The sequence below is a fragment of the Vitis riparia genome, chromosome 15 (genome assembly GCF_004353265.1).
Source record: "Vitis riparia cultivar Riparia Gloire de Montpellier isolate 1030 chromosome 15, EGFV_Vit.rip_1.0, whole genome shotgun sequence".
Taxonomy (NCBI): Eukaryota; Viridiplantae; Streptophyta; class Magnoliopsida; order Vitales; family Vitaceae; genus Vitis; species Vitis riparia.
In genome coordinates this window covers 2,824,966-2,894,982 of record NC_048445.1, presented here as the reverse complement: position 1 = coordinate 2,894,982, position 70,017 = coordinate 2,824,966, and the positions used below count along the sequence as shown (strand labels likewise).

The 70,017-nt window shown below is 33.1% G+C and overlaps 9 protein-coding genes across 11 annotated transcripts in view; 5 read left to right on the top strand and 4 right to left on the bottom strand.

Annotated features, from left to right (window-relative positions):
- Positions 1–158, bottom strand: part of LOC117931528 (phospholipase A1 PLIP1, chloroplastic) — a 5,604-nt gene extending 5,446 nt beyond the window's left edge. For both annotated transcript variants that reach the window (XM_034852493.1, XM_034852492.1), the window contains exon 1: positions 1–158. This exon is cut by the window's left edge. The gene's annotated coding sequence lies outside the window, so the exon portion shown is untranslated.
- Positions 159–11,974: 11,816 nt separating this feature from the next.
- On the top strand, positions 11,975–14,972 carry LOC117932237 (abscisic acid receptor PYL9). Its single transcript, XM_034853369.1, has 3 exons — positions 11,975–12,313; positions 13,258–13,473; positions 14,344–14,972. Exons 1-3 carry the CDS (start codon positions 12,170–12,172, stop codon positions 14,560–14,562), a joined length of 579 nt encoding a protein of 192 aa, XP_034709260.1. The 5' UTR covers positions 11,975–12,169; the 3' UTR covers positions 14,563–14,972.
- A 105-nt stretch (positions 14,973–15,077) lies between these two features.
- On the bottom strand, positions 15,078–18,096 carry LOC117932236 (pentatricopeptide repeat-containing protein At4g01030, mitochondrial). The gene has a single exon (XM_034853368.1). The coding sequence runs from the start codon at positions 17,980–17,982 to the stop codon at positions 15,241–15,243; it is 2,742 nt and encodes a 913-aa protein (XP_034709259.1). The 5' UTR covers positions 17,983–18,096; the 3' UTR covers positions 15,078–15,240.
- Positions 18,097–19,907: 1,811 nt separating this feature from the next.
- On the bottom strand, positions 19,908–22,158 carry LOC117932707 (protein WHAT'S THIS FACTOR 1 homolog, chloroplastic). The gene has a single exon (XM_034853998.1). The coding sequence runs from the start codon at positions 21,962–21,964 to the stop codon at positions 20,378–20,380; it is 1,587 nt and encodes a 528-aa protein (XP_034709889.1). The 5' UTR covers positions 21,965–22,158; the 3' UTR covers positions 19,908–20,377.
- Positions 22,159–22,547: 389 nt separating this feature from the next.
- Positions 22,548–28,004, top strand: LOC117931580 (chitinase domain-containing protein 1). Of its 2 annotated transcripts, none has more exons than XM_034852563.1 (8): positions 22,548–22,894; positions 23,271–23,344; positions 23,778–23,858; positions 24,372–24,456; positions 24,697–24,794; positions 25,463–25,550; positions 26,285–26,639; positions 27,553–28,004. In XM_034852563.1, the coding sequence occupies exons 1-8, from the start codon at positions 22,622–22,624 to the stop codon at positions 27,813–27,815; spliced, it is 1,317 nt and encodes a 438-aa protein (XP_034708454.1). In that variant the 5' UTR covers positions 22,548–22,621; the 3' UTR covers positions 27,816–28,004. The 2 variants fall into 2 exon arrangements, with proteins under 2 accessions (XP_034708454.1, XP_034708455.1); XM_034852564.1 differs by having other exon boundaries at positions 22,550–22,894; positions 27,562–28,004.
- Positions 28,005–29,545: 1,541 nt separating this feature from the next.
- Positions 29,546–34,180, top strand: LOC117932390 (rhodanese-like domain-containing protein 4, chloroplastic). The gene is made up of 8 exons (XM_034853635.1): positions 29,546–30,468; positions 31,487–31,589; positions 31,715–31,801; positions 32,657–32,731; positions 32,837–32,911; positions 33,068–33,148; positions 33,265–33,465; positions 33,822–34,180. The coding sequence occupies exons 1-8, from the start codon at positions 29,816–29,818 to the stop codon at positions 33,867–33,869; spliced, it is 1,323 nt and encodes a 440-aa protein (XP_034709526.1). The 5' UTR covers positions 29,546–29,815; the 3' UTR covers positions 33,870–34,180.
- A 1,281-nt stretch (positions 34,181–35,461) lies between these two features.
- On the top strand, positions 35,462–40,856 carry LOC117932320 (histone H3-like centromeric protein HTR12). The gene is made up of 7 exons (XM_034853517.1): positions 35,462–35,723; positions 35,797–35,837; positions 36,311–36,356; positions 36,495–36,622; positions 37,971–38,045; positions 39,837–39,912; positions 40,563–40,856. The coding sequence occupies exons 1-7, from the start codon at positions 35,669–35,671 to the stop codon at positions 40,616–40,618; spliced, it is 477 nt and encodes a 158-aa protein (XP_034709408.1). The 5' UTR covers positions 35,462–35,668; the 3' UTR covers positions 40,619–40,856.
- A 42-nt stretch (positions 40,857–40,898) lies between these two features.
- On the bottom strand, positions 40,899–48,043 carry LOC117932319 (ribosome biogenesis regulatory protein homolog). The gene is made up of 8 exons (XM_034853516.1): positions 47,809–48,043; positions 46,754–46,904; positions 43,365–43,416; positions 43,021–43,149; positions 42,744–42,861; positions 41,628–41,811; positions 41,414–41,527; positions 40,899–41,248 (listed from the first exon to the last, which is right to left on the bottom strand). The coding sequence occupies exons 1-8, from the start codon at positions 47,901–47,903 to the stop codon at positions 41,096–41,098; spliced, it is 996 nt and encodes a 331-aa protein (XP_034709407.1). The 5' UTR covers positions 47,904–48,043; the 3' UTR covers positions 40,899–41,095.
- Positions 48,044–56,191: 8,148 nt separating this feature from the next.
- On the top strand, positions 56,192–57,081 carry LOC117932424 (transcription factor TRY-like). The gene is made up of 3 exons (XM_034853668.1): positions 56,192–56,412; positions 56,538–56,625; positions 56,721–57,081. Exons 1-3 carry the CDS (start codon positions 56,358–56,360, stop codon positions 56,842–56,844), a joined length of 267 nt encoding a protein of 88 aa, XP_034709559.1. The 5' UTR covers positions 56,192–56,357; the 3' UTR covers positions 56,845–57,081.
- The last annotated feature ends 12,936 nt before the right edge of the window (positions 57,082–70,017 follow it).

Genomic DNA, 70,017 nt, shown 5'->3' with positions numbered 1-70,017 from the left:
CCCACTTGACTACGATACAAGAAGAAGGAATACTTGCCCTTTTTCATACAGGAAGTAAATATTGATACCTTATAAATGCAATATATAATGGAATTTAGTTTGTTTTTATAAAAATAAATTTCGAAATGGGATAGGGGCAATTTGGTCAGGAGGGGTAAAAAAGGAAGGCAGGGGAGGGGAGGGGAGGTGGGGGTGGGGGTGGGGGTGGCCAAATGTGCGGTTGCATGGAGGGGCAAGTGCCTGCAGCCTCCACATTTCGCCACCCTTGTGGTGCGGTCTCACTGCCACCGGCCACCACCTCCTGTTTTCTCCTCAATTCCAGCGGCCTCCAAATCCAATGCTCCTAAAACCAATGGCCCCCCTCGCCATGCAACCACCGCTTCTCCTCCCACTGCCACCCCGCTCCATCCAACTTCCCTGCTTTCTTCATCTATCTCAAATCCATGCGTATAACTGAAAAAAAAAATAAAAAATATTTGATTAAAAGGGTGGTCCAAGATCCAATTTTAAAATTTTAACCCATCATCAATTTTTATATAAAAATAATTTAAAATATGAATTATTTTTCAAATAAAAATATAGAAAAAATTAAATTTACAATTTTTAGAATTATTTTATTCATGTCAACCAATTAATTAAAAAATTATAATTCAATTTAAAATTAATCGATTAAATATGCAATAGTTCCGTGTTTTTATTTAAAAAATAACTATTTTTTACCATTTCAGATATTTAATTTTTAGAAAAATAAATATTTTTATGGAAAAAATAGTAAGTATGATTATGTCAAAATTATGCCAAAAAAGATTGGGATTAAAATTTTAAAATTAGGTTTTTAATGGCACTTGAAAGTAAATTATTCTAACAACTATAACCATTAAGTTTGGCTCAATTTGGAAATAGTGAAAATAGAATTAGTTTTTGCTTCCCCTAAACAATGTGTAGCAACTATTCACAACAACAAATTTTTGGTTCTAAGAATAAAAAAATATAAGAACATTTTTTGTTGTTAATTATTTTTTTAAAAAAAAAGATTTTTGAGAATTATTACGACAACATCACTTGTTTTATGAAGTATGTTTTATAAAATTGAAAATAAAATATTATAAATAAAAGTATTTAAAAAAATAAATTAAAACATGTAATATTGATTGAGATGTTTTAAGTCCCCCAAAATAGATTTTTATTTTAAAAAACATTACAAAAATATCTAAATTGATGTGCATTTAATTCATTTTGTAAATTGAATCAAATTTAATTTGATTTGATTTTTACGTCATTAAAAATTCTATCTAATTTTGATTCAAGCGTAAATCTACCATTTGAATATATTTTGAATGTAATGCAATTGTTTTTTTTTTTTTTTTTTAAAATAAATCTTAAGGTATGTGTGTACCCATAAGAAGCCATAACCTCAGAGTTGATGTGGACTTAGAATTTGAGCTTGGAGTCAACTCTAGACCGCTTGGGTATGGAACCCGAAATCTGCAGCCTTTACTGTCATCATCCGTGAGAAACAGGAGCTTTAAGTCATTTGGATACCTACCACGCACGCGGTTTATCGGCTTCTGATGAATAAAGCAGGTGGGAAAACCAGTGTAGAATCATCCATTTTGGCCTGGACTCCAGATTTTCATCTTCCAATATTAAATCCTCAACTTCTGTAACGAGACAAGTAATATCTGGTTCTTTTCCATCGAGAATTGTGGTGACTTGATGCACCAAACCATGGGACTCCTCTTCATGTTGAGTGGAAGTAACATCATGCGTGGACTCGTCTACCAGTTGGACTGTGGCTACGGGTATATCGGGCTCGTCTTGGGCGATGATGATGGGTATGGTAGGTTAGAAAGATGGGAAGGTGAGTATAGTATGCGAGATGAGCTGAACGGGTGAGTATGGTGTGGCGATCGGGTTCAGTGGATATGAAGAATGGAGGTGGTGAGCTTGCCATGAAGTGACAAGCTGAAAGTAATGCACATGGTATGGAAGATGAATGGTGAGGCAAATAGGAAGTGGGCGGTGGCTCGAATGTAGAGGAAGCTTAGCAGCAAGCTAGAGAACGGGAAAGGAATGGGCCAGGTGCACATGCATGATGATCACATGTGCATGGGGTTCAAATTTGATGGAGGAAGACTTCAAGGGGTTGTGATGGAGAGTATGGCAAAGGCTTTGGGTGGCCGTGTACGCATAGCTCTCATGCGCATGGGTAGGAATGGGAAGGAGTTTATGTTTTCTGAGAAGGTTTTCTTCTGGATTGTAGGCCCCAACATTTATGCAATCAATCATAATTAATTCATCTCTCCAATGATTCAGCTCAAACCCATCTGAGTTTAAACATTGGCAGGGCTTCTTTGCAAGCGTCCCAGACCTTCCTATTTTCATCATTCAGTGTCAAACTTGGGATGTGTGCAGCTGAATGCCACTCCCACACATTAATTTCAGACATTTTTTTTTTATCCAGAGATGAAGCGAATGCTTCAGCAATTCGAGTCAAGCAAACAGAAGCATGTTCTAACACCTTAGTATCATGATACTTTCGTCAACAGAGGGACAGCCTCCATCACAAAGTCAGCTGCATCTGAAGGGAGTTTCTTGCGCATATTAATTTGCAGCAGTCGACAAGGCCACTCGTTGGACCTCCATGAAGAAGAAATCCAGATATGAAAGCACTGCCATGACTGCCCCAGCTCGCAAGCAGACAGTTAGGTGTTCCTGAGATATCTTCCTTAGAGCTTGTAAAGAAGCATGAGAAGCATGAGACTGCACCAAAATGCACTACTGCTACACATGAAGAAAGCAGTACATCACATTAATGGGTCAATGCCTGGGCGTAAGAAGCATAATATCGAGATTGCTCTCATGATTGAGTAAACCCATAAGCACTAGCACGAAGGAATCCAATGAAAATGTACTGAGTGACTCCTCAGTATCAATGGAAAGCATCCCAGAAAGCTGTATCAAGGCCTCTACCTGCCTTCTCTCTTCACTGTTTACCTCCAGAGTATATTTAGATTCAACAACCGATCCAGACCAGGCAAACTACCCAGGCTCAACAGTGCTCATGACCTCCTTCCTTGTGGCTCATGTATTTGAATAAAAACCAGAAACAGAGGAAAACCATAGCAAAGAAACGTCTCCAGAAAGAGAACATAACAAAACAAAAAGCACAGGACATCAATCGAAGCTCCACTGCATGGATTATCAGTGAGCTGGCTGATCGAGTGGGAGAGACCAGATCGAATAGGAACAAAACATGATTTTCGAGCACTTAGCAGTAAAGACAAAACAAAGTGAAATCATCTTTTAGCAAAATCAAAAGGAATAGCAGATATGAAACAATAACAAGCAGCCTAAAATCATCTCAAAGATCAACAAGTAAATCAAAAGTATAGCCTTAAGCCCACACTTAGTCCAAACAATGCAAAGAAACCAGTGAAGAGCAAGGTAAGGTAATGAAGAAAACAGAGACGTAGAGCTCACACTCACCTTTTGATCCTCCTTTCGAACAAGTGTCCGTTTGATTTTGAGCTAGATGTGTCTACTCCCAGAAGCGAGTGAGGAAAGCTCAGGAACTCCACCCGCTCTGGTTCACACCCTTTCTCTCACGAACATTTACTCTTCATCCTCTGCAACTCCGATTCCTCTCTAAAAAAAAGCTCTCTCCTCTCTTTCGAACACTCAGCCCCGAATTCCATTCTCTCTGGTTCCCCTTTTCGCTGTTCCCTCTCTCACCGTTTCTAGCCCCTCAAGAAATATCCACAGACCCACAACTCTCCTGTTTTGTCCTCAACCACCACCATGGCAAGGTGATAGTTTCTTTTGCCACACGTCCATGCAGCCCGCTCCTATGGAAGCCGTCCCCCACTCCAACATGCTGCCATATGCTAACATCTCCTCTAACTGCAGCACGTGCTCTCCAAAAAAAACTTCACCATTTGGCAAAAGCAAATGGGAGCAAAAGAATGGTTTTCCAAATAGGGGTTTTATTTTTTATTTTTTATTTTTTTATTTTTTAGAATAGAAAATGGTTTTAATTCAAAAAATATATTTGATAATTTTTAAAAAAAAAATTATTTTTTTGAAAATTTGTTCTAAAAATATGCATATTTTTTAAAACAAATTTGAGGCTTTTAGGGGTGATTCGAATTTCAAAGCCTTTGAATATTGTATGATGTTATACTATTGGCTGCAATAAAAATAATTCTTTTGAATATTGGTTTTTGCAATTCTGAGTGGGCTTAATGAAGCCCATACCATTTTCTTCCCTCACTAAAGTTTCTACTGTGTTACCAGGCCCAGAAAGGAGGTTCTGGATCACCAAGGCCTGACCCAGATATAAATGGGTTTGACAAAATTGGTGAGTGGAAAGCCCAAAAGTTTCTTCCATCTTAAATAAACTTTGAATATTTTTTTATTTTTTATTTCTTTTATGGCAATTATTGCACTTGGGTCTTCTCCATAATAATTTGAAAGTATCCACCTAATATATCAAAACAAAAAAATAAAAATAAAAATAAAAATCTATTTTTAAAAATAAAAAATTATTTTTCTTTTTATGATTATTTAATCTATGTTCACAATAGGTTATATTTGTATATATTCTATGATCTTATTTATTCTTAATTATATTTTTTTTATAACTAAAATCAAAATCAAGTTTATAACCCTATATAATTGAGGCCCTAGAATTTTCAGTATCCAAACTCTAAAAAAATCACACACTTCATCCTTAAATCAACCAAAATTGAATTTGAGAAGCATTTGAATCTACCAATCATTTTCCACTCCGCCAACCATAAAAATCATAACAGGTGGCACCCAAAGGTAACACATACTGTTGACCCCCCTGCAAGAGCCATGTGCTCAAACACAAAGCCCATATAATGGACGCAAGATTCTTCTGACACCTCTCATCAGGATAAGAGGGATAAGACGGACGGACAACTACACTCCATACCCCAGATTCAGTCATTCAGCAACCTTTGAAAGTGACCCACTTTACCAAAAACCAGAAAAAAAGTGACCCATTTCCATTCTTTCATGTCTTTCAATTGCCCTCTTTGTTAAGGTATCTATGGCCTGAGTTTACATAATCAAGGGCAACCCACTTCTCTTTTTAGGTCCCTTTTCCATTCCCAAAAGCTCAAAAGTGGTTTGAGGATATCCACACCTTAATGGAGGGGTTTATCCAGATGGGTCAGACAGGATAAGTCTGTTTTTTTTTTTTGCCAGAAATTTTTGGGGATGGTTTCCATTTATGAACATCTTTGTTTGGTCACAAATTTGGGGAGAAAGTGAATGTTGGGAAAGCAAAGGGAACCAATTGGATTTTGTGGAATTTGGAAATGGAAAATATGGACTAGGTTATACCTTCATGGTTTTCTTCTTTACTTTTTTCTTTGAATGAATGGTGCCTTTAGGAATGGAAAAATGTGGTCTACTGCAAGGGGGAGAAATGGGTATTTTTGTGTTGGAGCCAACTAAGAGTCCATATTTCATAAAACTTAAACAAATTATTAAATAAAAAGGGCAAGCAAAAAAGGAAAAATTGACAAATTAGATCATTTGATGAGTGCATTTAATAATTGTGTTGTTGTTCTAAGCATAAACCATATTATTGAATGTAGACTTTACAACTTATTTATGAATTTTTTAATTAAAAAATAAAAATGATTGCATATATCATTATTTTTAATTATATATGTATATATATATTTAATATTTTATAATTATTTATTTTAATAATATATAAATTATATAACATCAAATTTATATTACACTCTCCTATAGTCAAATTAATCATTAGTGAGTGATAATTATTTTTAATAAATAATTTTTTCGATTCAATGATGGATTTTAAAGAGAAGAGGAAAACAAAATCAATAGACCCGTACGATTTTTTATTTTTATTTTTTTCTTTTTCTCTCATGATATCAATGGTATAATGAGAAGTGTTTGCCTAGTTAAAGTCAAGCAGGAAAAAGCTAAGAGAAGTGATCTCTTTTTTCTCTCTTAAGTGGTTTTGTTGGGGCTTAATGTACCCACTTTAGCATCTTCACTTTTTTTTCTTCTTTTAAAAAAGGCAATTGGGTTTTTCTTACATGCCAAACACCACTCAAAAATGTTCCTAGGATGTGATGTAGGGGTCCTTGTGAGGTTGGGTTTTAGTCCTAGAAAAGGTGATATGAGAATATATAATCACCACAAACCCACACCTTTCCAATGTGTTGCCCAATTCCCTTCAATCATCCAATGAATGAAATGAAAACCCTCTTGAAATTTTCAATTATAGTGGTGAAACTTCTTTGAAAATGATGGTGACCCACAAATTTAGGGTATGTGAATTGAATTTGAAGTGCAGTTCCCCACCATTGGGAAATCTAGGTGGACCACTTGAGAGAAAGTGAGTACTTTTGCTTCTTGTGTTATGATTTCATTGGTTTGAACCTACCCTCTTCCTAAGCATTGAAGGTCATCTCTTTTTTATTTTTTATTTTTTATTTCCAACATGGGCCCTAGTGAAATAACTACCTAACATGTGTGAAATCAGGGCACATTAGGTAAGTGTCATGTTGTATAGGTAGCTTAGTTTTCTTCCTTAGTAATTTAGGTTTCTTAATTTAAGCATCAAAATAAAGGTTAGGTAATTATCATCAATCCGATTTTGTTCCTCGATTGTTGTTTTATGGTCGGGAGTGGAAGTCGCTTTAGCTTTCACAATTTATCTTACCATGATGAGGATTTGTTGTTTAGTGTCGACATTATCTTTAATAAAATGATTTATAATAAAATCTGTATTAAGTTTGATGTAGCTATCAATTAATCAAAATTGTTTCGATTTAATACTAACTTTTTGTCTTCTAGTGTTGGACATTAAAATGACTTACAATGAAATTTGTTTTAAGTTTAATGTGCTTATTAATTAATTAAAATTATTTTGACTTAATACTAACTTTTGTCCAAGAGCACTGAATTGACATGCGAATGCGATAAAATTAAATAATTATGATTGAAACCTAATGTTTACTTTATAAAATCGACTTATCCCTTAAATTTGAATTATACATTATGAGATCAGATCTATTTGATTGAGAAAATATATAATTAAACATTCACTATTTATGTATTATTTGTACATGTTAAATTATCATTTCGACAAAAAAATTTAAATTGTTAAATAATGAGACAATAAAATATTTAAGTGGATTTAAAATAAAAGAAATGAACAATGCAAACCCCACCATGACCACCTTTATGTTCTAAGCTCTAGCATGGCCAGTTGGATAATAGCTTTAACCATGTGAAAGAGGTTGTAAAGCAACTTTGAGAGGACCATTGGCTTGCTATGAAATCCCTATCTCTTAACAAGATTTATCCAAAACAATATTAAAACTTTTTTTTTTTTTTTTGTGAAGACTTAAGAGAGATTTGGCCTTTTAAGGTAAGAATTTATTTTCCAAGGCATTCAATGATATATTTGAAAAATTATCTATAAATTTTTAAATGATAATTTAAATGATAACATATTAAACCAATTTAATTCAAAATTTTACATCCTAAGGCTATGTTTGGTTCCCGAAAAGTATAAAGGAAAGAAAAAAAATGCTAAGGAAAATGATTTTCTCATGTTTGGTTGTCCTATGAAAAATATCAAAGAAAATCAAATATAATTAAAACTAATTAAAAACTTATATATTTTTAAATTATTTAATCTTTATATTGATGAGTTAAAATAAATAAAATGAGTTTGAAGTAACAAAAAAAATAATTTATCAACTTTTAATCTATTTTTTTATTTTCCTTAATTTTTTCTTTCTTTCTACTTTTCCTTTGTATTTTCTTTCCCTCGCATTTTCCCTCAAATTTTCTGGAACCAAACATAGCCTAAAAGAATAAATATGGAAGAATGTTTTTGCACACTTCTAATGAGTTGGGTTTATCTTGTTTGTTTGGGGAAGACATCATCATATGCATCACAAAGGTCTTTTCAATGAAAAAGAAAGAAAATAAATATAGACAAAGAGACAAATAAAGCAAATTGCAACTCATTATAAGCATGTAAACTTGAACTCATTAGAAGCAAACAAACCAACACAACCCAAACTCATTTTAAGAATTTGAGGGTCAAACAAAATGAAGACCCACCAGGACCACCTAGGCAGTTGGGTTATAACTTCAGCCATGTGAGGGTGATTCCAAAGCAAATTTGGGAGGAACATTGAACATGGCACAATGGGTTTACTCTGAAATTACCTAATCTTTGAATGGAATATAGCCAAAATAGTGTTGCCTTTTCTTAAAGGGACTTGGTCCATAGGTTTCTCAATAATAAGACAAAGAAAAGATGCCTTCTACACCATGCAAGAATAAAATCATGGTGGATGTGGGGGTGGGCATGGGACAAATTTCTTGTACCTTGCTGCTTTAAATTTCATTTATTGAATTTTCTCTCACTCCACCACTATGCCCTATGGGTTTTGGACCTTTCTCATTGAGCTTTCTAAGTCCTTATCCACCAAGGTTCCACTCTTTTCTTTGTATTACTTCTATGTTAAGTTTCTTCTTCTCAAAATTTTTCATTCTATATGTTTTTTTAGTAACCTTTTTGGGATAAGTATTGAGAAAATCAAAGAATTGTTTAAGATGATAAGGTAGTCTCCATTCTAAAAATAGTGAAAAGAAAATAGTAATCATATTTCTAAAAATATCATTTCTACTTTTATTATTATATATAAAACATGTCTTCTAACTAATGTGTTACGCGACGTTGACACACTTTTTATCTGGTAACTTTTCCTCGTAAAATCAAAACCATTAATTTAATTTTTTTTAATGTTATAATGGTCAAATTTTGAGTGTCGCTTTGAGACCAACACCTAAAGTTGATATGTGATGTCTCATCATAATTCCCGTCGATTTAGGGATTTGAGAACATTTGTTGTATTCAACCTTTTTAATTAAGGATCCTAGATGACTCTACACCAAATCGATTATGACATTAACATGATTTGTGTTTTTCTATGGATAATGACAATTCTTTTTTTGATAATGTTGTGAGATTGAGCAAAAAATGTCATATACAAAACCATCGACTTCAAATATAGATATTGATTTAGTTAAAATGATATTAGGTCTTTGTGTTATTCATATTAAAAAGTGAATTTTTTTATTTTTTTTATTTTATCATATGACTATTTTTTCCAAAATTTTCCATAACAAATAATTATCAAATTTATGATATCCATATAACTATTGGATAAAAAATTAAACTAAATAAAATAATAAAATAATACAAATGTGTAACGACTTTCCCTCTCTATAAAAATATTTTTCACTACACATGTTTAAAAAGAGTTCATTCGTATATAATATAAATCGTTGTAAGATGTCATAGTCATCATTATATCTCATAAAATTATGTCACGAAGACTAAGTTAGACTCAAGAAAGTCATGAAACCTAGAAATTCATTAATAAAACGTAGGGTAGAAAAGATGGTATGAAGATCAAACAAAGTGAAACACATATTATAACAAGAATTGGTTCTAATATTATTTATAATATTTGATTCTTATATAGATATCATAAATTTTGAATCCAATGGATCTCGAGAATTTAAAATGATTATATATAATTAAATGGAGTACTTAGGAATGTCTTTTTTTCGATAACAAATGTAATATAAGACAAAGGAGTAGGTGAATGTTTACGTGGTCCTATTAAAATTCAAACCCTAAATTTGGGCAGATATTCATCCACTGTGGAGTTGACAAGTGGGTGTGGCTACACCCTTCATGTCATTCTAATGAAAACCCCAAAAGTTGATGCTTCAATCTTGGATCTTGGCTTGGGAGGAGTCAGTGGTGGAGTTTGAATGATGGCCCAAAGGAGGCTAAAGAGCATAATTTAAGATAAGATAAAAACTCTTATTTTTTTGTTGGGTGGAGAATGTGGTGGGAAATGGTGAAGATCCCAATACATGGAATAAAAATTATTATTATTGGAATATTTTATTTTGTACTTCATTCTAAGGGTATATTTAATGATATTTTAGATTTTAATTATATTTAATTTTATAAATACTTCTAAAATTTAAGTTGGTGATTCGAATTCTATTTGCTTCAACTTAAAAAACTTACAGTGCAATATATGTGATGAAAAAAATTGAAAAGATTTTTTGGAGAGTTTGCGATAGACTATAGAATCGAGCTTAGTGCAAGGGGCTTGCTCCTATGATATAAACCTGTTTTATGTCTATGTAGTGTTTGTTCACTTCTTTTCTTTCTTGTACCAATTTTTGATATAGTGAATTTTCTTCTCCTCTCTACTTATAGTTTTTCCCGGTTAAGGTTTCCAACGTAAATTTATATGCTTTTACTTTTTATGTTGTCTATTCTCGTTTTTTCATAAAACAAGTAATACTCAACTTTTCTTTCTTTTTTATTTTTATTTTAATTTTTTTTTACTGATAAAGAAATCACTGTAAAAAAAAAAAAGATATTAAGTGGAAGTATCATCTTCAAGCCAAGGAACTCTATTAATACATTTTAAAAAAATAAAAAAAAATATGTGATGGTGGTGGGAATAGAAGGTCGGCCAGTATAAATCTTATCTCACACGTTAGCAAACATTTAAATAAATATTAAATTATATTTCAATTTTGTCCCTATTTGTTCCATGTTTTTATAAACTATACTTTATGCTACTTTATTAACTTATGAGATCAATTGAGTGTGACACAAATCTAAACATATTTAGGGTTTAAAGAAAAACCCTAAGTCAAGGATAGAGACCCTTTACAAAGACTTTATTATACAGGTAAAAATTTGACTTAAAAGTTCAAATTATTTGAAATTGACTAATAGTATATATTAAGTTCATTAAAAAAAAATCAGAATATATTAATGTGAACATAAATTTCTCTAAAAATATATCACAAAATAAGATTTTAAAATATTTGAAATTAAGTCATAATTTAATTTAATTTATATTTTATAAAATCAAAAAGAGTTCTTATATGAGCATTATTTTTTTAAATTGTCAAATATGATTTAAACAAGACTTAATTTATCGTATTGAAGCTATATGGTAAGGTTTAGTGAGTGTTTAGTAAACCAACTTAATAACTTAAAGTAATTTAAATCATTAAGTATGTTACCTAAAATAATTTAATGGGTATGAGTTAAAGTAAAAAAACAACTTTAAGTCATAAACAAAAAGAATTAACTTATTCTTAAATTTATATTTTTATTTTACGTTTTTTATCATCATTTATCTTAGTTACCTTTATAATCTCTTTTACTGCTCCATAACCTTCATTATTACTTAACTTCATTTACTTTACTTATAATTTATGAGAATGAATATGTCAATTTGATAATTTAAAATAAAATTTAAGTTAATTTTATCGAATAACCTTAATACTTAAAATAAGAATTAAATTATAACTTGTAAGTCTATTAAGTTATATCAAATGGTAATTTGATCACTGATGTGATGTCGCTAGGGGTTAATAGGATTTGACATATTTTTTATAATTGTTAATAGGATTTGAGATATTTTCAATAATTCTAAAAAATTTAAATTATTTTTTCAAAAATAAAAGATGCTAGCTCCTATTTTCTTGAAAGGTGCTTAGATATTATATAAAAATAAGATAAGTTAATGCTATACAGGATATTACCATAAGTTATTAAAAATAATATAATTTATTTAGTCCCCATCTCACAACCTCTACTGAATCACGGTTTGACTCGCAGACCAAAGTAAACTGCAAGCCATGTGATGTGTGACCCATCACCCAGATCTTTGGCCCAAAATGACCCTTGGCAAACCCACTTGTAACCCTAACAAACCCATCAAGATAGACATCAACCCATTAAAAATGAACTCATTTGTCAAGCATACGGTCCCATTTAAGGGCAGGTTTAGGCCTTTTTTTTAGGTCATTTGTCGGTGGTCTCACATAGATATTTTCCCCATATAAAAATGAGCCCATTTTCTTAGTTCGTCACAAGGTTCCTTGGAAATTATAAAGAAAAATAGAGCTTATACCAAAGTGGGTTCATTCTCAGAGTTGTGGAACACTCCTAAATTGTTTCATTTCTGTGTTTTTCTCCAAGGCTTCTTGGGAAACTAATTGCAGAGGTGGGTTGAGCTGATTTTTGATGGCTTTGGGGGGAATAGACGGCTGTGATGCGTGCAACGCCATGATGGAGGCGCAGGTCATTTGTAGACATCATGCGCACGAGCCCCGGGAGAACCAGTGCAGTTCAGTTCTTGTTAGGCACGTCAAAGCTCCTGCTAATCTGGTAAGTTCATTTCTGGGCCGTTGGATGGGTTGACTGAGCTTATCTTGGCGTTCTTTGCTGTAGTCGCCGTTGATCTGTCTGACTTTGGTTTTGTGACGATTTTGACCCGGTTTTTTTCGTGTAGATCTGAGCTTTTCTCGAACTTTTTCCTGGCAATTATTTTTCTCTAGAAAATTGGGTTTTGGATGGGAAATTTTTTTCTCTTAATGAAGTGTCAGGGAAAATGGTGTGCTGGGAATTTTATGTTTTTTTCCCTTTTTCTGATGGATTGGGTTGGAGGATTTGGATTACGTGAAGGGCGTGGATGTTTACAGTCTGTTTGGTTCTTGAGAAAATTTGAGGGAAATGAGAAGGAATGCTAGAAAGTGGGTTCACTTTTTCTTAGTTTTGCTTCTTTCCACGGGACCGGGTGTTAGAGAGAATTCGTAATAAATTAAAGAAAAAAAATTGAATTGTGATTTTGAAATGGAATGATTGAGCTGTTTTAAAATTGATTTGATTTGAAAAAAGTTTGTATCTTCTTTGTTTGGCAGCTGAGAAAAAAAGGGGGGGCCAAGGGGGCCTAAACAAGCATTTCACTGAAACCCCAACAACATAAATTATGTGATTCAAAATTTTATTTTCTTTCCTTTTCCATCATTTTCTCAGCCACCAGTCAGGCCAGCTCATTGTGTATTGGTTATGATTAATTATAGTTAATTGTGTTGGCATAAAGAAAAAAAAATGCTTTGCTTGCCCAAATGCTTAGCCGGTTTGCTTCAATGAATCTCTGATGCTCAAAATGGCCTCTAATGTAAATTTTTACAAAATTGAGGGCATTAATTGTTCTTTATGTCCATCCAGATGCAAAGAAGCAAACTGCAAAGCTGTTCACTGTATATAGCATTATACAAACTTGAATTGTTGATTTTCAGGTTGGATGAATTTTTTGTTTAATGAATCAGGTTTGGTCACTGGTAAGGAGATTTGATCAACCCCAGAAGTACAAGCCCTTTGTTAGTAGGTGTGTGGTGCAAGGGGACCTCAGGATTGGGAGTGTCCGGGAAGTGAACGTCAAGACCGGTCTTCCGGCGACAACCAGCACGGAAAGGCTAGAGCTGTTTGATGACGATGAGCACGTACTTGGCATCAAAATCCTCGATGGGGATCACAGACTAAGGGTATGAGCTTATTCCCTCTCAGTTTGTTTCTTTGCATCATCATGCCTTTGTACATATCCTTTTCCTTATCGGTTGGTGTTCTATGGCTCATTCCATGAACTGAAAAATGATCAGCTGGCGCACTTTGGCCGCATCCATGAACTGAAAAATTATCTGATATGCAGTTTGGCAAAACCTCAAAAGCTAGGTTGGGTTTTCATGGAAGTGTCTTTTCTTGTGCTTGCGAACAATTTTCGTGTTACTCTCTTGAAGTGTATTAGTGTTGTTTTGGCTCGATTACGTGTTATTAATTCAGTTTCTACTTGAGTTTTGAGACTTGAATGATTTAATGTGTCGGTTGTTGCTAAAATCGTCTTGGGTATACTTCCTTTTCTTGGTCTTGGTTCTTGACTTGGTTTTTTTCAATGCTTTAAAATTGGTGGGATTGCCTTGGATTTGTTTTCAATGAATACATTAATGGGTTGTGTAGTTCAGTTATTAATCCGTGTTCTCGTAGTGTCGTCTAGAAGTAGGTACTTGTCATTTTCCAATGGCCGTCTGACTTGTTTCTTAAACCATAAAGAGATTGCATTTGACCGCTTGCGAGTGGTTCTATTGTGATGGGGGATCTCCATTTTCTATTGAAAAATAGTACTTTTTCCAAACGGTTCACAGTGCCCATATGGCCCATGAGTCCTTGCTGAATATGAGCAAAAGGTAAAATGTCCGTGATGGGCATGGTGTGGACACCATTGAACCTCCAGGGCACTGATATCCGCCATTCTGCATATTATGCCCTTGGAGTATTTGTACTATTTCCGATTGACGAATTACCGTTCAGTCCGCCAAAAGCATTCATACCCCTTCTTTATTTTGTTCTTGAATGTGCAGAACTACTCCTCTGTTATTACTGTTCATCCAGAAATAATTGATGGGAGACCAGGGACACTGGTGATTGAGTCCTTTGTGGTGGACGTGCCTGAGGGGAACACCAAGGATGACACATGCTACTTTGTTCGGGCCCTCATCAACTGCAACCTCAAATGTCTGGCTGAAGTCTCAGAGAGGATGGCCATGCTGGGCCGAGTTGAACCTGCCAATGCAGTCTGAGCTGGGTTTAGAGAATAGGCCTGCTGAGGCTTATCATAGAAGATTTGAAGATAGGAGAGTTTCCTCTGTCAGCTCAAGAGTTTTGCATAGATGGTTCGGCAGCTTTTTTCCATCTTATATTTGCTTTTACCACTTAATTTCCTCAAGTGGCCGGAGAACCAGATTCTCCAACAGGTTTCTGTAAAAGTTCTTAGGTTCTCTCTCATCTCTTTCTGGGTTTTGTCCATGGTGGTATATCAATCTGGTGGTTGTCTGTAAATAGTTTTGTTAAAGAAAGTTTCAGGCTTTAATGTTGTAGTTGCAGGTGGAATATGGGAACTGAACCTTTGAGGCTCTGCTGCTTCACTGTCTTGTATATATTGCACAACCTCTTCAGTTCATTAATGTTATTGCAAAAATTTCTGTTTATACATGTTTTCTCCTTCAGCTTTCCACAATTTATTTTTTTCTCAGATTCCATGCGTGAATTGTTACTATACTGCAAAACAAGTTCACAGCAGTGATGAAAACCTAGATTTATAAGATAAAGGACACATTGAATAAGCTTCATTCCTTTTCTTTTGTATAATTTTACAAGTATTTTCAGGTTAGAACAACCTCAACTATCAGTAATGGAACTGTACATTGATCCTCTTCAGGTTGAATTCTTTCAACACATTCTCTTCCAACACTTGCCTATCACCAGAAATCATTACAGGAACACTTCCCTTCCCTGAAATGGTGAAACCGAACACCATCCCGGAGGAAAAGCTCCCGGGCTTTTACCAGTGATATGTATTTTGCAGCCGAGTGACAGTCGGAACATATTCTTGTGTTCTTGATTATCCTTATGGGTTCACCTGCTTTCATCTTGATCAGTCCATAGGTGATGGCCAGTTTCTCAGTGTGGCTTAACAGAATCTTCTGCTTCTCTACCTCATCCATGTTTTGATATACACAGTTGACATCAGGCACATATCCCAGTTTCTTCATTTCTGAAACTAACTGGTACAGCTCAAAATATATTTTCCCTGCATCTGGATGGGGTTTCCCATCAGAAGAGAACACATGAACCCTCTGGTTAATTTGTATCCAGCTCCACACCTGCCGGTTCCTCACCCCTGCAGCGCCCATCAATTCTCTAAGACGATCCATGTCTTCCCATCTGTTGAAAATTGAGTATAAGTTCATCATTAAGATGTAATTAGCAGAGTTATTAGGTTCCAACTTGAAGAGATTCTTTGCTGCAGTCTCTGCAAACTCGAGGTTTTTATGGATTCGACAGGATCCAAGAAGAGCACCCCAGATGGTAGCATCTGGTTTTAGTGGCATGGTATGAATTAAATCCCAAGCTTCATCAAGATAGCCAGCTCTACCCAGAAGATCAACCATGCAGCAGTAATGCTCAAGCCTAGGGACTATGCTATAATCTGTTATCATACTGTCAAAGTATTTCCATCCTTCCCCAATCAAACCTGAATTTTTGCAAGCAGAGAGGAGAGCAGTGAAGGTTATGGCATCAGGGCCGACACCCGCTTTCTGCATTTCATTAAAAACAGATATAGCCTCTTTCCCAAGCCCGAAAATGGCAAACCCCATGATCATACAGTTCCAGGAGGCTAATGTTTTGTTCTGAATCCTCCTGAAAACCTTGTGAGCATTCTTTAAGCTGCTGGACTTGCTGTACATGTCAATGAGAGCTGTTGCTACAAAAACATCTTCAATGAAACCGTTTCTTATACTGAGACAGTGTATCTCTTTGCCCTTCTGCAGCAAAGACAGGCTGGCACAAGCGCGAAGCAAGCATGTGATGCTAGCTGAATTAGGCATGACGCCTTCTTGCTGCATTTGGGCAAAAAACTTGAGGGAATCTCTATTGTTTCCCGCCTGTGAGGATCCTGATATCAGAGCAGTCCATGAGACCACATTAGGGGTCAATCCCAGACTTTTGGTTTGATGGAGCACAGCCAACGCTTCCTTACCACAGCCCCACATTGCATACCCTGAAATCATACCATTCCATGTCACCAAATCGGGTTTGATTCCTTCCTTTTCCATCTGATTCAATAGCCTTAGAGCATCTTCAAACATGCCCTTGAAGGAATATCCTGAAACCAAAGAGTTCCAAGCAAAGATGTTTCTGTTCTTCATGTTGTCAAAAACTGCTTGAGCACTGGTTAAGCTATGATTCTTCACGTACATGTCTACTAGTGAAGTTCCTACATATACATCACAGTCAAACCCATTTCTCAACACATATCCATGAGTTTCCTTCCCCATATTCAAGAAACCCAGTTCACTAATAGCTTGAAGAACACTAGTCATGGAGCTTGAGTTAGGCTTGAAGCCCTCACCTTGCATTCTCTGTAAAATATTCAGTACTTCTTCCTTATAACCATGAAGAAAATGACCTGATAAAAGGCAATTCCAAGTTACAATGTCTGGTTTCATATCAGAGGATTCTAACTCATAGAAAAGACTCCATGCATCATTCAAAAAACCAAGTGCAGCATAACTGGAAATCATTGAGTTCCATGAAGATGTGTTCCTGTTTTCCATTGAATCAAAAACTCTTCTAGCTAGTTCAAGTTTGCCATTTTTGGAGTACATGCTAATCAGAGGATTGCATAAGGATACATCTGAGTCTAATCCAAATCTAAAAACATACCCATGAATCTGCTTCGCTGCATTGAGAGCCCCCATTTTTCCACAAGCTTGGAGGACTCTCACAATTGTAGCAGTCTCAGCTTTCAAAAATGAAAATTGCATTTTTCGAAACAGCTCTACACCCTTCTGCAATTTCTCACTCTGTAAATTCAGTATAATTGCCTCATTCCACAATAGAGCTTCTGGGTTTGGCATTTCATGAAACACTTGGTTTGCTTTCTCTAGACCCCAACACCTCCCATAGAAATTCATCAGAGCACACCTCAGATACACATCCAAATCAAAACCCCTTTTGATCAAACATCCATGGATCTCCATTCCAAGCCATATATCCATTACCCTAGTGCAAGTTTTCAAAGCAACACTATAAACTTCACTATCAAATACCACTCCTTTACCATGCAGCTCCTTGAAAACCTCAAGAACAATATGTAAACTCCCTGCAGAACTCTTGAATTCCTCCACAAAAGAGTTCCATTTAAGATAGTTTCTTGGCAAGCCCACATAGAAAACCATGGCAGCAGACCAAAAATCACCAAATTCCAAGTAACTGGAGATCAAATTTTTGGCTGCAGCATCAGGATTCCACTTTTGGGGCAATTTTATCATCTGGGCGTGCATCATTTTGACTGAAGTAAGAGAAGTGATTACATTGGAATCATCTGAAGAATGAGAATCCAAGTAAAGCTTGGAGGTTGGGGTTTTGATTGGCTTGTGGGTGAGTGGATTTTGAAGAGGTGGGTGGAGGTGGTGCAATGGAACTAGTTTTTCCATGGAAGTTTTTGAGTCTTAGACAGTTACGAATGTAGACATTGTAGAGGATGTTGAATGTGGAGAGATAGCTGGGATTCCATTGGAAAAGTACAAAGATGTTAAAAGAACTTCTAGATTTTCAGTGGATAAGGTTATCCTTCCATTAAATGTTGGCAAAAAACACTCCTGAAAATCTAAAACATTGTAGTAAATATCTGTTGCTGGAAAAATGGAATAAGATCTCTGAAATGCTTTTCCAATAGATAAATTATAAAAATAATACTTAAGTTCTTATTAAACCTAACCAAAAAAAAAAAAAAGTAAACTTTTTGAAAGCCAACTGAATACCACCTTCATGGTATATAAGCTTACTGTTTAAATCTTCTGCTTGGAAATGTATTTTAAAATAATATTTTTTAGAATAATTTAAAAATAATAGTTTTACAATGTTTTTTAAACAAAAAATCTGTTTATAACTTGAAATATTCTTAACATAATTTTTATATTTTTAAATGTTTATTAAAATTAGTTTTTATTTATAATGTTCTGTTTTCAATCATTCTTCAAGTTATAAACATATATGCTTTAGAATTTGTTTATTCCTTTGGATGTTTATAATAATGCTAAACATATATGCTCGAATATTTAGGGATGCTGAGTACAAAAGAAATGTCAAAATTTACACGTGTGCCTCATATCATTGCCAATTAATAACTTTGAATTTTCAATTTTAGCAGTAGTAGAATTCGAAATAATTATTATTGCTGTGAGTGTAAATTTATGCTTGCAAAATTGATTAAATAAAAATCAACTTCTAGCATTGTGTCAGATAAAAAGTATGATTTTTCCAGCTTTTTTGAAGGCGGATATGTGAAAGTGCGAGACATGCACTTGAGAATTCTACCCATTCATGTTTGAAAAATCACAACTCTTATCTGCCTCCTCTGAGTCCTCTCTCACTTTTCTGCAAACATGGGTTCCGTAAGTGGAATTAGAATGAAGAAGACATGATAAAGTCAGATGGGTATTCTGCAAGCCCTTTGGTTTGAACAGTCTTGGACCCTTGGGAATTCCATGTCTAGGCATATCAGCCTCCTTCCCAACTCAAGAACAAAATATTTGAAATGGAAAAACCTACTTATGGGAAGGACATGGGAGAAATACCATTAAGGCAAAGGAAAACTTCTAATTGATAGGCAAAGGTTGCATATAAGGTGAAGATCTCCTCCCATTCAGAGAGAGAACCCAGAATCAGTTGAGTTTGAGCTGCCTATTTGTAGAACACTTGTTTCAGGACAAAGTATTAACAGCTATCAAGAGAAGGGTACTTGCCACCCAGGGTGTAGCTCACAATGTATCATAAACAACACAAAATCATGCAAGGAAAAAAAGTTGTCCCCTCTCTTCAAGGATTGCTTGGCCATGAAGAGCAGTGGACAATGCCTGTCTCAGATAGCAGATACAAAATCCAGCAGGCAAGACACAGGTTGTGGGCTTCTCACAACAAGGGCTCCTAGCATGCCACAGGTGGTATTGAATCGGAAAACATCAACACCAGCAGAGATGGCACCAGTAGAAGCCCTTGAGGGAGAATCAACAACCAGTGCCTTGATTATCAAAACTTCCATGGCTCTGCTCATTCTGGTGTTGGATACAGCCCCCTTATAGGCCACATAAGATTCCAGCACAGTGAGGTCTCACTATCCTGGCACTTGACTTGAGTGGCAAAACCGGATCCTTTCGACTCCTGAAAAGTCAATATGAGGTCAACCCACATGCAGAAAGAATAAAGCTGCTTGAGCATCTTACCCTCATCGGTTTAATAGGCTTAGGTACCTGCAAGAATAATTCCCTCTTTCTTTTGTTCCAAATCAATATCCATGATCGACAGGAACATACTACTAGTTGGTATGCTTTGTACTATTCATATCACAAGAGAATGTGGTAAAAAAAGAAGGAAAAACACTTAACACTAAGCACAAACTATTACATAATTCAACAACGAAGCCGAATCTCGTATCATTCACACAAACCTTTTTGTTTAGTGCTGTCAAAGGCCATCAATAGCACATTGTATTAACAAATGGGAACAAACTGTTACACACTAACAAAAATAAGCTAAACTTGTTTATCATTCTCATAACCTTTCAGCTTAAAGCTTTCATAAATATGGAAGTAAGGTCTTGAGTTCTCTTACATTGTTGTTGAAGTGAAGAAATCTGTCTTCAAGGTTCTCATTTTTCTGATGCACTTCATTGGAGTTTAAAATGTGAGAATGAAGACCCAGGAGTTATACTGTTAAAGGATGCAGTGGCTCATAAAGGAATAAAACTTCATTCTTCAACCCCCCTTGCATATCATAAAAAGGCATTCAGGTCTCACTAAGTCTAGGCTGTGGCAATTTTATAAGGTTTTTTTACCAGCGTTCTCTGGGTCGACCATCAGGGAACATGGGAACAAGCACTTTCTCTTCATCCTTCCCCAAGTTATCAACCTGCTTAACTTCTTTGTTCAATTCAAACTTCATGGTTCCATCATCTTCATCAAAATCAGGAGGTGTATTATCATCTTCATCACTCCAGTCATCTTCTTCATCGTCGTCGTCATCATCATCATCATCATCTAATCCATCACCCATTAAATTATCAACATCTGACCATTCTTCTCCCTCCTCACCACTTCCATGTTCCTGTTCATCAGTTCCCTCCACCACATCTGCATCGCTTCTGGGAGCACCCCTCCTTCGAAATCTGGGAACAGAAACAAGAGCACGGAGCTTCTCCTTGATAACCAACAACCGATCCTTCTCTATCAACTGAGAATCACTGTAAGCTTCCCTGAGGAAAACTGAGTCCCTGTCCCCTTTCAAAGAAACATAGAACATGTCGGGGTGCCTTATCAACATCCCCCTCAGCTGCTGGGAGAATCTAAACTCCTCCCTAAAATGGGTAAGGTGATCCACAAGAGTTCTCTTTTCAACTGTAAGACTCAACATCTCATGAACCACCCCACATGCATGCTTCTCTTTCTCAGACGAACCAGACCTCAGTCCTGAGAAATCAGAATATGGGGATATATAAGGCATGTCTCTAAACCTAGAAAGCCTTCTCATCTCACCCTTGGAAAGACTAAGACCTTTTGGTAGCTTTACTCTATTAAACTTTGGTGGCCTATCTATAATTAAGTCTCTTTCTTCAAGCTCTCTAACTCGCTTCTCTTCCTCCCAAATCTCTGCAGCCGAAACTGCAAGCTCAGGATCCCAATGGGTCAATTCCAATGCTGGCCCTCTTTCAGTCTGCACAACCTTAAAATATTGCGGGTACCGTTGACAAATTGTGTCGCGGAATTCTGAAGGAAGCCCAAGATCAGTCTTCAAATGAGCAATCTTTTCCAATAAAATCCGCTTCTCCATCGACATCATCAACAACTTCCTCAACTTGACAACCAACAAATCCTCCATCTCATTCCTAATCTTCAACTCCTCCAAGTAAAGTCTCTCCGCTTCTGGCGTCAACTTGAACTTAAGTGAATAAACCCCTTCTTCCACAATCTCAAATATTGCAGGGAATTTCTTCAACAGAGCAATAAATCTTCTCTTTTTCGTGAGACCCAATTCTCTTCTATACTTACCCAACTGCCTAAGAGACATAACTCGGTCTGGTTGACTCACTAAAAGCTTCCTAATCTTCAAAACCAGTTTCAGCTTCTTGTCCCTTTGAACCACATTATCGAATGGAAGCTCTTTTCTTCTCTTCACTGCAGCTCTTATTGGCCCAACAGGAACGTGGGTTTTTCTCAAATTTCTCAAACAATCAACCCTCTCTCGCAAAACCAAACTTCCACCCAAAAATGGCGTCTTTTGTGTGTGATTTGGAGTAAACGAAAGATGGGATTTTACAGAAACTTTAGGCTTCTCAAAGAAAGATGACTTGTATGAGAGAAAGAATGGTAAAACAGTGGATGGTGAGGCTTTGGATGAAGATATCAAGAGCTTGGTGTCCATGACAAGATTGTTTATAGGATTACAGAAGAAAAATATAGAGAAAAATGTCAAAGAAATATGAGATAAAGGTATATGAGAGTGAAGAATATGACTCACCTGGTTTGATTGGGCTGAGATTTAGAGGCCGAAGATGGTGTTAGGGTTTTGGGAGAACGAGGGTTTATGGGAGAAAAACCCATTTCTGAGGATATTTCTGTGGCATTTTTGTTATCTTCTTAATGGGGACTTGAGCGTAATTCTGAAGAAGCGTAAGGGTGTAACTGTCCGGATAAGTGATAGCTATGATTGTTTGGGGCTGTTTGTGTTTGGTTGCAAAGAAAATGCGGAGTTATGCCCAAATTGAAAATTATCATGTTAATTATAATAAAAATTATGTCTATAAATTTATCATTTTCTTACAAACCAAACATCAGTTAAAAATATTTGCAAAATACATATTCTTACCCAATCATACCTCGGCTCGTGTACAAAATAGAAAAGTCAAACATTTGACTGCAACCGTGAGTCTGATTGGTCAAGAGTCAAGACCACCTTGTCTTCAGTGCTCTCGCGCACATAGCATCCTCACGGTTACCGATTCAGTCAGAAATTCACAGCTTCGTTCACTCCCCTCGTAATAGAACCCTCCTGACTCGGCCGTGACCCGGTGAGTTCGAAATGGCTAAGAGACGCGAAGGGCGAGTGCCGTCGAATTCGGATCGGCGTGAAGACCGAGTCGAAGCGTCGAAGCGGGCAATCCGACGCGGTGGCGACTCAGCTTCGAGCCCCAAAATCAACATCGTCCTCTTCCTCTTCGTCGTCATAGCTCCTGCCATTGCCGTATTAGTATACCGTATAAGGTACGCTCCGCGTACGAATCGCGCTCTCTCCTCGTATGTACACCAGCAAGGCCTCGTCAAAGCTGATGTGAATTACCAAGAGATCCTCACTGTAAGTGTTGGTTTTTTTCTTTCTTTATTCTGTTTTCTCAGTAGCCAAACAGGATATATTTGCTCCGTTTTTCTGGCTATTTTTAATTTGTAAGGAACTCAAGAGATGTCCAAGGTTTTGGAAAATACCTCTGCATGCCCTTGTTTAGTTGCTGAGAAAATGTGGGAAGTAAAACTTGATTAAAGTTTTCAATTGCATTGACCATATGTAAGAATTTTAGTCCTCACTCTGTAAAGCACCAAAGCCTAATCAAATTATTAGATTCAATGTCTTACTTTTCACCCTCAGCTCTCCAATCAATCTGCTTTAATTTCATTTTGCAAAAGAGAAGTTTTAGATTTTTTCCATTTTGCTTGCTAATTTGTAAGAAATTCAGGAGAATTCCAAGGTGTCCAAGAACATGTCTCAGCGGCATTATACATATCCTGTACTGGCCTACATAACTCCCTGGTATGCTTTCCTTTTAGCCTGAATGCATTTGGAACATTGAGTTATGGAATACTACAATTATGGTTTAATGGTTCTGATTAAAGCAAGGTTCTCAAATTTTTGAATTTGGGTCTTGCTTTCTTGCTTTTGGTTATTGCCTTTTTATTTTGTTTATTTTAATCAGAATGATATTGAACAATGAAATCAGTAGATTTAATAAAATATCAATATTGAAAATTACATTCAGGTTTTGAAATTTAGTAGAATGAACATAAAAAATATTATCTAAATTAGACACGAAGTAGCATTGGAATCTAAATTGAAGTTTTTAATCAGTTTCTTGCAGTAGAGCAGTTCATCAATTTCATTCCAATGTTGATTTCAACGATAGGGTTATTTTTGGATGTGAGGGTAATATTGATGAAAATTTTTCCTGGCTCGCTAAACTCTGCAGGAATAACAAAGGCTATGATCTGGCAAAAAGTTTCAACTCCAAGTTCACGCATTTATCACCTGTCTGGTATGATCTGAGGAGGTATGCACAATCACAGTTCCTTAAATTGTAAACATCTAAGTCTTGAGATTCATTGCCTCAAACCTGGATTTCGCTTCCATAATCCTCTATTTACCAGCTTGTAAGAACCTTTATTGCCCAAAAATAGCCAGGAAGTATCAGAGAATTCCAGTGAAATTTTTTGAAAATATTATTCTAGAGGTGTCTGGAATTTATATGTTTTCCTTGTAATGGTAGTCAGCTAGATGGGGTTATCAGTAGTGAGTATGAAGTTGTGTTCTTTCCCTCAAACTTATGCTACATCTGTTAGTTTTGAGATAAATAAATGACATATTAACTTATAGTTAATCTGCTCAACAACTAGAATTTTGTTGGAGTTAATAGGTGATGACAAAAAAAAAAAAAAAGAAGGAAAATTCTGAAATCTAGTTGGACTTTTCTGATTTTCACTCTAATATAAACTAAGAGACAAAAAAATTGTGTTTATTCTAGACTACTATTGTTCAAAGTCTTCTTCGTTTTCTCATTTTCCAGCCAGGGGACCAATTTGGTTCTGGAGGGGAGACATAATGCTGATATAGGATGGATCACAGAGCTTAGAATGAAAGGAGATGCTTGGGTATGTCTTGGATCTTCCTTTTTTTCCCTTTATTTTTCTTTGTTTGTTTGTTTGTTTGTGTTTTTTTTTTTTTTTCCAAAACAAAAGTTTATGTCATTGCCAAGTGATTGAAAATTTTCAGATCAATCTAGAAATGTTGTTGTATTTCCATTTACAGTTTAATCACAACCACTGTTAGTCTTCTGCAGATCTGCACCAACAATATATTTTATGTTTCTAAGCTACTCTCTTTATTTATAGGTGATTCCTAGAGTTGTTCTGGAAGCCATTCCTAAGGAGTTGCTTCGAAAGAAAAAGCAGAGGGATAAAGCAATTGAAATGATAATAACAGAGTGCAAGTAAGCTTAAACCGCAGAGACATGACTAGGCTCTTATTGATATAGATCTTGAATGGATTTTATCTCTAAATTCCATGCATGATCATTAAATGGAAATTGATTCTGTGTTAATGCGGTGCTCATGTCAATAAGGGCGATAAGTGGAGATCATGCTACAAATTAGATGCCTATGATATCCCATTAAAATATGGGGTGCTTGTAGGGTGATCAGAGGAGATTTGCTACTTACAGCATATGCATAATATTCCTAAAATGGAGCAGGTATTGGGTTAGGTTCAGGTTGAGTAGTTTGGGTTGAGTTCAGCTTAGGCTGAAACTACACAACTGACTCCATTCCTCAACTTGATACATATAAATATATTTAAGAAATTAAGCATATTTTGGAAAAGCAAATAATATTATTAATTATGTAATAGAGCTGCCTCTTTCCTTCTCATTCTCCACCAAATCAGGGGAAAAAAAGAGAAAAAGAACAGAAGACAATGGATTTCCAGAATCCAAAGCAGAGGAAATAGCACAAATGTTCCAGATTCTGGTTATCCTTAAATATATGTAGACAAAATGCGACCTACTATGTGGTTTGGAATGAATAAACAGTTTGTGCTGCCGTTTAATCTGATTCAATGAACCCTTTTCTATATTTTATTGGATTCTCTTATTAATTATAGGGAAATGGATTATGATGGTATAGTGCTAGAATCTTGGTCGAGGTGGGCAGCCTATGGTATCTTGCATGATCCAGAGATGAGGAACATGGTAAATACTATCTTCTCTAATGGCTTTTATTTTTCTTCTGGCTTTCCCTTCTCTCTTAATTTCTTTTAGTAAATTTTTGCTATTGCTAATTTCAGTTGTTAAGTTTAGATACTTTCTTGAACAACTTTGTAGTAAGACACTATGGCCATGTTTGGTACGTGGGAATAGGAAATGAGAATGAATATTTTGTTATCATTCCTATTTCTCCTTGGATAGAAATGAATTTGGTCATTCAAATTCTTGTATTTTTAGCTACACCTAGGAATGTAAGGTTGGAATGATGATTTATTTCCATTTCAATGTTTGGTAACGATGAGAATGAGAATAGAAAAAGAAATGACTCGACCATAATATCCTTACATATAGTTTAAAGTAATTTTTTAATTTCATTTTAAAAGAACATCTTTTGAGAGTTTTTTTTTACTAAAATAATAAGAGTAAGAAAAATAATATTTAATAAATAAAAGCCAGCCAAAAAAAGTCATACAAACAAATGGAGATGAAGGGGTAAAATAGCAATTTAGCATTTGCAAACCTTTGGACATATTCATCTCCTTTCCCCATTCCTCCCCCAATCCCACCCACAAAAGGCATAGATGATTCCTTGTATATTTCTTACATTGTAGCATTTCAATATTTCAAATTGTGTGTTTGCTAGGAGATGAAACTATCAGCCTTTTCTTTCACTTGGAAATGTGTGAGATTTGTTGGATCTTTCTTTTTTGCAAGTTTAGGCTTTGCAGTTCATAAAACAGCTTGGACAAGCGCTGCATTCTGTGAGCTCAGAGAAGAATGGTAAACAAGGTTTGCAGCTGATTTATGTTATAGGTCCAACACGCTCAGAGAAGCTTCAAGAGCATGATTTTGGGCCAGCAGATCTTCGGAGTTTGAGTGATTATGTAGATGGATTTTCCCTTATGACTTATGACTTCTCAGGTCCTCATAATCCTGGGCCGAATGCACCTTTGAAGTGGATTCATTCCACCCTGCAGCTTCTCCTTGGCAGTGTGGGTAAAAGTGATCAGAACCTGGCACGGAAGATACTTCTTGGCATTAATTTCTATGGGAATGATTTTGCCCTTTCGAAAGGTATGTTGAGTTTACATACATTTCAATTTTTCTCTAGATGATTGGAGTTTCCTGTTCCTTCATGAAACAGTCATTTGGACTGAGCTCAAACACTTCCGTCCCTAGAGTGAAAATTCTGATTAGTTGTGCAGACAGTCTCCTAATGGGGGAATTCTGGGTTTTCATTGAGCCCGGTTTGATCTGATCTCTCTTGCCTTGGATTGGAAAGGACTTGAACTTTTTGGGCTATGTTTGGTTTATGGAAAATTTGAGGGAAAACGTGAGGGAAAGAAAATAAAGAAAAAAAGTAAAGAAAGATTAAAAATAGATTTAAGACCACTAAATTATTTTTATATATTACTACAAACTCATTTTTTCTATTTTACCATGTCTATATAAAGAGTAAATAATTTTAAAATGCATAAATTATTATTATTTTTAATTATATTTTATTTTCTTTTGTATTTTCTATAGTAAAACTAAACTTGAAAATACCATTCTCCTTGGTTTTTTTCTTTACTTATGCAATGTTTGGTTGTTGGAAAAATTGAAAGAAAATTCAAGGGAAAGAAAATAAAAAAAGATAGAAAGTTAATAGATTATTTTTATGTATTTTAAACTCATTTCACTTATTTTTCTCTTCTGACAAACCAAAAACAAGAAATAATTTTTTTAGCATTTTTTTTTTCTTTTTTTAATACTTAGCCGAACCAAACATAGCCATAGAGATATAAATGAGAGACAATCCTTCTGATACAACCCCTAAGCAAAACACTTCATGGGTCCAGACCTGTTCAATGATCAAAAGATCAAATGTTCAATCAATCTTGACCTTCTGCTAGTTGACACATCTGTGGAGTCATTTGAGGTGACTGGTAGTAAATCCCAGTTTACTAGAAATTAGAGGACTCTCCTGTTAAAAATTGATCTTCAGGAACTGCAGGTGGAGGTGGTGGAGCAATCACAGGAAGGGATTATCTAGCCTTATTGGACAAGCACAAGCCGGTATTGCAGTGGGAGAAGAACAGTGGGGAGCATTTGTTCTTTTATTCGGATGATCACCATGCCAAGCATGCAGTGTTCTACCCATCACTAATGTCGATTTTTCTCAGGCTAGAGGAAGCTCGTTCATGGGGTGTTGGCATCTCAATCTGGGAAATCGGCCAAGGTTTGGATTACTTTTTTGATCTTCTGTGAAGATTACATCTCTTCTCTTCTGGGTCATGTATTATAATTCTGTTTATTCGTTCTTAGCTCTTTAAGTTGTAGCAGAGTTTTGACATGCAGCTTCTTAGGTTGTGCTGCAGTTGCTTCCAGGCAAGGTCCTTTCCATAAAAAATAAAAATTAAAAATTAAAAAATTAAAAAAGAATCTACTTAAAACTTTTATTTTTGGGTCAAAGAATTTATTTATTTATTTTCTAAAATTTCTTTTGTCCAAGTATATATTAGATTAGACACAATTCAGAACTTTGAGTGAACTTAGGCAATCATAGTTGAGGTTTTTGGATTTTTTTTTCATGCATTTTTGGCTAAATAAATTTTTTAAGTAAATTTTGCTAAAAGAAACCTTAAAATTTTCCAAAATTTTGAGATTTTTGGGTAATTTTTTTTTTTTAGAACAATTTTTAAAAATGGTTTTTGAGAATGGTTTTTAAAAATTTTATTTAATATTTTGTAGAAAAAAATATTATTTTTAGGAATTTCAAAATTTTTAACTTGTTTTATATATTTTAAAAAAATATGTTTTAAAAATATTTTTTATATATAGTATTTTATTTTAATTATTTTTTGTGTATAATTTTTTTTTAAATAGTCATAAAAATAAATAAAAATAATTAAAATAATATTATGTTTTTTATTTTTAAGAGTAAAAGGTTATTTTTGATTTTTTATCTTTTTTTTAGGAAAAAAAAAGTGTTTTCAAAAATAATTACCAGTGACTTAAATATCCAATGTTGAAAATATATCTGAAACAGATGGCAGAATATAAAAAAATATTTTGAAAATTTTCATAGTTATTTTATAATTTTGAAATTTAGTTGGATACAATGAGAATCATTAATTTGACAGGACTGTTACATAATTTTTGGTGACAAAGATAGTAATAGGTCCAAAAAGGTTGGAAGATATTGTAGCGTTGTTCCACTCATGGAGAGTGGGATCACGTGATATGGTTCACAAGACGCACCACATCACATAACTCCAATTATCTATCTTTCTTCAAATCAAAAGCCAAATTTTATTAAAATTGATTAAAAAATTAATACATAAATAGTTCCCTTTTTTTATCATGAGAATTCATGAGAGAAATTTCTTTTATGTCGGCAAAGTAAATTTTAATATTAGATTCTAATAATTGTAATTTTAACAAATTAAAAACATCTTTAAAATGAGATTTATGATTGATTGCAACATCAGTCCTTTTTCTCGATTTACATTACATATAGAAACAAATGAATATATACCACAGAGAATATGTTTTATTTTTAAGGGAATTTATTATTTTTATTTTTAAAAATATAGGATTAATTTTATTTCTCTTTTTTAAAGTTTTGATTAAATATGTTTAAATTTATTGGTTTAAAATTTTATTAGATACTTTTTCTATTTTTTTTATATGTTATTTTCAATAATTTTTTCTCACTTATAATAAAAAAAGCTTAATAAAATTATATAAATATTTAAGTATTTATTTATTTTTATAACGAGAATTATTTTTTATAAAAAAATATTATATTAGATTTCTAAAATTAGGTTGCAATGCCTTTTAATCAAATAACTTTCTTTTTTTTCTTTTTTTTTTTGTCTTTTCCTTTGTACTGTTCTAAAGTACAGTGTACTGTAGGAGGCTATTGTGTTTTTATTGTAGAATTTTCATGGTCGACGTATCTCAAAACATTTTCTAGCCACACAAACACAAGAGCATGACCATCAACCCATCAACCCATCATGATCAGAGGTCACCAACTCTCATCCTCAATAGCCACGTGGACAAATTCCCATCGTTCTTTCCAGCCCCACCGAAGAACAGACCAGCCAGATTGCACCCTCTCAAGCTAAGCCTCTTTCATCATCATCTTCCACAAGAAAAGAAACCCAAAATCCTCATATTTTTTTACTTTATTCAAATCTTCCCATCAATTATTCTGAAAACCCATATACCAATTTGTTGTATTGAGGTCTTAGAATTATGCCATGGGGGCCCTTAATTTAGCAGGCTTGACTCCACTGTCAGTTCTTCGTGATAGAAGAACAGAACCCAGAAAAATCTCATCACTCCCCGCAGTTTCTGCGCTGAAAATCTCAAGTTCTGCCACTTTTAACACCACCCCACCAGCTCTACAAGAGTGTTTCACTAGGAGTTTTCATGGTGGTCTGGTGCTACTTTCATCTGTACTCGGCCCTGGGGCTGCCGCAGCTTTGACATATGAAGAAGCTCTGGACCAATCAGTGACCACCTCCACTTCTGGGGGCATTATTGAGTTTGATGCCAATGGGTTTCTTGACAGAGTGATCAGCTTTGGGGTTGAGAACCCTGCAGTTGTGGCTGGTGGGGCTTTGATTTTGGTGGTGCCATTGGTGTTGTCTCAGCTTCTGAAGAAGCCTAAGCCATGGGGGGTTGAGTCTGCAAGGAATGCTTATGCAAAATTGGGGGATGATGCCACTGCTCAGTTGCTTGATATAAGAGCACCGGTGGAGTTTAGGCAAGTGGGAAGTCCGGATATCAGGGGTTTGAGGAAGAAACCGGTGGCGATTCCATATAAAGGTGGAGATAAGCAGGCGTTCTTGAAGAAGCTTTCTTTGAAGTTCAAGGAACCAGAGAATACCACATTGTTGATTCTTGACAAGTAAGGCTCTGGATCCAAATTGCACCATTTTTCACTCATTCAATGTGAAGAAATTGTTCATCCTGCCAGTTATTTGGTGTTTAGGCATTTGCATTGTTCTTTGGTTGTGTTTGGTTGCATGTAATTGGGATCGGGATTGGGATTGTGGCCTCAATTCCATATCCACATTTTGGTTGTTTTAAATGGCAGTGGATATGGAATTGAATTTAAGTTCCACAGAATCCAAATCCAAGAAAATCAATTCCACACTCCCAAGATAAAGCAGGATAAGAATTGGAATTCCAAATTAAATCCAGTTCTTCACAAACACAAGCAGTCTTAAGTTTGTGGCTAAGAAATTTTTAGGCTTGTTCTGGCCATGCAGATATTGCTTCTGGTTAATTCTCAGATGTACTGTAATTTATTTACCGTTCCATCTCCAACAACACGAGAAATTCCAGAATCTTCATGTAAATTTGGCATAGCATTTCTTTCTTGGATGTGGACATTTTAGATATTCCAATTCCTGTATGAGTGACTGAGTGAGAAATCCATGCAATTTCCTAATTTATCGGTTTCCACAGATAGAAAAACACAAAAGCCAATGCATGAATAAAATCAAGGACGATTCATAATACTGCAAAGTCATGAAGGCTTTATTTTTTGTCCCTATTTTCTTTTGAAAATTTCCCTTTTCTGAAAATGTTATTCAATCTCATCAAAGCCTATTTCAAATATTCATGGTCTGTGACATGGATGCTGCTTGACCAGTTCAGCATGTGGATGCCATGTCTTCAATTAACCATGGGATTAAACCAACAGTTTATAAAAGTAATGAATAAATAAAATAAAATAAAATCATGGTAGCGTTACATTTACCATGACCTGGAACCAATTTTAAATTTTCATTTTCTCCTGGTCCTAATGTTCTGTAATTTCACAAGTAGATCAGGTAATGAAGCTTGAGTTTTGGGTTAGTTCTTTGTTTCCTAGAGCTAACATGTGAAGCTTTGGTTGCTGTCTTTATACTGTATGTCAGATTTGATGGGAATTCTGAAATGGTTGCTGAGTTGGCCGCTGTTAATGGATTCAAAGCTGCTTATGCAATAAAAGATGGTGCAGAAGGACCCCGAGGATGGATGGTCTTTACCATTCTCATTTCTGTTTTATTATGTTTTCATTCTTTACAGCAATCTATTGCTACTTGAAATTGTCATTGATGCATTTATAATAGTCAGAAACTCTGAGATGCATTGTATTATTGCAGAATAGCAGCCTTCCCTGGATACTGCCAAAGAAAACATTGAGTCTTGACCTTGGAAACTTTGCTGAGTCTATCAGTGATGCACTTGGAGTATGTATCTCAGTCTTTTGATTGCTTATTGACTCTAATTTTTTCTTTTTTATCTTCATGGATTTGTTAAGAACTATGGTTAGATTGAAATATTAAAGTACCTATCTGGGTTTTTTCTCTTACTGCCCTAAAGCCAGCTATTTCATCATAGATAATGTGATGAACAATAATGCTGGATTGGTATTTCTTAAATGAGGATGAGAAGCAAGTTGCAATTCAAGGAATGGGTTTATAAGAAATGAAAGAATTCATTAGATGAACGAGGCATCCCCCTGATGGCACAAAGTTATCTAAAGTCAGCTAAGACAACTTGTTGTATAAAAGGAATAACAGTAACTGAATTTGGGATGAGAAATATTGTTTGTACTGAAAGGCCATAAGGATAAGAGAAAGATGAAAAGAGCATGGGAAAATTGATATGATGACTATGCTTGAACAATCAAATAGGTATTAAATAGATTAGACTGTCGAAACGAGCTTCACATGACTGACCACAAATTGGACTTGGTTTGTCGAGTTAAGTCGATCTCTGGAGTCTGACCAAGTGTCCTCAGTTTTTAGGTGTGAAAAAATGCATGTCTATCTCAGGTTATGAATGATTTTATTTCTTCAGTTTCTTTTGCATGAAACTCCCTGCCTCTATACTAATGTATCCACTTCAAGTTGTATTTGTATGAGTTGTAACTCTTAATATCATCAAATGAACTTAGGATTGAGTGGGTATGTTGGCTTTCTGAGGTTCATGTGACTAATAAATAATAGTCTATGCTCTTGTACTAGGATCACAGCTTTTTAAAAAATTAGGGTTTAGTAGTGAGCTTTTCTATGTGATTTACGATAAAAATAAATGTGCAGGAGGGTATAGATGGCCTGTCTCTTACTGTTGGACTGGCAGCAGCTACTGGATTGGGTTTATTGGCATTTTCAGAGGTTGGGGTTGTTCGGCTTTTGTGTCTCTTGCTTATTGATATTTATTTAACATAGTGCTTGCGATGAGAAATTCAACATTGGTGCCTTTGGTTGACCTTTTCAGAGGTAGAAACACTACTCCAACTTTTAGGCTCGGCTGCAATTCTGCAGTTTGTCAGCAAGAAATTCCTATTTGCTGAGGTTTGTCTGCAGTACTTTTCTGAACTTTAAGATTTTCTATTTTCTTGAAATTCTTTAAAGGAAGGTGCCTTGTGGCTGTGGAAAATGTTCATAATGTGCACCACCCAACTACAATTCCGTGCAACTGTTTTATTGTGAGGGTCACCCTTTTCACAGGATCGAAAGGAAACTCTGCAACAAGTTGATGAGTTCTTGACCACCAAGATTGCCCCTAAAGATTTTGTCGATGAGATAAAGGTATTCACACTTGTTGGAAACTATAACATTTCTATTCCTCATTCGAGAACCCCAAAAGTCTCCATCAAATATTTCTAAATTCACTCTTTCTGTTCTAATTTACCTGGGTAATTCAGGATATTGGAAAGGCTCTTCTACCATCACCCGCGTATGGCAACTCTCTTCCCGCACCTGCAGTGGCAACCCCAGAACCTCCCACGAGCACCGAGCCTAAAGTAGAGGCAGCTGCACCACCAGAAATCAATTCAGTCCCCAAACCAGAAGTTCAAGCAGAATCAATTCCCAGCCTTTCAAGACCTTTATCTCCATACCCATATGTAAGCATTCTATAAATTCTTTGATTTTCTTTTTCCCCTTTCATCCAGTTGAGGAATTTGAAGTTCATTAGCCACCTACAAGTGGCTAATACATTTTTGCTGCTTGGTGAAGATCACTGAGCTACCATTGCTAGTTCTTTTCCATGTGATATAGTAATGAACTTGCCCGGATAATTGAAGGCTTGTTATGCTGATAATCCAAGAATCCCATGGAAAGAACAGAAAAAGGGGGAAAAAAAACCCCTTGGCAATATCCTCATCCTGACGCAGACATTAGCTTTTGGGCAAAATAACTTACCCTTTCCATCTATGTTCTGATCAAACTGTTTCCTTTCTCTTGGTCCTTTTGGCTGCAGTATCCCGATTTCAAGCCACCGACATCTCCTACACCTTCACAACCATAGAGTTTCAGTTGCACTGGAATCTCCAACAGTAGACATTTCCACAATAATCAGCTATTTGGCGGGAATCTCCAAACCATCTTTGTGAGTAATGCAACTTGTGTTCATGTTATATGACATTCTCAAGCTTAGCTGTACCTCTTGAACCGAAACAATATTACACTGCCAAGAGTTTGAATGCTTACTAGTGTGTTCTTCCTATGCTATTCATTTTGCTTAATGTAGTTTTTGGAGATTTTGTAAATCCGGATATTGTACTGCCTCTGTTTCTATGTAGTAATATAAATACTATTTCTTTCCCAGTCATGGATCAATCCATCTGAAAATTCAGTATATCAGTAGAAGTTACAACTCTTTTGTTTAGGGTGGATTTGATTTTGAAGTTGGCATGCAGGCCATGGAGGAAACTTAAATGAAAAACTCCAAGTTTGTAAAGTTGTTTTTGTTATAATGGAGTGATAACTGATAAATATGGATTAATTCAGCGGATTATCTTGCAGAAGGCAACCCTTTTCCGGGAAAATTATTGCAGACATTGATGCTAATGAAGTTTTTCTCCCATTTTGATTACAGACTTCATCATGGTTGTTTTCTTTGAGCTTGTAGCTTCAGAAAAAGTGCATGAAACCTGGGTTCAAAATAATCTCATCAGTGCGATCTTGCTTTCACATTTTTTCTTGTTAGTTGGAGCTGTTTGGTTTGCAAGAATATTTTGATAAGAAATCAAAATCAAGTGAATACTTTCTCGCCCGTTTGTTGTCCTACACACCCACTTGCCATGGGTCCATAATGGTCTCTGAATTCGTTGTTCTATGTCTTGGGGATTTTTTTTTTTCTTTCACTTTCTTCTTTTTTATATTTCTAAAATATAATTTGCTCGTGTAGATACTTTACTCCATTGTTTCTTTCCATAATATATATGTATATATATATATATATAAATAGAATCGAGGGAAAAAAAATCTTACAGCTTTTTTATATTATATATGTACATAATTTAAGGTAGGTAAGAAAAGAAAAGGCAAAAATATAATCGGAAAAATGAGAATAAAATTTGAATTAATTTATTGAGGCGGATGGGTACTACCTGGAATAGCTATTTATGATACTATTCAATTTGTGCCACCAAAGGTACATACAATATGCCTGGGATTAGTCACTTCAACGGGTTTTACCCCGTGGAAACGCTCTTTAATGGAATTTTAGCTTTAGCTGGTCGTGACCAATAAACCATTGGTTTTGCTTGGTGGGGGTTGTTGTGTAACAAGTGCATAATGTCTACTGGAACGTCCATGGATTCTATCATCAACTTGATGAATGATACATAAAAATCCTCTGTTTTTATTCAAAATTTATTTTTTTTTAGATCCTTGAGGTTTAGTGTAAATAAAGTCAACCATCATTAATTTTAAATTTTATAAATTAGCATCCCTATAAATTTATTTTACTTATCAAATTTATTTTTTTGAGAGATTTTAAGTAAAAATATTTTAAATACTAGTATTTAAAAATTAAATTTATATATGAAATACATTTATAGGGATGTTAACTCATTAAATTTGAAATCTGGGGTGGTTTAGTATATTTATACTGAAGATTAGGGTGTCAATGAAAATAACCCAAAAATTTTTATCTTTCCATGAAACGACGTCGTTTTATCTAGGCCGAGTGGTCACAAAGCAGCGTTTCACTGCGGACGCCACATCAAAATGAAATCGAGCGGGAAAATTTTAGTAAGAATTTGTTTTCCAATGTCAAAAATCTGAAAATCATCAGAAAGGGGAATCTCAGATTCCGAAACCATGACGAGAACCAAACACCTCGCCCGTAAAAGCCGAAACCGCCGGCGGCAATTTGGTTAGTTCTTTCTCTAGAACGTTCTGGAACTTTTCACTGTGTAAACCCTAACTTTCTCTCTCTATGATTGCAGCTGCAACACCTGCTTCGCCAGCATCGGCTGGACCGAGTTCGGTACCTATCTCTCTTGTCTTCTTTTTCTTTCTTTTTGGTTTTCTTCTGTTTGGAAGCTGAGAAAATTTAGGAATAGGAGAGTAAATGTGATATGACGACGTGTGTGTGCTGTTCTATCTGTGTTCCATATCCCTCTGTTTGGAAGCTGAGGAAATTTAGGAAAAGGAAATCAACTAGTTGTTTGTTTTTTTTTCTTTGGTCCTTTTCAATTTGGTTGGTTGATGAAAAGGGAGTCATCTCATTTGAGCATAATAATTGTGATTCGCTTTACGATTTTAGAGCTTAAATAGTGGAGGATAAAAACGGACATTGTGGGTTTTTTTTTTCCTTTTTTCTTCGATGGCCCTACATTTGATCAGAAACTGTATAGGCCGGTGTTTTGCTCAATTTATTTTCTTTATTATCAGAGCATGGTTTTGGTGGTGAAAACATCACTAAAATGTGTATGATTTGGTAATTATAATGAATTGCAGGCAACACCCAGAAGGCCGACAAGGACTGCAACGGATGCTTCACCAAGTGAGTTCTTATCATTTTATTACTGTTTATATGAGTGTGTGTGTGTTTGTGTTTTTGTTTAAATTTTTGGGTTGTTGTTACTGATAATGATGATTATGATGGTGAGGTTTAGTTTGGAATGGTTTGATTCATATTTAGGTACAGCAGGGAGGGAGGGACAAAGGAAGCCTTTTCGCTATAGGCCAGGAACTGTGGCTCTTCGGGAGATTCGGCGATTTCAGAAGACCACACATCTACTAATCCCAGCTGCTCCTTTCATTAGAACTGTACTCCTCTTCCTCTTTCTTCTCTCCCTCTATATAGATTTGAAGTAGTTGACTGTGCCTTCCAGGTGTTTCTTTTTTCTTTTTTAAAGTATATATGAATCATGAAGTGAACATAGTGACCAAGTGGTAATGTTGTCCATACGTTAGGTGCACACACTAATATGGGTTATGGGTTTGGATGTTTGATAGGTATTAGCAAGCTTGGTATACATTGCTGACTTATTACTTAACTATTTAATCTTTTAGGCTAATTAATAATTTAACTCAATATCAGAGATTTGATTTTTGGAGGCCTTTAATTCAGACCTCTATTTCCCATTTGTTGAACTCTCTTGCGAAAAGATGTTGCACATAAGGCATGGTGTCAAGTGTGAATAAGCTTGATATACATCTTTTTAGGTTGTGTACAATTTTGTTCTATAAAAGAACCATATGAATTGATGAATTTGTTATGGCTTATGGTTATATGATTTGGGATTTATGAGCTGTTATTTGATAACTAATTAGTTAAAGAACAATTGATGGAACCTCTACATTTCCAATATTTTCTATGGACAAAAGAAGGAATGGCTAAAGGGGATTTATTTCCTTCTTTGGAGGTTTTTAAATGAATTTGTTTGCCTTGTCACAGATATATTCATTAATTTGTATGTGTTATTTCTTTTATTATTTGGAGTGTTGTACATACCTCACTTTTTTATTTGGAAAAACAACTGGAGTTTGTATACACTCAGGTTCATCTTGTTTATGTGGATAATCAAATCAAGAAAAGAAACGCATTCATGTTGATGGGTGAGGCTATAGATTTTTTAGATTGTTGGACATAACCTGAGTTGAATGGTGCTGATATCCCAGCCTATTTGCTGGAAAATGGCATACTAAAGAGAAACAAAAAGAATTCATTTTCCATGATTTTCGAGAATAGCATTATTTATTGAATATGCAAAAATCACTGTTGATAAGTGCATTGTTGTTGTCCAGAAACTAAGAGTTATGGTTGTGGGTTTTCCAAATATGATTTTTTTTAAGGTCTATTTTTTCTACATTGTGCCCCAATCCTTAAATAATTTCCAATTTATTACAATTAGTATTAAGAAAGAACCAGGATCCATGAATTGGGGGTTAGCAAAGCTTTACACTAGTTCAAAGTACTTACCTATGCACACTGCCTATAGTGCAGCAGTGGTAGAATTTATCAAATGCTCCAGGGACTTAAAACATGGATTGTATTTTTTGTTCCTTGTTGAAGTTGCTGTTTGTGCCATTCCTTATTTGTTTGCTTGTTCCCATCTGATCTGTAGAGAGGTTTAGATCACATGGTCCTAACAGTTCTGATCATTTGTCATAGGTTAGAGAGATTAGCTACTTTTTTGCTCCAGAAATTTCTCGTTGGACAGCCGAAGCTTTAGTAGCACTTCAGGAGGTATCATAACTTCCATTTTAATATGACTGAATAGAGTTGTTTGTTTGAATGCATGAATGCAATTAGGTCTGATCATGTTTGATTTTTGTAGATTTGGGCATGCATGCATCTGTATATTTTTGCAGGTTTTTGCTCTTCTTCAAATTATTTATTAAGCTTATCTCTGATGGTCTATAGCTATACAATTCTTATACTTGCTGAACCTATTTTCAATTCTTCAGAATTAAGTTTTCAAATGTACTTGTGATTCTACATGGTATGTTTGAGATTCTTCTAATTGCAGCATATGTTTTTGAATGGGTGTTGGGATTGCTCTAATCTGTTTAGTTCCGTTGTATATGACTGCATAAGTTTGGTTTGGGATCATATATTTCATTTGAGAAAGTGGCACTGTTGTTTGTCACCCCACAGGTGTTTAAAAGTTTTACTTACTTGGACTGGTGAATTTATTTTTTTAATAGGCAAATAGGATGTATTACTAAAAGTGCCAAACAAAAAAGAAGTGGAACCTATATACAAACACTGTAAACAAGCTGCACACATACAAAATCTAGACCTTTGACAAGCTAACCTATATCCAAACTGTCTACAAAATCCAGAAAGAGCAGATTGGCTTAAGCCCATTCCTTCATATGACCACAAGAACTAGGTGTTTGGAAGCAAATCTTTCACCACCAAGCAGCAGTGCCCCACACCTTCAAAAGTCCTAATGTTGCACTGCTTCCAGGTGGTCCAAAGTAGACATAATGGCATCAACCTCCAAAACTACCTTGTGGTTGGCTCCTGCAAAAGCATGATGCCAGCTGAGCAAAACCTTTCTAATCAAGCAGGGGAGAACCCATGAAACAGTAAAACACCAATGAAGAGAAGGCCAACAGCCAAGCTCAGGAATCCATCTGTAGTGGATGCAAATATGGTCCACATACCCAAGGTCTTTCATGCAAATGCAGCAACGATTGACCAAACTCTAGTTTCTCCTCATAAGTTGTTCAAAACTCCTGATTTTCTTCCATGCTGCTTCCCACACAAAAGAACTGGACTGGTAAGTCTTAATAGAAGATTTTTAAATGTTGACACAAGATTGAGGTAGCTCATCAAAACTAGTTGGTTCCAGGCACTTAAACGGTAGTTCTGCTACTAAGCATCCGAGATAATTATCTTGTAAATAGTTGATTGTTAACTGATAATCATTAGTACATTTACGAAATCCATTTTTGGGCTCAAATTTCAGACAAATTGTTGTGAGTATTGAATACTTGGATGATTTTATATTACATTACATTTTCTTCAAGCTTACTGGAATCATCTTAGATTGTTGGGTATAGGCCCACTGCCCACTGGATTAGGAATCGTTGAAAGCCATTAGCATGTCATTCAGATATTTTTATTCTTGACAACAGACTGCCTTTTGACAGAATTATGGAAATTTTATGGCCTTGCCTTTCACATTGTCAAGTTTTTATGTAGGGGAAATCCACTAGCTTGCTTTTCATGACTAAACAAATCTTGTGCTCATCCCAATATGCCATTTTATCTGCAGTGAATTTGAGAGTTAACCAGTAAAGAAAACTCAATCACATGTCAGATGCTTCTAAATGTAGTGAAATTGGAAGACATGATCTATGCATCTGACATGAAATGTTAGAATGAAATTTCTATAGCATTCACCATTTCTGAAAAAGGCAATTTGTGGAATCAATTCCTGCTTTTGTGTGGTTCATTTTGATTAGACATGGGAAGATTGATATAATCAATATTTCAGTAAAAGGTTTTTCATTTTTCTTTTTGTAGGCAGCAGAGGATTATCTGGTTCATTTGTTTGAAGATGCAATGCTTTGTGCAATTCATGCAAAACGCGTAACACTAAGTAAGTTAATGGAACTTGCATGTTTTCACTTTGCATAATCATCTTGGTCAGGAAAAAAATCTTCCCTCCTTTCATTTGTTGCATGAATGAAATAATATTGAAAACATAACAAAATACTCTTTTTTTTCTTTTCTTTTTGGAATGCTAATCTCACATGTTTGTTATTTGGGTCTAAATGCATATGAAATCTTCTATTTTTTTCTTACTAGCTTTGGCATTGAACTATTTGTGAGTCCTGGCTATTTGAGTTCTTGCCTTGTTGGAGTTCATTCTGCTCCTATCTGCAGAAGGGAACAACATATTTCATACACCATGGTTTTACTATAAAAGCATGGCCCCGAGATCCTCATTTACTACATGGCTATTTCATAAACTTCCCCACTCACATTATTACCGTAATGAGACTTATGTATGTAATTTCTATTCATTTGGACACAAAATTTCTTATCTCATTTCATCCAGGTCATGGCATACCTTTTTATTTTCGATCTGTATAGAACTTTTGCCAAATTGCCAATCAGATTTGTCTTCGTTTAGGATCATTAAAAGTAGAACTTTCATCTGTTTTATCATGTCTTCTTCTAGGATCAGATTCGTCCTCTTTTGGGATCATTAAAAGTAGAACTTTCATCTGTTTTGTTGTTTCTCAGTGAAAAAGGACTGGGAGTTGGCACGTCGGATTGGAGGGAAAGGACAGCCTTGGTGAAAGCATTACACCGCTCCACACCAATAGTTAATACCGTTGTCACTGATTGTACCATTCAGAAAATGGAATCTGTAATTGTTTCTTTTATGGCAATTGCCTTTCCTGTTGTAATATGGAATTAAGAATTAGGAAGCAGGTTGCATTCTCAACTCTCAAGCCATATACCATCACTAGAGCTCTCACTACCACAAAAATTTGCGGGTCATTTGTAAAGAAGTTCAAATCATCTGTTACTAAATTTATCTTTGAAGTGAAGGTGAATCTCTATGTGGGATGTTTGTAAAATTCTATGCCAATATAATGGCATTTAAAATATCATCATAAATAATATCAAGTGATTAACAAAACAAAGTGGACAGCCTAACTGAGTAATTACTTCAATGCAAGAGACAAAAATGAAAGACATTCCCACCTTTCAGATGAACAAAATTTTTAACGAACAAAATGTTGCACAATTAGTTGCATAAAACACTACTTTCATTTTGACTTCCCTTTCTTCGAAGATCCTCCTTTCTTTAATGACTTCTTCTGGAGCTGCTTCTTCGGTTTCAACTTGCTTGAAGTTGATGAATCCTTACCCCTCTGATTCTTTCTTTTCTTCTCTTTCTTCACATTGTACATGTTAATAGCCTAGTTTCCAAATAATTTAATTCAAGTGATTAGCAAAAATTATATTTTTTGAATTTAAAAATAAAAAAAGAATAAATATATTATTCATTGGCAAAAGCTAATGCAAACTTTAATCTTTGAGAAGGAAGAAAGGGAAAGAAAAGATATAGAATGGCTCATTCTTACCTTGTCAACATTGAGTATCTCATGGGAATTCTTGGAGATTAGCCTATTCAAAACTTTTTCAGTTTGCTGCTTCTCTTGTGATCCAATTCCTGTTCCTTCCACTACTGGCAGGAACTAAACAAAAACAAGGGGGAAAGGTGAAGTCAGTGATTCCTTGAGATTTAGGAAGAAAAAGAACTGAAGAATTCACAGTAACAGAGTTATGTGCACAGACCTTGCGATACTTTCCTTTATGTTTTTCAGGTTTTTCTCCAACCAACTTCTTGTCAAATTTCCCACCACTGGCTGTTGCGGCAGCAGCCATGCTTGCTATGTCCTGAAGTTCATTTTTGCTGGCTTTCTTTGGGGCAGCTTGGGTTCCAGTAATAGGTAAGGCTGTGGCAGCAAGTTGAATGTGGCTGGGAAAAGACTTCCAATCAGTTCGAGTTGCAACACAAGATGCCACATTTGCAATATGCTTATAGTGTGCTTTCTTATAACATGTGGATTTTACACACACACAGATATAGCATAAGCTCTAAACAACAAAAATAAGAGTTGATGCCTTGTAAAATCCTAAGAATGGGACCTCAAAAAGCGGGGAAAAGGACCTTCAAATAAGAGCACCAAAACAAGACTAAACAAACAATGAATTTATCCAGCCCTCTATTATCATTCTATATCATCCAGCTGATGGGTCCCCACCAGAAATTATAAGAACTCTGAGATCAGGAAAATAGAGAAGGGGTTGCAAGCCCATCACTAGTTAAAAATAAAAACTACCAAGAATTTTGGAATTATACAGGGAACAAAAATAGAGAAGGGGTTGCATGCCCATTGCTAGTAAAAAAAAGGCATACACAGCCATCTAGAGTAATCTAAATTAATATTCAGATGATTGGTGTTCTCTCAACATACTGACATATTATTTGATAGATGCAATGGAATTAGAACCATGTATGACAAGGTTATATCCTGCACACACAGCTTCAACCACATAATTCAGGGGCTGTTCAAACTTCAGGATTTTCGTCTCAACAGGGGATGCTAAATAGTCTAAATGCCTATATATTATGTTTGTGTTGCAGAAAACCAAGATCAGATGTAAAAGTTAAAAGAAAAGGCCAACCATCCATATCAAAGGGATCTTCAAGGATATCATACAGTTGTAAGCTCTGGATGTGATGACATGTATCACAATGGATTGACACTGTTTTAAATAGACAAAAGCTACAGAAAGATTCATGGAATGGATTCCTAGCAATGAATGACTAAATTTGATGCTTATGAGTGATAAAACTAAGAAAAATTTCCTGCTCTATCCACCATGTCAACAGTAAAAGAGAAAAACCTTGGCAAAGCACCAACTTTTACAGCTTGTTTCAGATTCTGTAATCGATTCTTCTCATGTTTTTCAACTCGTTTCTTCTTTTCTGCTTGTCTCTTAGCAAAAGGATCCTCTCCTGGCTCTGCAACAAAAATTTTAAATTTAATTATTTACCTTTATTATCTTTTGGGAAACATTTACATGTTTTTCCCTGAGAACAAGCAGACAGAATTCCAATAATTGGAATTTTTAACTAGGAACAGGAAAAAAGAGAGCACTAATGGTAAAATCAATTATGTACCATCAGTCATCTTGGCCTCGATAATGGGTATATCTTTGTCATCATTTACACGATCATATCCATGGCGACGCTTCCAAGTACCAGTTTGCTCATCATAAACAATCTTATCTTTTTTGCGGTTCTTTATACCTGCAATACATTTCAAAGCAATACAACCAAGCTCATTAACCTTATATCAATGAAAATTATGACAGAAAGCACATCTATATTGCTGATTAGGGCCTCGACACAATCCAGAAAGCCCAGATATAAAAAAATTTAAATACAGAGTTCAAGAAAAACACTTTTAATAATGAATATTTAACTGCCCATAGAGGAGACAAACATAACAAAGATGAACTGACCTTTAGCTTTGGCAAACAACTCCCATTTTGTAGGTGGTTTAGGCTTAGGCAGCTGACAAAGCATTGTTTCAAATAAGAAATCAAGAATATATAATAAAATAAAGAACTAAAAACAGCTTCATTAACTTTTTTATATATATATATAGGTAAAAAAAAAAAAAAAAAACCTGCTTTTCTCCTCTTTTTACCAACAAAGGACCCATGCCAACTTAGAAGGGTCTCTCAAACTAAAGAGTGCATCACCCATTGAATACCGAAAAGCGCAAAGATCAACTGCCACAAAAGAAGAGCTTTCGGACAATGAATGAGGATATGGTCACTTGTTCTTCTTCTTCCTTATACAAGTAGCATCTATTAGAAATCCTCCAACCCCTCTTTTTAAGCTGATCTAGAGACAAAATTTTGACCCAAGTTGCTTCATAAGCAAAAAATCTAACTCTCGGATGCACCTAAGAATTCCAAACTATGTCATAAGGGAACGACTCCATTCTCTTATTTGTCAAAGAGAAGTAGAAGGACATAACAAAAAAAGTACCATCCTTTGTAGGTAACCAAACCATAATGTCATTAGTCTCCAAAGAGATGGGGTGTGCAGGCAACCTCCCAAAGAAGGCTTGCACCTCTAGTTCCTAGTCATGCAATTGCCTAGTAAACCTGGGACTCCAACTACCATTCTCCCAAAGGTCACTCACCCAAGCATCTTTTAAGGTAGCTATGGAATATAGCTTCGAAAATGAACCCCCACATCACTTGTCCTTCTAGAACTTCACCCTATTCCTAGACCCAACCTTAAGCTTAGTTCTAATCTTAAAAATTTCTCAGCTACCTCTGATTGACTTCCACACCCCCACACTGTGCACTTCTCTCACTTCTTTAGTGCTCCACGCCCCCCTCAACTTGTCCGTACTTGCCCACAATTACTCGTATCCAGAGAGGGTTCCTTTCAATTGCAAATCTTCAAGACCATTTGCCCAAAAAAGCCTCATTCAGGATGGATAAATCTCTGATACCCAAGCCCCTTTTTTGTTTCTTCAAGCGAACAATAGATCAATTCACCAAGTGCAGCCTTTGTTCCAAAGCCCCTCCTCCCCACAAAAAGTCCCTTTGAATCTTTTCAAATCTAGTAGCTACCATCTGTAGGATGACACAAAGAGACATAAAGTCAATCGACAAACTGGACAAAGTGCTCTTTACCATAGTCAACCTTCCACTTTTTGAAAAATATCGTCTCTTCCATAACGCTAATCTTTTTTGAATTCTTTCCCTAGAGGACTTTAAAGGGGCTCCCAACAAAAGCCCTAAATAGGTGGTTGGGAGGGCACCCACCTTACAACCTAAAGCCCCAACAAGATCCTCAAAGTTCGAAACTTCCCTAATAGGGATGAGCTCACTTTTCTCCAAGTTAATCTTTAATTCTAACATAGCCTCAAACCACATAAGAATCCAACTCAAGTACTCAAGGTTTTTCTTCCTAACATCACAAAAAATGAGGGTATTGTTTGCAAACAACAAGTGGGAAACCTCCACCCCCTCTCCATCTCTTTCCCTTACTAGAAAGCCATCGATAAACCCTCCCTTATTTGCCTTCATAAGAATGAGGGAAAGAGCCTCCATTGCCAAGATGAATATGTAAAGGGACAAAAGATCTTCTTGTCTTAAACCCGTAGAACTTTGAAAGAAGCCTGAAGGGGACCCATTGACCAAGATAGAGAAATAAATTGTAGAGATGCACCATATAATCCAACTAATTTACTTGGAGCCAAAACCTATTTTTTCCAACACTGCAAGAATAAAACTTTAGTTTACATGGTCATAGGCCTTTTCAATATCCAACTTACAAATGACCCCTCTCAAGTTGGGTCTAACTCTCGAAGCAATGGCTTCATTTGCGATCAAAACAACATCCCCAAAATTTGTCTCCTTGCCACAAAGGCATGCAGAAAATCCAACACTAAGTTACCCACCACCTTCTTGAGGCGGTTGGCAAGAACCTTAGCTAGGAGCTTATATAAGCCTCCTCCAAAGCTAATTGGCCTGAAGTCCTTAAGGTCTTCTATCCCCCCTTTCTTTGGAACCAAGACAATAAAAGTGGGGCATTTAAACTCCTCCAGAAAATCCGAAACTCATGGAATTCTACAAAAAATCCAATCACTTCCCTTTTCACCACATTCCAACAAAACTACCAAAAGGTCATGGAAAAGTCATCCGATTCGGGAGCTTTATCCCCTTTCAAGGGTATGGACAGACGATGGCTCCATACCCTTGATATAGTAGAGGGGGATCTTCAAGGCTTGAGAGTCTAGGCTAGGCAATGAGGCAAAGGCCAGCCCGCTAATGGTTGGTTTCCAATCCCTCAACTCATAAAGGATTATCCAAAAAGCATTTGTCACACCTTCTTTAATCTCTGCCTCCTCAATTAACACCATTCACCCTTAACTTGGCCAAAAAATTTCTTCTTCTTCAAGCATTGGCCACTTTGTGAAAAAAAAAAAAAATCGGCGTTCTTATCCCCCTCTTTTAGCCAAAGTTCTCTTTTTTTATTTTTTTGATAATTGCCAAAATTCTCTTGACTTTTGTCTCCAACAGATTTCCTTGAAAGCTGCCCAATTTTTAAAGTCCTCCACCACCCTCCTTCTAACCTCCCTTTCCTCCACACAGAGAGGCTTTTCCCTTTTCTTTGCATCCCAACAACCTAGTTGAAATAAAGCAGCAAGTTTCTTGGTAGAGACATTACCAAAAACCTCTCTATTCCAAACTCTAAGGTCCTGCTTTAGAGCTCTAAGTTTAACTGCCAAAATGTGGCTAAAGGACCTCTTTGTTCCAAACTCTAAGGTCTTGTTTACCCTTTATTTTTTTGCTTACCTTTTATAAGTAAAAGGTAAGCAAGCATACATTGGTTACCAAGAATTCGCTAAAAGTGCTGAGGGGGTGTAGCCACTCATAAAAAGGATATGGACAAGAACATCCAACAAGATTATAAAGTAAGATGTATGATAGCAAGATTGCCTAACACAACACTCTTATACTCAGGCAAGACAACAACCAATTAGCGACCAACCCTCAAGTAAAATCCTGGATTTGCAGCCAGTGCAAGAAAAGTATTCACATAGTTTGTACGCTAGGGCAATAAATAGTTTTGGGCAGATTAGGAAGCAGAAAAAGCAGCCCCCACACAATTAAATTTCAATATAAAAATCAAATAAAAACAATAAAGTTCCAATGAGCCAGTTATAAGCTATCCTTCTTTACAATTCTGCAGAGTAACACATCTTCCAGGAATCAAGGACAAATGCAAGTGGTATTAGCAACATAGTTCTGATTCTCTGAAGCAATATAAACAAAAGAAACAACATATGTGGAATAACCTATTAAAACAAGCAAAGGCTTACATGCTTTTCTCTAGGCAATCTTGTCATTGGTGGAGGCAACTTGACTAAGGGTCCGTCTATGTCTTCAGTTGAAGGTAAGTTGAAAAGGGCATCTGCAATTAACTGGACTAGCACAGTGCCCTTTTGTAAACACTCCTTCACGAGCTCTTCCCTAGCAATATTGAAAAACTATATACAGTAAGCTTCACTAAAACCAACCACATTCACAAGGAGTCTTGAATAGCCAAAAACCCAACAAAGAACAAATAGGTTTAGGGACATAGAAGCAGTAAACTCATCTCAATATATGTAACAACAACAATCACAAAGATCCTTTGAACAAAAGAGCACCCATAAAACTTGATCCAAAATGGAAAGCTATACACTTGGATCATAATCAAGCTATTAGGGTGTTATGCACACTTTTTTTTTTTTTTGGATGGCCGATTATACAAAATGGTTTAAATCAGCCACGTAGTTACAATGAGTTATTCAGATAGAAGCACCAAATAGACTTGGTGGAGAAACTTAGAAATGGTTTGCCAAATATAACTGTTCAGTCATTGCCTAAAGGGTTACAATTAGTCTTCTTGACTTATCTTTTAGAGCATCTTCTAATGCACTCCAAGACCCCCAGAGAAAAGCTCTATTATAAGAAGCCCTAATCCAACTAGCCAGCATACACTCCAAATAGCATTCACCTAATAGCCTTATTTCCCTTCCTAACAACATTAACCACACAAAACAGCAGCTTTGCCCCCATAGAAGGTCCTAAGCAGCAGTAGGCAGCCAGAATTGGATTGGAACTGGAACTCCAATCCTGTGTAATCCATAATTATTGCTTATTTGTAAACTTGAGGCCCACTATCATTCAAATTCAGTTCCAACAACTGCGGTTTTGAGATTAGGGTTTCTATTCCATGAAACCCCACAAATCCTACAGCGAACCTAAATCACTCTAGGAACCAAGCAATTGCAAGAAAATGAAAGAAAAAGATGGAAAAATAAAAATAAAAACAAAACCAAAACCGCCAATCCAGAGGCCAGAAGTAGGTGTAAACTGGGAAAACCCTAACCTGGAAGTGGGGGGAGAAGGGAAGTGGTGAAGTGGGTCGAAGGCCATAAGGTGACCTAAGTCGATCTGATGCTCTTGTGTATCCATCCCAGTCATTCCAGCACCTCCTCTCTGCCTTTGGATTATGCTTTGTTCAACCCCCAAGAAGAAGAAGAAGAAGAAGAAGAAAGGAAGGAGCAACAACGCTGGGGTTTTAGGGGTTTAATGGTTGGGTTATTTGGTTGAAAGGCCCACAACGACACCCATATGTTCTCAAAACATCAAATATAACCAACCATCTTCGACTGAATACCCCCAAATAAAGAGAGAGAAAAGTGAAATGTTGCTAACATGTTTTTTTTTTTTTTTATCAATATTAAGAGGTTGCATATGGTGTTGCTTGTGGTTGTTTACAATCTTGTTAATTAAATTCTTGTTGCAAACAAATATTGGTACTAATTTATTTCTTAATTCTAATTTGATATTGAATTATGTGAATTATTATTTTTAATATAGTTTTTTTATTTTATTTTTTCTTTCTAACAACTTGGTTTATGAATTGAAAATTTTACTCCGTGACCTGCAATGTAAAAGCGTTAGATTTTACTTTATGATAGGATGATGTGTTTTCGTATATTTGTCTTAATCATAAGTTGGATATATAGTTTAATACATAAAAATTGTAATATATACATTTATATGATATTGTTATTTTGTTGTTGCTTTGTCATTGTGTTTAGATTGTGTTAATGGTTTTAAAATTTGTTTAGGTTAAATCAATGATTTTAGAATTAATTCTTTTTGGGTTTTAACTAGAAAAATATGACATGATTCACCCTTTACTTTATTTATTAGTACATTAAATATGAATTTATGTACTTTAATTGCTTCATCTTATGCTTATATTTATCAAACACTTATGGAGTACTTGCAAATACTATACATTTGAATGACAATGATCTTGCTTATATTATATAGAATATTTCTTAAGTTGATTTGTTATTATAATATTAAATTTTCTTATTGGAAGTTGATAGGAATATTTTTATAAGTATTTTGGATTATGATAATAAAAAGTTATAAGATGGAGATAAGCTTGTAGGTAGTGAATGGAAATATGAGGAAGAATGGGAAATGCCTAATGGAGGCTTTGAGGGATAAATAGAATGTTTCGACAACCCAATAATTTAGTTTTATCATCTATAGTATTTTTTTTATAGTATAATTGAATGCTTTTTTTTCATCTGTAAATGTAGGTATGGTTAGTTGAATTATGTTAAAACCTCATGTATTATTGTGTTGATTATTTTATCTTTGTGTTTTTTTATCTAACATTGTTTAGATTAAAGCTTCTATTGGTATAATAAACCGACACCAAAGCTTAGGTTGAAGATTTATGGAAGAGCAAAATATTATAGAACTTACAAAAGGAAGACAAAAGGAATTCTTGTTAAGAGTGAGGTCAATTGCTCTCTTGTAAGGATGTGATACAAAAAGAGTGTATCATGGAGAGATGAAAAATTAACTTAATGAAATTCGCTTCAAGGTGGAAATTATTTAAAAGTGTCTCAAAATTCTAATTAATATAAATTCATTTTTGTAAAGAGTATTGTATAAAATATTATGATTTGTTATTTTAATATTATATTTCTTTATTGAAAAATGAAAGTTGTTAGAAATATCTCTATAAATATTTTAAATCATAAAAGAAACAAGTTATAATATGGAGATGAACTTGTATATATTATATAAAGTAGATAAAGATATATAATTGACTATTAAATTTAGACATGAGTGATCATATGGATTTCTTTAGGCAAAAAATGGTGGGGAATTATTTTATTTTAGAAGCTTACCCATTTGACTATTCTTGTGTAAATATTGAATAAACAATGATATAATTTTATAGTTATGTAATAGATTTAATTTTATGAAAGCGCTAATAATTAAATACTTGGATGAACTTATTACCAAAATGACAAACTTGACAAGTTTATATTTTTCCATTAACAAAAGTTAAATTATCATCCATGTCTAAAATGATTTTCACATAGTTCAATCTCAATTAATTTCTTAGTAAATTAATATTAGTTAAATCTTTTGTAAGTTGAATTCAATTGAAGTTAGATTCAGTTGTATATTATATTATTCATAGATACATAACTAAAATTCAAGTGAATAGTTTAATTTACGAAACTTAACTCATTTAAAACCCAATCCAATCTCATTTTTCTAAATTAGAATTAAACCTTAATAGATGATAATGATCATGTATGATTCAAAATCCACCTATAATATTTTTTTAAAGCTTTATATATATATATATAGAAATCTAAATAGTAAATGAAATAAAATTTTAAGATAATAACAAAAAATAAAAATAAATTTATATATCTATTTTTTAAAAATGAAATATATTTTATATAGTTATAATTTGATATTTTAAATTTTTTTAAAGATTAAATAAATATTATTATTATATTAAATAGTATAAATAGTACAAAAATATTAAATCATTTTTGGGTTAGAGTCGATTATCCTAATATTGGCTCAAGTCTAGTTCAAATTAAGTTCAAGATTTTAAATAATTTAATTCAATTCCAATCCAAATATTAAAAATAATTATCATATATATATATATATATTGAAGATAAATTATTTTAATAAATAATTTGCATACTACTGTAGATTTGAACCAATATAAAGTGATGTGACATATGGCTTCATATGCCCCTACACTATGATGAATCAGAGAGAAATGAGGGTGGGCATCCAATCAATATGTCGATTTGATTCTGATGGGTTGTAGGTATATGGATATAGAGTAATAATGAAGTTGCATCACTGAAAAGTTGTCTTTTTTTGTGCTAATAATAATTGCAAGATATATAAATATATTTTGGTAATAGGATGTGTCAATTAATTTTTCTAAACGGATTTATTGATAATTGACACATAATATAAACTCAAATCCATTAAAAATAATTTAAAATATTTTGTATAATTCAAATTCAACTTATTCTATATACAAATTATTTATTATTTTTTAATTTCAAAAATAAAAATCATAAAATGTATTAGATGGGAAATTGGAAAGAAAGATTATATGGGTAGATTGCAATTAAAATTCTATCTCTCTTAGACCCTTTCTGAATTCAAGAAGAGTCCAACTCTTTGGTGAAGAGCCCATTGATGACTCCACAATAAGCAAAGAGGCATTTTTCCTTGGAATCAGACAGCAAAATCCAAACACAAGTACACCCCACATCCCCTTTTGGATGCCAAGAAAATGAAGGAAATCAGAGCCAAGAATCCAAACACCCCTTTTTTTGAACTTATTTTTCATCAACCCTCCACCAACTTTCAAGCCACCAAAAAAGAATTAAAAAAAAAACCAAGCCATTTTGTTCTTTTGCATTTCTTAATTTGTAGTGGCCTTGAGAAATGAGCTCCACAGCTACCTTCAAATAAGGAGACAAAAATTTTGGGTAAAAACTCAACTACACACCCTCAAAAGATGATCTTTTTTTCAACTTTCAAGTAAAGTCTCAAAAAAGCAGCTTTTCAACTTTCCAAAAAGCTGCAAATATTTTTTGAACTTGAAGTTCTTTTTCCCTTCTTTCTTTACCAAGAGAGAAAAAAAAAAAAAAAAAATTAAAAAACTATTAGTCAGAAAAATGGGGAAAAAATCTATAGAATAGTGGGTGAATTTCTTGGAAAGGGTGAAGCCAATGGAATATATGTCTTGAGAGGTCGAGGATAAGAAGGAAAAAGGTATGATTTTTTTTTTTTTGCCTATTTCTTACCAAACATTCTTCAACCTCTTGTCCAAAAAGCAACCATGAGAGAACTATATCCCATCTTAAGTGGGGTTGTCTATAATTTACCCAAAGATGACTACAAAAGTATTCAAATTTTTCTTTATTGTATGTTCCTTTCTCTCCCCACTAGGTTGGGTGATAATGAGTTATCATATAATTTATTTTTGAAAAATATTAATTTTATTGATATTTTTATAGTTTTCCTTCTCATGTAGTTAGTGAGTGTTATTTTTATTTTTTTTAAATATTTCATAAATTTTAACTACTTTTTTCATCACATTCAATGATTGCCCCACCAACCATGTGAATAAGTGATGAAAAAATAATACAAATAACACTAATTAAAGTATTATTTAATATTGTTTAGGATTAATAATTTTGTTAAGACCAAGTTGCCTTTTGACCTAATTGCCTAATCACAAAGTTGATCTTTGACTACGAGAATCTTTTAAGCTAAATAAAAAAACCAATCAGCCCACATTCAAAAATGGGAACACCATCCCATGTAGAAGAGTATTTTATTTTTGTGATGATGGAAAAAGGTTAAAAAAAGATTAATTTCAACTAACTAAAAAAAATACAATATGTTTTTAAGGCAAATGATAGAAAATGGTCAAACAGTGGTACCTATTAAACAAAACATTCGAATTATTGAATATACATGACGAGATTGATGTCGTTTTGTTAAATAATGGTACAAACTAATGAGATTAAAATCCAATGATATAAAAAATAAGATTAAAATATAAATAATAAAACCTAAAAATATGTATCTGGCATCATCATAATACTTTTTTAATAGATATTGAAAAAATACACTTATATATTACACTCATGATAAGTGTTTTGTTATAAACAAAAATTATTAAAAATGGGATATTATAAATTTGATTCTATAAAGAAAAAGGTGCATGATACATGTTATTGCATACTATTCTATTTTCTAAAAATATATTTAATTAAAAAAAAATAAAATAAAGAATGCATGTGAAAGAAAATTTTCAAAATGCATAAAAAAAAAAGAAAACAAAAAGTCAAAAAAGTAATATCTTTCTCCACACCCTTACCTAACTCAACCACCAAATTATTGGAATTTCATCTCAATCATTGAGTTAGTAAAAGAAAAAGGTGTAAAGTATTTACATATCTTATATATATATATTTGGGTTTGCCCAAAAAGGTATAGAGTGATACTTATAACATTTATGAAAATTTTAAACCTTAATTTGATCAAAATTTGTGCTTATGACATTCTTGAAGAAAATGACCATCAAAAAGAGATTAATGCTTTAAAAAAGTAAAATAAATAAATAAATAAAAACATGTTCTAAGAGAAAAATAATAGTGTTCTTATTCTCTTTGAAATGATGATAAATTTGGATAAGGGAGGATACTTTAATCATTATTTTTGTTTGCAACTTGGAAATTTTCTCAAGTACATGGAACCTTCATGTTTTGTTTTTTTCTTTCAAAATGTTTTTACTAGTAGACAAGATTTCAAATAGGTCCAAATGGTAATTTTAAATAATAATAATAATAATAATAATAATAATAATTATTATTATTATTATTATTATTGCTGACATATTTTTTTTATTAATAGTGCAAGAAATCAATAATAAAATAATTTATTTTTGCATGAATAAATATACTAATTAAAAAGTATATTTAAAAATAGTTGGAGCCTACCACCTCTAGAAGTAATTAAGTTAATTCCATCTTTACCAATAAATTATTTTGAAAAATTTTTCTTTTCGATGAGTTAGATAAAAATATATTCTTAAAATATGCCTAAGTAAAATAAAAAAAATAAAAAATAAAAATAAACTCTCATTCAATAAAAGTAAAAAGTTGATATATGATACATAAAGTTTCCTTTTCCACAGTGCATTAAACACTTGTTAGGATTTTGTGAGGATAGAAAAAAATAATTTTTAATAAATTTGTAGGTTGGTATGTTATATTAAATAAAAATATCTCAATTTTCTTAAAATTTTTAATTCAACGTATTCAATTTTGTTTTGTTTTGTTTTTTTTTGTTTTTTTTGCATTAAATCTAAATAAATTAATTGTATCAATATATAAAGCCCATATTTATTTGTATTATTAATAAATACATAGAATCCATGGCTAGGTGGACCCTTTAGAACCAGTGAATACTCCAAAATTAATGAACCTATACATTCAATATTTCAATGATTATTGAATCCGGGACTAAAGATTCAATTCTCACAATGATTTCGGATATTGATATTTCAAAAGCCATCATAGCATACCAAGCCTAAATATATAGATTTGATAATTGATTAGAACTTTAAAAAAAATTGATGAAATATTTTTTCCAATATATGGTGAATATTATTTATGAAGTACATTTTACCTTTTAATATTATAGTAAATATTTCTATTCAATCGATAGGGGATATCAACATACTACAATTTTTTTGTTATCTCGATTTGCTTTCTTCTATTTGGATAGGTTTGGGTAAGCCATTTTCGATGTAGGGGTAGGTTTAGGAAGAAATGGAAGCAGGTCGGATTTTATATTGTCCCATCCTACTTAAATTTTTAACAATTATTTTTGTCCTTACTCTTTATAAATAATAAATTCCAATTTTTTTAAACATGTATATTATAAAAATCATTTTCCTCAATATCTTTTCGATTTTCTTTTTAGCCTCATATCCTAGCAACCCTAACTTCATCTCAGCCGCGTGAGAGTCGCGAGTCTTTCTGTCATCTCCTTCAACATACTCTTATCATCAATTCTATAATCATCTTAAATCTTGTAAGTTGTGTTTATTAAATTTGTTCTTATTTTGAATCTTCATCTTATATTGTTTATGAATCGATCTTTGTTTTCTTTGCCTTTTTCATTTATTTAATTTATAATGAATGTTCTGATATTTGATTTTGATTCAAATTGTATTAGCGAATATATGATTGAACATAGAGAAAGATCTAATTATGCTAACTCGATCAATACCATCAGATCGAGGATAGGAAAAGTTCTAATTATACTAGTTCGATCAATACTTGATTGTGTTTTTGAATTAGGGATAAGAAAATCCCTTCACTTCAGAGGCGAATTTGGGATTAGAGTTTTTTGTCATAAACTAACCCTTTTGACATCACTACCGGTATAGTTTAAATACCTGTAATTTAATGAATTAAATCAAACGATATTTGCTAATTCATTCAATAATTAGACTTGTTCATTGGTTCATAGAGTATAGTAAAACCAACAAACTAAAGACTAAAAAATTACATTAATCAAGATATTTAATATTACACAAAGATCATCATAGCATATCAAACCTAAATATATTATAAATGACAATGACTTCTAAAAAGTAGAATAAAGTTTGATAAATATTATTTACTATAGCATTTATCTTTAGTATAAATAACACTTTTCTATATCCTTTTGATCAATTTCATTGAATGCATATAAGATCCGAACCATGCTTCTTTCTTATTATCAATTTCTTCAAAGTAGTTGATATTCTCTTCTACCCTTCTTGACCATGGACCTAAAACAAACCTTTTCAGTGCCTCAAACTTTTCCCAAACAATAAAGGTTGTTGCTAAGGGGAAAAGAGAATTATTGCCCACTAAAAGTTAAAAGAAGACTGAAAAATCTGATTCAGGGATGTTGATTACTAGGGTTTTTCCTTTTTGAAAACTTCAGCTGTTTTTGATATTTGCAGTCTTCTATATTTAAACATCATCTACTCAACTAAAGTGGCTAACTAATTTTGATCTAATCTACATTAAAAAAAGCTTCTTAATTTCAACTAACAGTGTCCAATCAAGTACTAATCCTAGGTATAGTATTATAGTAGTGATTAAAATCCATCTTTTGGGTACTTCATGTTCTGAGATTCCATCCTAGGCTAGTGGGCATGACTACTCGCCAACTCACATATTCCTAGAGGACATGGTACAACATTTTAATAAAAAGGCCACCTTATCAAAAATAACTTTTAGGATAAGTCTATTTGTTTTTTACCTTTTTTTTTTTTTTAATACAAATATTAAAAAAATATGTAAAAATTATTCATCTATCATCATTTTCTTCTTTTGCTTAAACCCCGTTCAAAAGCTCCCACCCTTTTTCTAGTCTCCATCTCCCCACCCCCCACCTTTCTCTATCCCATTTTAGTTTCTTCTTGATGTCTTATCCTACTAGGGTGGGAAAAAGTAAGAAAATGAATAGAAAAGAAGAGAATGAAGGAGAGAAAAAGTAGGAAAAGGGGTTAGAGGTTTCAGATGCATACTGATGAAGGTAAAATATAAGGGCCAACGACAAAAAGTTTAGCATGTTTAATAATCTAGAAAAATTAAATTAAATTAGGGGTTTGGGGAGAGGGAAAAAAAATAAAATAAAAGGAGAAAAATACAAATAAGAGCAGTAGGTTTTATTTGGATTTAACCATAGGCGTTAGGGGCATTATGGGTAAGTGCCCTAGGATCAACTCTTTGACCTCAACGATACCTACAAGTCAACCAATTTTATTTTGCTTGTTTGGTAGGACCTGCCGTTCCAGCTCTTTTGTTTCCCGGGACATGACATTTTACTCCAGAGTTGAATTCCCATGACTCCATATTTTCCGATTCCATTTTGGGAAACTATTAAATGTCAATCAACCCCTTCGCATCCGTGAATTTTCCTGGGATTTTCCGACCCTTTCTTCTCTGATCTCATGCCTTTCACTTACTCTTAGCAAAAAGGAGGAAAAATATAACTATGGACAGACGCCGCCGGAAGCAAGCCAAGACCCACAGTTCATGCTGCTCAGAGGGTGAGTTTTCTCTTTCCCTTTCCTTTTTCTTTCTGGGTTCTGGGGTTTTGTTTTCTCTCCCATCATTTCCCTGTTCTTAGCTCACCACCTCTTCTGGGTCATCCTTCTTTTCGTTGGTTTCTCAGAGGTCAGCAGCATTGAATGGGAATTCATAAACATGACAGAACAAGAGGAAGATCTCATCTATAGAATGTACAAGCTGGTGGGAGACAGGTAAAATTGATAGCGATGATGCTCCGATCCTCATTCTTTCATTAATTTTTTGGGTAACCCACGTCGGAATTGAGCTCCTGAAATGATTTCTCCAGGTGGGCTTTGATCGCCGGCAGGATTCCGGGCCGGAAAGCTGAAGAAATCGAGAGGTTTTGGATAATGAGACATGGAGAAGGATTTGCAAGTAGAAGAAAAGAGCTCAAGAGATACAAATTCTAATGTTCTCTCTGTGTCTCTGTGTCTGTGTCTCTCTCTTTGCCATTTTCTATTGTATGTCTCTCTCTTTTTTTGTATTCTTTTTTTTTTTTTTTAGCCCTTTTAAGATTTACCTAGTTTTGAATTGAAATGAGGTTGGTTGAGACTTCTCTGTTGATTGTCTGACTTTGGTTTTCATTTATGAGGCTTAACCTTTGAGCTTGCATAAAATGAAGGTGGGTGAGACACCATCTCTCTCTCTCTCTCTCTCTCTCTGTGTATATATATATATATATATATACATATATATATATATATATATATATATATATATATATGTGTGTGTGTATGGTTCTTCTCTCGTCTCTCTCAAGAAAAAAATTCAAAAACCAAATGCATGCCTCTGGTTTTTCTTTTGTTTCCCTTGAAATCTCAACAACTTTTCTTGGGTAGTTGAAACTTGGAAATGCTGATCTGCATCCTTGCTTGGAAGTTGAGCTTTTGGGTAAAGTTTCTGGTTGATCACGGGCCAACAGAATGGGAAACGGAGCTTTTTATACTAATAGAGTAATCGTCTTAGAATGGCTTAGAGAGGAGAGATTAATTATATGTCTACCAAGAGAAGATTATTTAGTGGAAGTAATAATTTTTTTTAATCTTAAAATAGCTTTTTTCTTACATATTCAATGTCGATTAGTGTAATTTTATGTAGGGTTTTAAGGGTATTTTGTTCACATGTATAATTAGCAAAGTAACTCTGAAGTGTTTATTGAACAAAGTAATTTAATAGAAGTTGTTTTCGATTAATTGAATAATTTCATACTTGTTTGAATTCATAATAAGCGGATATTTTAACTTTCTTTCATGAAGATTGAGAGAAAAGATCGAAAAAAAGAAAGAGAAAATTCATCGTAAGAATTTATCATGGTTAAATGGATTAAACAATTTCATATAGTATAATTTGACAATAAAATAAGGATAATTCCCATCAATTCGTTGTTAGGAAAAAATGAATTCCAATCATATTCTATATTGATGAATTAATAAAAATAATTTTGATCTTAAAATATGTTAATCAAAATAATTATTTTCAATGGTTTAATTTTATTGACTTATAAATGTCTTAAACTAAAAACCACTAAAATTATTTTATATTTACATCTCCAAAACCTTATCCTTAGAAACATTTTTGTAGCATACGATCAAATTTCTTTCTCCACTTTGTTTAAAAAACATTACGAAGGACTAAAAACAAATCTTAGTCTTATATAAGAAAAATGTTGTATTTTATTAGTATATACTGAATTATTTATTTTGATTGTTGAATTTATGTAGTGAAATCTTTGTCATTGGATGAAAATACAAACGATGAAATTAATGTATAAAAATATAAATAAATAAAATCCAGGTACAAATTAGAGAGATTTAATGGTGTACACATTGTACCATGGATTTGAATACAAAATCATGAAAGTTGAAAGTGTACATGTGATAACACCTTATTATTTTCATAATGTAGGAGGACCTTTTATACAAGAGAACCTTTTAAAAGCTAAAAGGCAACTTTAGCAAATGAAATATAACTTTTAAAATACATGTTTGCATAACATTATGAAACATGAGTTTCACTCTTTCTGACACGACACTCCTATTTTTCATCGTACATGCATAGAAATTTTGAAAATATTTAATTTATCCTTATGTTTTAATTAAAAATAATTTTTAAGCATAAGATTAATCATCCCAAAAAAAAAAAAAATTCAAACATACCAAGTCCTTGCCATACTAAACATAAAATCTAAACCATTAAATCTAGATTATTGAATAAAAGTATAGAAAATTACGATCAAGGTACAAATAAGACAAAATAATGAGACCATTATCAAAATAGAAAATGATAAGATGTTGAATATATATTTTTTTTATTCGATGGTATGCTTTGATTGGCTACATCTTTTGGACACCATAGTTTTGCCAAAGGGCTTGCCGTGTCAACTTCAAAATATTGATGATTCTTGATACAAAGGAGTGACGGTGACATATCAAACATGCCATCACATATAAGCATAAGGATGTGTTGTTCGGAAGGGACCAAGCATTGAATGTATTTTGTATTATGGTCAGTAGGTACTATGAAAATTCGTATGCTGCCTGCTATATTATTGTACTTCTAACCAACACGAAGAGGGATTGGAGGCAAAACAATAGTGCCTAGATATTGAACCTCAATGTGACTTGGGTCTCCCATGTGTTAGACAAACCCTTCCAAAACCCTTGTTTGTGTGGTTGCCATCTTGAATACCGATTGAGAAGAGTAGGTTCAACCAAGTCATTTGGTCCTAATCCGCCAGTCACAAATCAGAATGGACCCCCATTGGGCCTGTCCCTCACGCTTTAGATTTTTCGGATACCTCTCTTACAATTATGGGAATTCTCAAAATACACGTCTTATTATCGTATGAATGACAAAAAGAAATGTGAGAGTTTTGTACTCTTAGTTGGACTTGTTGGCGACCTTAATCGATGACCAAGGATTAATCTTGAATATTGAAAAACAATTTTCCGTACCATAAAAAAAAAAAAAATGGTTGAAGTATGAAAAGAGTGACTTAGATATGAAGAATATACCTCAAATACAAAACTTTACTATAACATATCTTTAGTATCATAGAATTTTTCAACCGAGAAAATGAGCGTATATACACTTTCAAACTAATGTTTTGATACCATGTAAATTTATTGTCTAACTTAAAAGTTATGGGTTAAATGATGAATCAATGATAGATATCGAATTAATTTAAGTTTAAAGCCATAAAACTACTTATATATGAATGATTTTAGTTAAATTGTGTTAGAAATTTGAGGCTAATCCAAACTATGGTAATCACCCTATAGGGGGGGTAAATAGGGTGATGGTCTCTTTTTGCAAATTTAAACTAAGTGAATGTAAGAGACAATTATATGCAAATATATAATAAACAAAATAAACACAATTGCATATAATTTAAAAGAGTAAGGGAAGAGAGAGTGCAAACACAAGATTTATAGTGGTTCGGCGCAACCCGGCCTACATCCACTCTCCTCTAGCTTCAATCCCAAGCTTGAGGTTCCACTAATTCAAGGCTTCCAAACCAAGCCTTCAAGCAATACAATTGGATTATGGTTCCAATCCACCCTCTTAGACTTTTGGCTCCAAGCACCCTTTACACTTCTCAAGAGATACCACACTCTTGGAAAACTTCCTCTCAAGGATATACAAATAAAGATCTCACAAAATCTTAGTACAAAAGCTTTAAGCTCAAATGATACAAGAAACTAGGATTGAATGGTGCACTAATGATATGCAAGTTTTGGAACAATTGTGCACTCAAAAACACTCTTCTAAGGCTCAAATATATTCAAGAATGATTTAGGAAGGTTAAGCTCTTGAAACAATGAAGATTTGAGCCTTTTTATAGAAGAAAAAAGCCAAACTAGCCGTTTGGGGTTCGACCGGTCGAGCTGGGGGTCGACCGGTTGACTAGCCGTTAGCATTTAATGCTTGGCAGGTGACCGTTGGGCCTTGACCGGACGAGGTTCAACCTTGACCGGTTGAACAACCGTTCTGGAAGAAAGAGAAATTTTTTTGCATTTTTCAAACGGTCGACCGGTTACTGTTCATACCCCTCAACCGGTTGAGCTGAGGGTCAACCGATTACTGTTCATAACCTCAACCGGTTGAGCTATGGGTCAACCGGTTACTGTTCATCCGGTTCAACCGGTTGAGCCATTTTTGGCTCAACACCCAACTTTTTCAATTTAAAACCTTTAAAACAAGTTTGGAAAATATTTGATATAAGGTTTTAATTGAAAACATGAAATCATCCAATTTTAAAAGGATTTAAAATGAATTAATTCTTGGATGATTTTGGTGCATAAGTAAAGAATGTAATGCATAAAAAAACCTAGTGCACCAACAACCTTACAAGAAGATCTTATGAAGCTTGGGTCTTGAAAAGCACTTCTCTTTGAGGTGGTCTTCTTCTTCATGATTTCTCCTTGGCTTGATTTGTCTTTGGATTGCCACTTTGGAAGTTGTCTTGCCTAATCACACTTGAAATATGATCATTAATTCTAAACCTTGTTTTGTTATCATCAAAATCAAGATTAACCAAACCTTGGTTTCACAAATTGTTTTTATGTTTTAAACATGTCAATGTAGAACCATGTTAATATCATAATTATTAGCTCGTAAAAATAAAGTAACCACTTTCTAACTTAAGGTAATCACCAAAGAAATAAATATCTTTCAGACACTAAAGTATGTTGTCATTTCAATCATTAAAAGTAAAAGCAAAAAAATTATTGTAAATATAATCATATCTCGATACAAGTCATAATCTCAATATTAAAACCTTAAATCAAGCAACGTGGGTGTCCATGAACCATAATTGTTTTCAAAACAATGAAATCTAACTCAATTATTATGCTACTATTTTGGTGAATATATATCATTATAGAGGAGGGCTTTTTTAACTTCTATAAAAAAAAAAATGTTAAAAAATGATTGTTACAAAACTAGTGATAAATTTACTACAACTTTTCTGACATAAGGTGTTTCATGAAGAGATACATTTACAATTTTTGTTAATAGACACTTTTCATAATTCTATAAAATTAAATTTATATTAAATGTATTTTCAAAATACATTTTTCCATAACTTTTTTTTTTATCAGTTATACACATTAAAAAAATTGAATTTATATTAAGGATATCTCTTGAAGAGACATATTTCCACAATTCCATAAAATTGAATTTATAGTAAAGGTGTTTCTTATGAAATATCTTCCATAATTTTCATATTTACCACATAATAAAAAAAATGGAATTTACACTAAAAATATCTTTTAAAGAAACATCTTCCACAATCTTACAAAATTAAATTTATACTAAACATGTTTTTAAAAAAGACACATTTCACAATTTTTATATCTGCCACCCATCGAAAAAATTGAATTTTGACTAAAGGTGTCTCTTAAAGAGACATATTTCATTATAAATTTAATTTTATGGAATTATGAAGAGACATATTTAATATAAATTCAATTTTTTTCACTAAGTGGTTAATATAAAAATTGTGAAAGGTGTCTCTTTAAAATAAATTTAATTTTATGAAATTATGAAAAAATGTCTTTCTAAAAGATACATTTAGTATAAATTCGGTTTTTTTTTTTTTTTTTGTTAACATGTATGATTGATAAATTTTTTTTATAAAAATATATCTTTTAGTATAAATTTAATTTTATGAAATGACGGAGGGTGTTAAATTCAATTTTTTTTAATATGTATAAAAAATTATGATGTGACAAAAAAAGTTTGTGTTGCATTTTAAAAAATTAATTTTAAATCCATCGTACTTTTATCACAAATCCTTAGAGTGGGTGGAACTCAAATAATAACGCCAAGACTGACCCACTGTGACTCGACATCCACTGTGTGGACCATGAGTTGAATCCATAAAATCCACAAAAGCCCATAAAAGAAGATAAAACACCAAATAAAAAAAGGGAATAATAGCTAGCTTGGGTCCATATCAAACCCATGAAAGCATGCATGGTCCAAATGACCTAGAATTGGAGGGTCATTTTCCCTTTGATAGGGCACGTCAACTGACCATAGTTTTAAGTGCTCCATTTTTGTTCCCTTACGCCGTAAAAATGTGAACAATGTGGCTCAAAAGTTTGGCTTACATGGTCCAAAATCTATGAATTATTTACAGAAAGGCCAGACCTGCAACTTGGACTGCCAAATGGTTTAATCAATTTGTAACCACCCCTGACCTTCCGGTTCCATGAGGATCGATTACCTTTTAGGGCAAAAATTTGTGTTACTTTAAAAGCAGGAGCAACTTGCTGCATACATCATATGATGATATGATATTGTGTCCCATGATGTTGTGATGTCAAATAGATATACTTTCATTTTTTTATATATATAAAAAATTTATTACACATAGAATTATGGGATCAGAAAAATAGACTCCCGGGTTTTTAATGATTTTCTTTCTTTTCTTTTTGTATAGATGTTGTCTACTCTAAGTCATAGTCTCACATAACCACTCTATGATATATTTACGTAACGAAAAGGAGCTTGCTATTTTATGGTGTTAAAAAATTTCCTTCTCAGTTAATGTAAAATCTCATAATTATAATTACTTTTCATACAAATACAATATTCTCATTATGAGTCTTATAAAATCATGGACTTACATAAATAGATACTCTTTATGAGCAGATAGGATTCTTGTAATATCAATTATTGGATAATCATCCACGCCTAAAGCGTATCTGAATGGCTGAAAGTTGGATAGGATGACCCTTACGTAAAAATTATATTGCACCTAATTTTTATGAAATATTTAATACTATTACTAATGACTTACTCCTTGTTTAGAGCAGATAATACATACATGGGAAGAAATAACTCGTTATAACAATTGAACATCTCTATAAAAACGTTTTTATTTTTAATAATATAATGAGTACTATTTTGGTTTTTGGTTTTTTAGAATTATTTTCTTTGCTTGAGAAAATCGATTTTTTTGCATGTCATTATGAAATGAATTGCATTTTTCACTCTTTACCTTTTCATTTTATTTATTTAAATAGAGAACTTTGGGCCAAATTAAGCCTGACATTCAAGGACTTAAAGGCTCAAGTCTGGGCCAGGCCCATTAACATTTGAAAGGGCCATGTTTGAAATTACAAGGCCCGTTTCTTTAATTTCCTTCTTGGTATAACTTGTAACAAGTATAAAGTTTTGTGGGGTTCAATTATTGAATACAATGTCGAATAAAACATACATAATTATTTTAATTTTTATAAATAATCTATGTGACCATTATCTCGAAGGAGCAATTCGAAAAATTAATTCCAATAAAAAATATAAAATTAATTTTCTAAAATTTAATGAAAAGGTTTTCTAAATTGTTTTTATTGGAAATGGGTTTAGGTGTCCAAGTGACCCGATGGGACCCAATTTTTAAAAAGTGGGTGGAACGGTGTCTAAGAATTTTTTAACTACCTAGAAATAGCTCCTAATACTACAAATAATAATTATCACAAAGAACACATCATATATGTTTTTTCTTTTTAAATAAAAAAAGAGTTTTCTCCTTGAAGGTCATCTCTTGAAGTTTTTCCATTTCCTCCATAAAAATAATGGTTAAAACTCTTGTATCAGGAAAATTTTGAGTCATTCTTGTATTTGTAATTTCATTCATGACTCAAAATAGAAAACTTAATATTAAAATAATCAAATTAAAATTCTTTGACATCTTGGAATTTTATTTTTTTGTTAATTGATTTCAATATTTTAAAAGCTTTTGAAAACAATTTTCAAAATCGGTTCTCAAAAAAATAATATTTTAGAACAATTTCAACTCTCAGTTATTTTCATAAACAAAATTTTATTTGAGAACTCAAATATGAAAGATAATTTTCTTAACTTATTTTTTGTGAAAGTGTCATGTGCTTTATACAATGCAAAAGTATTCTTTATATTTTCAAATTATTGTACAAAACACTAAATAAAATAAATTACAAAAAATACCTAAAATTTATTTTAAAGTGGAGTTTGTTTCAAAAATAAATTTTCAAAAAAATGAGTTCTTTAAAAGTTAGTCAAATGTATTTTTTAAAGTTAAAAAGCTATTTTTTGTTTTAATAAACAAAAATCTAACTGATTGTCAAACAAAGTCTTAATATGGAGGTTAATTCCACTCACCCATCCTAAAGTATTTTGGTTAGATACACTTAATCTCTATTGATTTGAAATTTTGTCAAATCCCTCTTTTATTTTGAATTAAAAGGGAAATGATTGAAAATAACATAAGGAGTCGATTGGGGTTAGTTGATAGGCCCAAATCCTAATTCGATACCAATTGAGAAATTTGAGTGGCTAGCTTGACCTAGATCTAAGTCAAGCCCAAACCAAACCCAACCCAACCAACATCTATGAGACTGGTCTGGGCTGTTTGTTTAAGCTTGAGCCTTCCTCAACCCTTATGAATTAGGAAATCTCTAATATAGCATCATTACACCAAATATCATTTTATTTTTATAGATAAAATTACTAGAATTTGTAAAATTCTTATTAATTAACATGATGTGTGGATGTAGTAATAGTAAAGATAACGAACAAGAATCACATAAAGACATACGAGATTTTAATATGGTTCCACAAATTATATTTACATCTTGTACCCACTTACAAAAGAAAATTATGGTTCTACCAGTTATAATTATATCAAAAGAAATTGATTATACGACAATCCATTATACAACTTGAAAGTTAGAAACAAAAATGATTCTTGGGCATGAAACATCTCATATTTTCATTAAGTATCTCGTATAATTTCTTATATAATTTAATTATATTGTTTATGGTCTTTACAAGCTTATTTCAGTCTCATGACTTTTTTTTCTTATGACTTAAAATATTTAGAGAAATGTTCTCAACATCTTTTCTTATTTTACAAAAAAAAAAAAAATATTTATATAGAAATATATTTTATATACCCCATTTCTTTTAAATAAAAGTTGTATTTCGAGTCCATTGACTTCTCTTAATTTTAAAATAGATATACCAATAATAAAAACTTACTATATACGGATGTATAATTTTTTATCCTGATTGATGTAAAATATCACAACTATCTCTTATGAGAACACAACGTCCTTATCGTGTCCTATAGAATTGTGGAGTCACTTTCAGGATATTTATTTAGAATCTTATACAGATGTAAGAGATCTATTTTGATATTATCCTGTAATAACTTCTTCTCTACTAAATATATATCATTCACTCTAAGGTATTTGTTTTTTTGGCTTTTTGCTGAAAGCAATTTAGTTTTACAATTTAGGTTATTTGTTTTTCTACTTTTTCATGACTTATTATAAACTTTTTACTAAATAGAAAAAGCCAAAATATGTAACTTTTTCTAAATAGAAAAAATAACATATCGATTGTTTTTACTTTTTAATACTTAATAGAAATAAAATACTATAAAAACAAGCAACCTAATATTTAACACTATTAAGTATTAAGGTTCTATTTAGAATTAAGTAAAAAAAGCAAACATCACCTAAGTCTATTGAATCCTTACAATTTTAAGATGTATTTACCCAATTAATTGCGATATCCAACATCAATTAAAGGAAGAGATCTCGAACACGGTATAATATAATATAACATGCCTCTATTAAATTAGGTAGCCTTGTTTTCAATCTCTAAAAAACTTATTAGGCTCCACGAAAGAAAAATCTAGTTAGTCAATCCCCAATAGTATATTTGCAAAGAACTCTTCCAGATACGAGACAAGATCAACATCACCTGACCCAAGCTCAAGCCAAACCAAGAAATTTGGTTTGAAGAATAGGCCACCGGCCATTGTATTCATCAAAAAGCGACACAACCAATGTGAACACCACCTTCGCCTGACAGTCGATGTGATCTTTTCACCATACACACCCCTACATGCTTTTCATGCTCAATTTAATATAACCAAATGCCATCTCCTTGTCTCTACCAACTCTTGCTTCCTTTTCTTGTTCACACTGCTACATTTGCTTCAAAGGTGGCCCTCTTCATTTTCCTCCTGAAATTGTTTTTACTCTTAAAATTGAAAAAATAAATAAAATAAATAAAAATTATGATAGAATCATAAAAAAATAAAAATAAATATAAAATTACAAGCTTATAAATAGCCTTGAAGTAAATAAATTAGTATGAAATATTTTTTGTTGAAGTAACCTCTCTCATATTTTTAAGAAAAGTTTCGAACTTATGGTGGAAGTCTTTGTAAACAAGAAGAAAAGAAAAGAAAAGAAGGTCAATGGTGTATGAACTATTTGATCGAATTCTAGAAATGAGTGATTTTAGTTATTAATGTAGTAGCAAGTACCAACTACTGCGCATTAGTTATTTGTCTTGGCAGGTGAGATTCACGATTGAATCTTTTTATAGGAAAATATGAAAAATATCACATTATAATTTCATTTTGTAAAAAATAAAAAATAAAAAAGAAAAAGAAAAAGAAAAATTGATTTTGTTGTTACTCGCAAGAAAAAAATGTTTTCTTGAGAAGAGTATTTTGATGATTTTTTTTTTGTTAAATTGCTAGCAGGCTTTTTTTTTTTTCAAATGTATAAATGAAATGTTTAATAAGGTCATTAAAAATAGAAAATAAAAAACAGAAGTATGAAAAAAACAGTTCTGAAAATCAATTTTTAAAAATAGTTTTTTAATATTTTATAAAATGAAAATATGTTTGGAAGCTTAAAATATTTTAAATATTTTTAAATATGTTTAAAAAATAATTTTTATATCTAGTATTTTATTTTTAATCTTTTTATACGTTTGTATAATTATTTTTTAAAACAATTTTAACAAAAGCAAGTAAAAAAAACAATTAAAAGATGTTTTTTTAAAATACATTAATTGAAAACAGAAAACATTTTTTATTATCAAATTTGTTTTTATTTTAAAAAAATAAAATAAAATTTGGAAAACAAAAAACCATTCTAAAAAACGGTTACCAAACATACCAACAAATTCTCCCTTTTTATTTTTGGGATAAACAATGGAATTGGAATTTATTTTAATATTATTTATAGTTGAAGAAAACGAAGAAAAGTAAATAGAATAAAAAAGAGGAAGTAAAAAAATGAAAGAAAATTAAAAATAGATTTAAAGCTAATATGTTATTTTTACACGTTACTTCAAATTATTATTTTTTATTTTATCTTGTTTATTTTATAAATATAGATAAATGTTTGTTTAACTTTTTTTTTTTTTTTTTAAAAAGTATTTAAAAAAATTTAAAAAATACTTTTAACAATTTAAAAAATCACTTATAATATTTTTTTAGAAATAACACTTGAGTGGTAATTTTCTTAAAAACACTTTTAAATAGAACATTTTCACTAAAAACACTTTAGATTGAAAGTACTTCCAAACACACTCTTGAGTATAAAAGTTTTAAATTAAATATATTTATTTTTTAAAAAAATTTCATAATAAAATTAAATATAAAAAATTATTTTTAAAATATTTTTAATACATTTTTAGAGTTAAACATAATGAAAACTATAAAATAAAATAATATATAATTAAAATCACTTAATCTTCATATATAATATGGAAAAAATTAAATTGCCTTTTTTTTTTCTTTCTCAAGGTCAAATTGTTTTCCAAAAGTTTATAACCACACTCATCGTTCCTTGAAAGTTTCCTTATCAAGATTGGCTATTTGAAAGGACATTATTTTTTAGCTTTTAAAAATATAAAAATAATAATATCCAATTGATTGAATACATTTCTTACTTTTTGTTTTTGAAATTAGGAAATAATAGTAATATTTAGGATTGATTTTATTAATCTCCTTTGTGGTTTTAGCGAAATGTATATAGTTCCTGGTTAATTTGAAATTTTATTAAATACATCTTTTATCCTTTTTATTTAATATTTTTAGTAACCTTTTTTCTAATTAAAAATAAATAAAGTGTTTAACGAATTTTTAAATCAATAAATACTAGTTGTATTTAGCTAAAATATAAAGAGATATAAGTGAAACTAACTCTATTATTTACATCGATTGAATAACTTGTAAAAATTTATATTGAAAAAACAATGATCTTAAAATAATTGAAGTATCAATTTTTTTTAAAAAAATTTAGAATGTTTTTTATTTAAAAAATGGTCACACGGTCGATGATTTGAATTCTCAATGTCTATGTAAAGTGATATATATTATATTTTAACCATGGTATGAGAAATCCTCTTATTCTAATCTATCCCAAATGTGGTCACCAACGAAGAATCTTCCATTGAAATCATGACTCAAAATACTTTGAAACGTTCAAACTTATAAAAAAATAAAAATGAAGAAGAAAAGAAAAACACACCCGTATGAACCTTCAATCCTCTTGACCAAAAAAATCCAAAAAAACCCTAAAGTTGAAACACTGCCCACAAAATGAGTAACAATCACATTGTTCCTTTCCCACCTAACATCCAAATCTCTCTCTCTCTCTCTCTCTCTCTCTCTCTCTCTCTCTCTCTCTCTCTCTCTCTCTCTCTCTCTCTCTCTCTCTCTCTCTCTCTCTCTCTCCCTCTCTAATTTTTTGACCTTTCTTCGAAAACCAATCAAAAGGCACACGGTTACTAGTAAGGCCCCACACGTTTAAGCCTCAACATCTAGAACCCAAAAAGGGTCTAAAAAATTCAAAAGACAACTCCCTCTTCATCTTTCATTTTTAGTTCCCACTTTCCACAGAATCCCTAAGTAGTTTCTAGGAAGATATAACATGGATGATTTGGGATTGGGACATGGCCCAAAAATTTGGAAAATTTCTTGCTCATGGGCCCATCTCATCTTCCTTGATTTTCCCGGAAAGAATGCAATGATTGAACCATGGAAAATTGGGGTTTGCCTCTTGTATTCATGGGAAGGTTGTTTTGGGTTTGGGGTGGAGAAATGATAAAAGATAAGATATGACTTGGATTTTTTATTTTTAAAGTAATAAAAATTACTTTTCAAATCCACTTGCCTAATTAAGAAAATAATTTTAAAACTTGAGCATCTTGACATGCATATGGATATGAATGTAGGACTCCTCTGTTGAAATCTCATACATCTTTTAAATCTTCTCCAATTTATAATAATATAATAATAGATGCAATGTTTGTCTTTTATGAGCTTTTCAACGGAGGGTGTTTCATTTCATTAATAATAGAAAAGGGGGATGTGACAAGTTATTTAATATGCTTTTTTTTTTTGGATTCCACTTAAAAGATTAAACATTCAAAAAAAAAAAAAGAAGTGTTGATTTAAAAGTGAGAATGTTTGTTTTCTTTTTGCTTTTTGATTAAAGTAATTTGCTTTTAAATTTTAAGTAATTTGTTTTTTTATTTTTTTTATGACTTATTATAAATTTTAATTAAATAGAAAAAGTTAAAAGTAGTGTTTGTTTATTTGTTTTTTTACTTAATTCTAAATGAAACTTAAAAGTAAATAATATTTAATAGTGTTTAATATTAAATTATTTATTTTTGTAGTATTTTATTTTTATTAAGTACTAAAGAAAAACTAATATTACTTTTTTTATTTAGAAAAAGTAAAAAATATTTGATTTTTTTTATTTAACCAAAAAATT

Excerpts from the sequence above, each read along its gene's own strand:
- LOC117932707 (XM_034853998.1), bottom strand. The coding sequence starts at position 21,964 with ATGGACACCAAGCTCTTGATATCTTCATCCAAAGCCTCACCATCCACT.
- LOC117932236 (XM_034853368.1), bottom strand. The coding sequence starts at position 17,982 with ATGGAAAAACTAGTTCCATTGCACCACCTCCACCCACCTCTTCAAAAT.
- LOC117932320 (XM_034853517.1), top strand. The coding sequence starts at position 35,669 with ATGACGAGAACCAAACACCTCGCCCGTAAAAGCCGAAACCGCCGGCGG. Across the intron at positions 35,838-36,310 it reads CATCGGCTGGACCGAGTTCG|GCAACACCCAGAAGGCCGAC; the intron begins GTACCTATCTCT and ends AATGAATTGCAG. Across the intron at positions 39,913-40,562 it reads TGCAAAACGCGTAACACTAA|TGAAAAAGGACTGGGAGTTG; the intron begins GTAAGTTAATGG and ends GTTGTTTCTCAG.
- LOC117932237 (XM_034853369.1), top strand. The coding sequence starts at position 12,170 with ATGGCTTTGGGGGGAATAGACGGCTGTGATGCGTGCAACGCCATGATG. Across the intron at positions 12,314-13,257 it reads TCAAAGCTCCTGCTAATCTG|GTTTGGTCACTGGTAAGGAG; the intron begins GTAAGTTCATTT and ends TTAATGAATCAG. Across the intron at positions 13,474-14,343 it reads ATGGGGATCACAGACTAAGG|AACTACTCCTCTGTTATTAC; the intron begins GTATGAGCTTAT and ends TTGAATGTGCAG.
- LOC117932319 (XM_034853516.1), bottom strand. The coding sequence starts at position 47,903 with ATGACTGGGATGGATACACAAGAGCATCAGATCGACTTAGGTCACCTT. Across the intron at positions 42,862-43,020 it reads CGAGGCCAAGATGACTGATG|AGCCAGGAGAGGATCCTTTT; the intron begins GTACATAATTGA and ends TTTTTGTTGCAG. Across the intron at positions 41,812-42,743 it reads AAAGTTGGTGCTTTGCCAAG|CCACATTCAACTTGCTGCCA; the intron begins GTTTTTCTCTTT and ends GTCTTTTCCCAG.
- LOC117932390 (XM_034853635.1), top strand. The coding sequence starts at position 29,816 with ATGGGGGCCCTTAATTTAGCAGGCTTGACTCCACTGTCAGTTCTTCGT. Across the intron at positions 31,590-31,714 it reads AAGGACCCCGAGGATGGATG|AATAGCAGCCTTCCCTGGAT; the intron begins GTCTTTACCATT and ends GTATTATTGCAG. Across the intron at positions 32,912-33,067 it reads AGAAATTCCTATTTGCTGAG|GATCGAAAGGAAACTCTGCA; the intron begins GTTTGTCTGCAG and ends CCCTTTTCACAG.
- LOC117931580 (XM_034852563.1), top strand. The coding sequence starts at position 22,622 with ATGGCTAAGAGACGCGAAGGGCGAGTGCCGTCGAATTCGGATCGGCGT. Across the intron at positions 23,859-24,371 it reads GTCTGGTATGATCTGAGGAG|CCAGGGGACCAATTTGGTTC; the intron begins GTATGCACAATC and ends CTCATTTTCCAG. Across the intron at positions 25,551-26,284 it reads ATCCAGAGATGAGGAACATG|GCTTTGCAGTTCATAAAACA; the intron begins GTAAATACTATC and ends TTGCAAGTTTAG.
- LOC117932424 (XM_034853668.1), top strand. The coding sequence starts at position 56,358 with ATGGACAGACGCCGCCGGAAGCAAGCCAAGACCCACAGTTCATGCTGC. Across the intron at positions 56,413-56,537 it reads CAGTTCATGCTGCTCAGAGG|AGGTCAGCAGCATTGAATGG; the intron begins GTGAGTTTTCTC and ends TTGGTTTCTCAG. Across the intron at positions 56,626-56,720 it reads TACAAGCTGGTGGGAGACAG|GTGGGCTTTGATCGCCGGCA; the intron begins GTAAAATTGATA and ends TGATTTCTCCAG.